Source organism: Nipponia nippon, unplaced genomic scaffold, assembly GCF_047370975.1.
Source record: "Nipponia nippon isolate SJK-2023a ecotype South Korea unplaced genomic scaffold, ASM4737097v1 scaffold_3, whole genome shotgun sequence".
Taxonomy (NCBI): Eukaryota; Metazoa; Chordata; class Aves; order Pelecaniformes; family Threskiornithidae; genus Nipponia; species Nipponia nippon.
This window is the reverse complement of record NW_028262347.1, coordinates 66,371,037-66,443,125: the sequence shown is the minus strand read 5'-3', so window position 1 is coordinate 66,443,125 and position 72,089 is coordinate 66,371,037. Positions and strand designations below refer to the sequence as shown.

Here is a 72,089-nt window from a genome sequence, read left to right as displayed (position 1 = left end):
GCATTTTTCAAATTTGGGTGACAGAAGCCGTTGTGAGATCGCCTAGTAAATCCTTAGCAGGCAGTGTATTAGGCACTCGGAGTCTCTGTCCTTATTTATTGTCAGAATGGAGCTTCATATATCATACCAGAGATTAGGTTGGTGTGACTGGTCTATAAATTCCTGACCTGCCTTTTACTCTCTCTAACAATAAGCCTTGTGCTTACCATCCTGTGGTCCTTTTGAACCTTGCCACTTGTGCCAGAGATAATTGGTTATCTCCAGAGATTATTTCAGTTTAAGTAGTCTAGTATATATTTTACTAGACCTTAACAACTGCAATATATATTTTATTAAATTAGTGATTAACTTGTTTTCCATCCAGTCTGTCTTGTTTCATTTATCTCCTTTCTCTTAGCAAGATTTTGCATGTGGCTCAAGGCTCCTCTTAGAGCACTGCCTGATCTACCTGAAAAGTTGAAAATGAGCTTAGGCATTTGACTTGGCCAATTCTGATACTGTACTGAGACTAACAAGAGAGCAGTTAGGCCACTGAAATTAATACAGTTCAAACTTCTTAGATGGCTACGTAGCTGGATATGCTACAGGCCTTGCTGGAACAATTTTCTTCATTTGCTTCTTTAGTTTAGCACTGGAAGCGAATATACAGCACAGGTGAAATAAAAGTATGAGGAATGATTTTATTAGCATAAACACCAAGGTAAGCATTCCCTCTGAAAGGAAGCATATTATTCTAAGAAGAAATCTGAGCAGATCTCAGCTTCTGCAAAATAATTTCTGCAGAGCAATAAAGCTATAGAGCTGAAATACAAAAAGTTATGCTCTGTCTGAAAATCTGGTCATTTTAATTAAGCTGTCTTCTTCCATTCTGGCTGAGCTAGAAATGTAGTTTTCTTGAATGCTTAGGTGTTTTTAGTTTTGTCATTAAAGGAGCTACATTTGCACAAAGCCTTAAATGCTCCAGAGCATGAATTTGGAGCAGTTTGCAGTCAGGATCTCCAGACAGTTCTTAAAAAAACAGTTGGATCCTGTCCTCCCTGGCAGGCAGACCTGCCTGGCTGTGTGTTCCCAGGGGAGAGCAGCATGGTGGCAGCACTGGCAGGTTCTCACCCTTGCGGCTAGCGAAATGCCACGCTGATAGTTCAGTGCCAGCCCCGGGGGCAGATTTCTGTACTGAGGCTGCCTATAAAGACAGTGTTGCTTTTAGGCAACCTCCCTACCAAACACATACACACATGCACGCACGCGTGCGTGCACACACGTACACACGCACGCCTTGTGGGAAAACTGTTGTTAGCTTCTCTGGAGAGCCAGAGGGTTGCTCTCACAAGCTGACACATCTCCGGTGCAGCCAACATAATATTTTTTCCCTCTGGAGGTGTTCAAAACTGGCCTAGATGAGCAGTAGCTTCTTCAACATTTCACGTGTTAAAAGAATCCATTTTCTTGTATTGTTTTTCTGATTCTGACAGAAATACATTTTGGAAGGCTATGCTTTCATGTGTGATTGTTATTACCATTATGAGAAGGGTATTCTGAAATACAAAGGGTTTGTTTCTAACAAGGGGTTCCTTGCCCAAACTGGGCTAGAAAAACCAGCCGTTCTAGTTTACCTGAGCTTTCTGCCCTTCTAATTCTCCTTTGCAATGTGAGTTAGAAACAGGGTCTTGTTGTTTTTATATATTTGTATTTTTTTTAGGTGCCAGGTGAATTTGCAGAGCTGGTAGGTAGATGAATCACTGTTGCTCTTGTCCTGCAGAGTGCATTTAAAAGTAATATTGTAAATATGCCACGTTTTCACTTTTCTACAGTTAACTTTTGGCATGGGACTTCACTTTGTGGTTGTAAATGCACTGCAGACATGGTTTAATGGCAACATTTGAAATGTAGCAGAAGCTTATATCTAAACTTGGCACCTAAACGCCTCCTTCCAGGATTGTGGGGATGGGTTGCCAAAGTAAGTTCTTTTCAGCATTTATCTGTGCATCTGGCCCTCTCTTGGCATGGGATGGGCCTGTGCAGTGTGAAATGAAGTTACAGCTTCAGCATAATGTTGAAATGTAATAAATTAAAGCCTCTAGCCAGATGAAACTTGTAATTGGTACGTCACTTTCAAGTGAGAGAATGGCTCAGGCAGGTTCGGTGTTCTGCCTGAGTTGCAGAGCTGCCGTAATTATCCTGCGTGGTTTTTAATATTGTTGAGAAAAAAAGTGCACTAATTTTTAGGACTACAGTCTGCTACCAATATGAAGCTGGCATCTAAGCATGTCAACCAGATGAAGTGTTCATGAGCAGTAAGGCAGGGTCAAAAATTGTCATTGCCAACACAGGCTGAGTTACTTATAAAGTACTGTGAATTCTCGTGGACATAGACATTAGACTGTCATTAAGATTGTAATCTAATTTAAAGATTAAACTCTTCCTCTCTGTTCCAATGCAGAGAATATGCTGGAAACACGAGAGGACAGACTTAAAAAGGTAATTTTACTGCTGGTTCTTCCTAACTTTCAATGCTTGACTTTTCTCTCCAGTCCTGAGGACATTCTTTTTATAACCAATCTACATAAATTTGTATAGACACACACACACGCACACATATATAGAGAGAGATACTGGAATTCAGTGTGCCTGAATAGATTTCACACCTTTCTAGAAACAACCTAGGTGATATGAAAGCTCTCTTGGCAAAAGAGTGCCCTTGAGCTAGCACATTGCATGAAGAAGATCCTACTAAATAGATGTGTGGGAATTGCTGAATATATTTAATCTACATTTGTCTGTCAGAAGTAGTAAATCTCAAAAAAAAAAAAAAAAGTAGTTTGATAGTTATTTGACCTTGAAGGCGGAGTAACACCCAACCAGCTCCTGAACCTGCTGTGCTTGTAGCAGTCCAAACGCTCACAAATGCAGGTAGTGCTGCTCGGAGCACTGATGCTCTTTGATATCAAGTTTGTTTAATACCTATCAAAAATATTTTATCAGGAAAGAGCAAAAGAAAGCACTTTATCTGAAGCAGGTACTTTCAATTCATGTCAATATGTATATAATCAATGTTTCAAAAAAATAAGCTGGACTAGTGCATTGGGCATCTGCCAATTCCCACCTTTGAAACACAGCACAGCACTTCTAAGCTTCACTCTCTTGCAAGTGTCTTCAAGTATTCAGTGGCCAAAGTCAGATCAGGGAGATAGAAATCACTGCAATTACAGTCCATCCAAACTGTAAAAATGTGGTGTTAAATGACAGATTTATCAATATCCTTGTGGTCTTTCTGGTCTCTTGAAAAATTTCTCCAGGTCTTTGGTCACATGGCTGAGATGCAATTGTGTAATTTTCCTAATCTTAGTCTGAGGTTAAGTCTGGGCTGCAGGACTGTCTTCATCAAACTGTTTTATACAGCTGAGTTCAGGCATGTTGAACTGTAGTATAGATGGATTACTTATACTTTTGGAAAACTTCTGATTTGTTTTTTTATAACAAGAACAAACTATATATTATGAAAAAAAAACCAACCAATACATATCTGACTTAGCTAATGCCTGCCCTTTCTATAACCGTAAGTTACGCAGACCTTCCCTTTCTTATTTCTTTCAGCAAGGATGGGAAGGTGATGTGCGGCCTTGCATCCATGTATTCTTTATGCTCATGAGGGTTCCACAGTGTCCATTGCTGCTACAGGACATCAGTAAAGAGCAGCTCCTTTCCGAAGAGATATATCTACTGAAACCAGAGAGGACTATTAAAAAAAAAAAAAGCAGAAGCTTTTCAAGTTCGTATATGGTCATATAACTGTGTACTTTTTAATGAAAAGATTTGATTGATATTCCTATTAATGCCTCCAGCTCCACAGGGATAAGTGAGTATTGCCAGGAATGGTGATGGTTTTACTTCTAAACTGTTAAACTGTTCTGAAACAGTGAGTTGCTACGGATATTTCCATTGCCCTAAAGAACAGTTTTGGAAGTATCTTTGACCTTTTTTTTTTTTTTTTAATGTGGCATACAGCCCTGTACATTCATTTAACATGCATGCGGGCTCCTAGCAGACACTGAAAAAATTCCACTTGGTGCAACTATAGTCCTTTTAATAAGCTTTTTTGAAGTGTTAAACAACAAACTACCACATCAATACTTTCCTGAGGAAGTGGCACGGATTGTCGTCACTGGAGAGTAACCTGAGGTGGATATTTTAGGGTAGAATGGAGCTATGATGCTATGGTTTTTGAGAAGGCAAAGGTGAGGTTAATTCACCCACTGCTCTTCTAGACAATGCCAGGGAAGACTGGTTGTTTTGAAGGGCACCAAGTTCATAACAGATTTTACTGATACCAAGAGCCTTTCATTGATCTGACAGGTGAGCAACAATAAATAGATTACCTCTGGGTGCAGGAATCCAGTAAACTCTTCAAGAACAGGTAAAACTTGTTGGTCTTTTCCTGCAGTACATTCTGAACCATAACATTTATATGGAGAATGAGATTTGAGCACAGTGTTCAGGTTGCTGTTTCCTCTGTACTTTTGTGTGTGCAAAGGCTTAGATATGCAGTACTAAAGGGGAGTTCTGTCATGTTTAATTACAAAAGAAGCTCCAAAATTTCAAATGAAGAAGGTTTCTACAGTACATTATTATCCCCTTCTCCCCTTTCCTCCTTGATTTTAATCTCTATATTTAAGCAAAAAAAACAATGAAAAGAATGAAGACCCATAAACCAAAATGGATCTATACGTCCAAGTCCTAGCACTTTAACTAATGATAACCTCTAATACTTTTACCTACTGAACACAGTAATTAACATTAACGTGGTAACTGTAATGAGAAAAACAAGTGCCACCTTATGCAAATATTTTCACTGAGGGCCCAAGATTTGAATCCGTCCGGAAGCCATCTATTGATTATAGCTGGTGAAAACAGCTAATGAACAAGGTTAGGTTTCCTCCTTATCTGAGACATTTTTCACAATTGACTGCATTGCTCATTCATCAGCTAGGCAAGCCTCAAAGTCCTTTAAGAGATCGGTCTGCTTCTTGATGTGGGGCTCACTTAAAAGCTCCTGATTAGGGAGTTGATTAAAGGAATTTCCAAAGCTAGCCCATTCTGACTGATGGTGACTATTACAGCTGTAATGTGAGAGTTATACTGAAAGGAGAGGACAAAAGGATAAAAGTATGGTAAAGGAAGCTGTCAGCATTGTAAAAAATCAAAGCTCAGACAAAAGTACAGTAGATTCTGAAAACAGATATGGGGAAGCTCTTTTGTAGTGATGATTTTAAGACCCACTTCAGGAGAGTCTGTAAGTTAGTGTTGTTTTTTTTTCTCAACATGAATTTTTCCTTTGAGGTAAGGGTTGTATGAAATTTCACAGAGGGAGAACTGTTGGCTTGATTAGAACAACAACGCAAAAGTACAGAAGCATTCAAAAACTGTGAAAAACTATCTGCTTTGCTGTGAAGCTAAGCTTTGTGCTAGGGAATAAGAAAGGGATTTTTCTTTATGCTACCAGAAGGTCAAAACATCTTGTTCTAGTGTCATTGGCCAAACCAAGTTAATGCTAATGTTAGTTGGAACAAATGTTGCTCTGGTCTGTTTCTTGTAGCTAGGTAGGGCCACATAGAGTTTGAATCCCCAACTAGTGGGTGAGATTGCCTTCAACTGGAAAATATTTCCTAGTCTTCAGCTAAAGTTAGCTCAAAGAATTTATCTTTCTATCCCCATGAACATAAACTGGTTTGTTATTCTTTCACTATATGCCAAGAAGCTTTTAAAATCCTGTAGAAATTATATAGTACTAAAGGGGAGCAAACACAGAGACACCATTGAAATGTCATCTGCTGTCAGCAACTGTCTTGGTTGCACTGGAGATGTCACCATTTGCACTGTGCGCAGAATAGGAAATACCAAGTTACCATGCTGTTTTTTTCTAGCCAAGTCTTCAAAAGTGTTAGGCATGGAGTGTCTCTGACCTCTCTGGGTAGCCATTTCTATCACAATATCACTGTCCTGGTAAGAAATTTTTTCCTAATGCCCAACCTGAATCTCCCAAACCTCAGCATGATGCTGTTGCCCTGTTGCCCCTTGCTTTACCACCTATCAGTACTGTGACAAGTGTGGTTCTGTCATCTGTAAGGCTTATTTTCAAGTATTTGTAGGTTGCTTTACATCCCTGCTTTGCCTCCTCTTCACCAGACCAAACAAGCCCGTGTTCTTCAAGCTCTTCTTACAGTTTATGTGCTCTAGGTTTCTCACCGCCTTGGTAGCTCTCTGCTGGATCCTCTCCAGCTTCTTGGCATCCCTCTTCTTGAACTGGGAGGGTTCAAGTCACAGCACTCCAGTGCAGTCTTACTCCCTACCAAACAGGAGTAACAACCGCCCTTGGTCTGCTAGCCATGCTTCTCCCAACATAGCCCATTATGCCATTTCCCCAATTCACAATCTAAGTGTGCTGTTGGTTCAAATTTCACTTGGTTTCCACTGTAACTCCCAGGCCCTTTTCAGCAGGTCACCTGCTCAGCTGGTCAGTCCCAGCTGGCACTGATGTCTGGGGTTATTCCACCCCCAGTACAGAGATTTGCACTTCTTGAATATTGAGATCTCTGTTGGCCCAGTGCTTGAGTCTGTGTGTCAAGATGAGGGTGTCCCTGTTGTAGATCCTAACACAGCTTAGTCTTGTTTCCACTCCTGAGGAAGGTCAAAGTATTCCTAGGAAACCTGATTTCACAAAACTTACAGCCTGTTTCTCTTGAATAATATTCAGATCCAAGCCTGAAGTGATTTTTACACTTTTTCAATTATTTGTAATACTCCTGGATGGCAAAATCACTGGTATCTCCACTAGTAAGCCCTGAACAAATCCTCTGTCTAGTGTAGGCATCAGCAGCAGCAGTGTGGCTCTCTGTGTTTTGCAGAGACCAGCAAGAATACATATTAAAAGAAATGAAATATTTGTTCTGGACAGCGATAGGTTGATTTGGTGTACATGGAAGAGCTGACCACCTGTAATGATACATGCATAATGTATAATGTACGTGATAACAGAGATAGTTGCTGTACCCAAATATGCCTGTCTGTGGGACACCAGTGAAAGAACAGGATGGCAGAGCTCCTGAGCCCCTAAAACTAGTTGTGTTTAAGGGCAAGCATTTTAAAACTAGAGGCCAATGAACATGAAGGATTTTTAAACAGCCTAAATTGTGTTTTAGCTGCTTTATTGCTGGGGGGAAGAAAAGTTATAGCTTCAGTTATAGAAAGCTTTTAACAGAACTTGAAAATCCAAGGTGTGGTGATATTTTTTTTACAACCTGAGTTTTTGCCACATCACTTATATCAAACTACAAACTTGGCTTTCACAGAACTACTCCTCTCGTACTCCCAAAAGCCCTTAGAGTAGAAAGCTGTTTATGGGACAGGTGTCTCACATAAGAAGCCTTTAAAAAAAGACTCCAAACAGACTTTATCCTATGAAATCTCTATAATGGATGCAGTTATCAGTCAGGTGCAAAGAACTAGGTACTGCGCAGCAGGTATGAGAAAGCCGTTTTATCTTCTTACCTGCAAATTACAAGAGTCAGAGCTATAGAGGGAAGGGTTCACAGGTTTGAAAAAGTCATAGCAGGAAGAAGAAAATGGTAAGTGACGCAATATGGAGATGGTCTGCTAAATTCAGCTGTGGGTGAAAGCCAGTGACAGTTCAACAAGCTGGCATCAAGAGGGAATGTGAGCACGCAGGACTTTTAAATACCGCTTTACACAGGAATGCTGGGGTATTCCCACAAACCACCACCTCAGACTTTGTGGTTTGTTTCTGAGTACGTTTGGGGAAATACAGGACTCCAGCAACTAGAACCATATTACTGAAGATGCTTCCCATCAAAGTTCTTCAGGGAGTAATAAATAGCCATAAGACGTTTGCCATGGCTCTCTTGTCCCTTTGGAAATTATCTTGCATGCGAACAAAGTATCAATGAGCTAAGCTGCATCTCCTGGTATATCCCTTTCCAGTGAAATGGCAGGTTGGAAAGCAATCCTGAGAGCCTCTGAGACCTCTTACCACTGACAATGAGCTATCCCTGATTTCAGGGGTATCCCTTACAGGGCCAATGTTCTTAAATTCCCTCTCACACCCCTGGAGGATTCAGTTCTTCATATATAGAGGTACTGCAAAACACCAGTGTGTGTGTCTGTGTGTGGGCGCATGGGGATTTCCTGCACTGTTACAAGCTTAACCCTCCCCACCTGGGGAGAGCTTGTAGACCTGTGAGCAACCGCTGTGTTAACAAAACTACTGTTGTAATGAAGAAGGACCCAAACAGATCTATCTCACTTTGTTTTGGCAAGAAAATCCTCAAGCCACACTTGCAACATCCTTTGTTTTGGGAACCTCCCTTCCCTCCACCCTGTCCTAACTTTTCTGTGCCTAGGAATGTATTTTGGGTTATATGGAGGTAAGCAATATGTTACCCTGACTTCACTGCTAAATTTACAGGAGGTGGAACTGACTTTGATATGGGAGCAGAGATGGGACTGCTCGATTATTTCTGACTCAGTTTGTCAGTGAGATGTCACCTTCAGAGATTGTCTGCTAAACCAAAGCAAAAATGATTTATACTTTATAGCATGTTTGCAGTTTTCAGCAAGCCTATTGTACAAAGAGGCTCCCAAAAAACCAATTGATTTATCTTGGGGGGGGAAGAATAATATTTTGCTTAGTTTAGGAGGAGAGTTCTTGTTATGGCCCAGAAAGAGAAAAAATGTTGGGAAGATGTTCACAGAAATTCTCCTTTTTTTTCCCTCCTCGCCTTCCTCTTCTTACCCTGAAAAAGCTATTGTTAAATGGCATGAATGTAAAAATTAAACCGTTCCCCTCCAATAAAGGTGCCTCTGCTTAATGGGCAGCAGCACAAGTCAGTGTAAACTATGGGCTATTTGCTGTCCTTTTTGTGAAGGCGGCAGGTCATGCTGGGGCTTCGCTTGCAGCCAGAGCTAAACATCCCACCAGGGTGAAGGAAAGAAACCTTGCCAGCGACACTGTTAGCAGTCAGGAGAGTGTCTTCTTGTCCAAACCACAGGGTCATGAGCATTTAACAAGAATTTCATGTTTAACAAGAATTTTGTTAAAAGATTTCTCTGGCTTGAGATGTTACACTGATTTTTAATATTTTTTTTAGCTGCATATGTACAGAGAAAAAAATCAGACTGCACGAGCAGAAACAGTGGCAGAGCAAAATACACATCTGCCGCAGGTGGTTGGTATAAACTCATGAGAGATCAGGGACCATTGTCCAGGGCTACACCTTATTTACCTTTGTTTTCTTTTCTGGCTGGGAATTAACTAACTGCTGTTTGCTGACTTTAATGGAGAACCTGAGAGCAGACATGCACTTTCCAAGGGTTTTGCCAACTGCAGTTAACACAACTGTTTGATCGATGCTGCTAAGTGCATTTTTCCCAAGGCGTGAGTGCCCACAGGATGGGTAGAAAGCAGCCGTTTGCCTCTGTGCTGCTCAAAGCCCTCCCAGGCCGCCATGTTGTGCCCACCCCAAATTTGTTCAAACAGTCCTTGCCAAATCAAGTGTCCCGCAGGCCACGTGTCTGCTCCACAAAGCCTCCCTGTGGGCATCCCTGCTGCATGGCGTCCTGCCCTGCACTGTTACAGCAGGTGCTGGAGGGGAGCCAGCCCGATGTGCAGCATCTGGCTAGCTGAGAGCATTGCTTTTGCTGTAGCAGGGGGTGGGGGAAAGGCGCCGATTTATGACCACAGGCAGATGGATAGAGCCTCGCAGGGCTCAGGGATGGACCGGGGTGGTTGCCACAAACTGGGCTGCTTTCTGGTCCTGCAGGGAAAGCAGGCATACGTGGTGACAGAGCAGATGACACGTGCTTGCCATTTTGTCATTGAAGTCGCAGAGCGAAACTTGCATGTAGACCAGTAAATGTTCTTCCAAAGCTGCTCCAGTGCTGTGCTGCAGTGGATCAGGCTGGGGTTGCTGGGCTTTTTTTTTTTCTCTCTCTGAGTCAGAACTTTTCCATTGAAAAATACACAAAATGGCAACAGTAGCACCCAACTTTTAAATCTACATATAAACACCTTCTTAGATCAGGCCACCTCAAGTTCTTAGTCTTTTTCACTTTTTTTTTAATGCCACTGTAACAAATCTAGGCCTGTAGCCACTGTGATAGGTGTGAAGAACATGAGGTTACCTCTAAAATGCAGGTCCATGTTTTTCAGGTGTACTGAATACCTCTTCTTTTATAGGTGAGCATATTATAGACTACAGAATTTATTGTGCCCTATTTACTATCCATAATTACCCCCACAATAACTTAATTACAACCCTAAGCCCAGGTAATGGTGAATCTGTCTGTCTTTCTTCATAACAGTAGAAAATAACTGATCTAATTAGGAAAAAAGTCCTTGGTGGACAGATAATCCGCGCTGTGTATTCAGAAGGCACCGCAGGCATGGCTGTACAAGACGCAAGTGCCAGACCAGTGCTGGCTTCCCCCAGTTCAGTGTGCAGGACTTCAGAAACCCGCAAAACAAAACCCCTTAGCAACGCCCAGCCCTTAAACCTTGGCAATAGCCACTCCAGCTTCTTGTTCGCTCCATGTATAAGTTGGGAAGGGAGTTGCGTGCAACCCTGTCAGGGTTTGAAGTGAGGGTCTCCTGAGGTAAGTCCTCCTTGCTGGAGGCACTGGAAGTGCCTCTGACCCGGCAGCCAGATGGTCTTGCTTTCTGCCAAATGAATTTCAGAGCTTCTGAAATTTCTCCTTTCTTTTCCCCACCACTCACTTGGCGTTTCTCACTTTCACGGTTTACCCACCTCATACTTTTTTGCCACGGTAACATTTGCTGCCTGACCCTGTCCAGGAACACTTTTCACCGGAGGTTTGGCATCCCTCCCCTCTCACCAGAGAGAAGCCAGCTCCCTTCCCACCTCCCCACACTCTGGCTTTCCTGCCCCTTCTTTGATGAACTGCTTTGGCACTCACACCTCTTTCAAATGCCTCCGCTTCAATCTTTCACACCAGAAGACAATTTTTCCTCCATCTCTTTGTGTCATTTAAGCTGTGCCAAAACTTTTGCAATAACACCTGCAGGAGCGTTACTGCTATGCAAAGCATCAGTAATTGACTTCCAGGTTTTAAGTATTTTCAGGTTGAGTAGTAGCATCATTAAAAAAAAAAAAAGACTGTAACAATGCTGCTTGTAAATATTACTTTGTAGATTCTCCTTTTCATCAGCATGTATATCATCAGGCCTGGGTTTCTCATCACAGCCTCCCTTTATTTTAGAAACTCTAATCTGTGTCTGTATGCTTTTAAAACAACAAATACGATCCTATTAATAAAATATTATTTCAAAGCTATATGTATTATATGTTTAGAGCAGCTTTTTTCCTTGCATCATGAAAAAAGAAACTTCTTAAGGATCCTTATTTTAATTTTCAAAAAGACAGACTAAAATTCCTGTAATCCCAGCTTTCATTTTAAGCACGAAGCAGGAGCCAGATAACACACCTAATCCAACGTGCTAGCAAACAGAGAGAGCTGACAGCCGGCGTGGCCGCCCTGTCCCTCTTCAGGGATAAAGGCTGTCTCTGAAAGCCTCCATTGTTCCCTCTGCAACACCCTGCCTGTTAGGGTGTTGTAACTGCAATGCAAATGCAAAGCTAACCACAGCACAACTGCACCATGCAGCCCGCCCCAGCTATGCTGCCAAGCAACATTTTTATTACAAAGGGGAAGTTTTATGATAAAAAAGCATATTTCCTCTTTACACTATTTTCTCACTTTTACTTAACAGCTTTTTTTCTACAAAGTCTGTTTTAATCTCAGTTACAGATCATTCATCCTGCATTCCACATCCAAGGTTCTCCAGCCTTAAAAAGTTGTGTGGGGTTTAAACTCGTGCACCGTTTTTAATTGGGCTATGCCTCATGTCCAGTGTTTTGAGTTAAACACAAGCGTGCTCATGTATCCTGAGGCGCAGCATGCTTTCCAGGCAGAGTTCAACACTGGTGCTACAACATGACTGATTTATTTTGTTGTTATTCCAAGCCAAACACAGCTATTTTGGCTGGGGCCCATTATCTTATGACCTTCATGGGCTTCAGAAAGTTTTTGAACTTTCTGAAAGATATTACCCTCTTAGCAGCTAAAAAAGCCCCTTTCACTCTTCAACATTTTTCTGTGTTCACCCAGTGGCTCAGGCTTGGCTATTTCAATTCCTGGTGAACATACAGTAAGACACATTTTTGGGGGTCAAACAATGCCCTTAAATCCCTCTAGAACTGAGGGAGACCTGAAATCTCTTATTGCAGTTACAGGGGCCCCCAGATGTCTAAATACATTCCAGACAGTAGTGCTGTCCTTCTGAGCCCCAGAAAGCAAGAGCAGGCTGGGACTTTTGAGGCCAACACCTTTTAAGGTGTGAGTGATGGCAGCTTGGCTCATGGTCCTACAGCTGATTACAGCTTAGAGACTGCAAAACGTAGGCATAGGTAAGAGAGGGCCTTGTGCAATTTCAGAGGGAATATGTGGTCATCATGGAAAAAAGAGCCTAACGACAAGCACTGTATTTGCAGCTGGTGTCCCTGTTCCTTTTCATGGTCATGGTGCAGCCTGCCCTGTGACCAAGGGCATGCGCATGTGCAGAAGGCCCTGATACCTTGGGGGGATTTGGAGTATTGGCTCTAAACCACAGTGGCTAAGGATGTGTAAAGCAAATGCCTGCTTCCTCTTCTTTATGTGTGTGGATATTTAGACTGGTCTGAGAGATCACTAAGAATAACAGGACACAAATAAGGGAATGGGAGCTTAGGCTGAATAATCAAAAAGTTTGTAACAAGTGTTAAGCTCCTAAACTTGAATTATTTACAGTCACGCTGGACAGAGCACTGGAAGATACAGCTGAAGAAAGGATGCAAGCAAACTCTAATTTCTGATCGTGAGCTGACAATACCTCTACTGTGTATAATAAAATGTTTTTGGCTCTGAACACGTGAAATAAGATAAAATGGGCTTATTTCCTCATCATATGCAAACCTATTAAAATATCCAAAGTATGACTGTAGAGAATGCCAAAACTCTGCTCTATGCATACTATCTGCTATAAACCCCTTCTTGTCTTTGGTCTATTTGAGCAAATGTCCCTGCTGGGTTTTCAGTGGGCAGATGCTGTGCAACATCTTAAACCATATGCTAGGTGTAGGCTTACATGGTTATATTGACACCTGATTCTTCAAGCTTTGTCCTTGATGCACTGTAGTGTTGAGCTCAAAGGTGCATTTTCTCCAGTCTGATTTCTGCTGCTGTTTCCAGATCTTTGTCTTGTATCAGATGACGCCTTAAGGTCATGTTATCTTCCCCATGGGCTGGGTCTAGAGTATGAGTCAGGAATGCAAACTGAGGTTTTAATCAGTAGCAATTAAAGTAAAAGAATGGAAAGGCAGCTGCTGGAGTTGAAATAACTTAGGAAACATCAATCTCATCACTTTGCATAGCTTGTATGCGATTCACACTGTGACTGTGCTCATTAGGCTATCTCATAAACCACCCCTCCAAGAGGGCTGGGAAGTGATACTGTTGGGCTTTTTGGTCCTGAACCCTAAAGACAGGAAAACATAATGCTTCTGGCAAGCTGGAGCCTGAGAGCTAAACACTGTAAGGAACAAACAGGCAGCCTAAGATACAATCCCTCAGCTTTAATGAGTTGCCTTTTGATGATGTGCTGCCAGGCTAAGCAGTAGCCCTCGAAAGGGCTGGGACTCTTGTATCATGGCTCATGATGGTGCCAGTTCATCTCACATGCAGTTTTGTATGTGCCCAGAAGGGAGGGTTGAACCTTTGTTAATATATAGCATGTTCCTACACAAAAGACACCCTCCCCCCCGCCCCGCCGAAAAAAAAGCCAAGTAACATAAAGCCCGTGTCTGTGCACAATATAATGCAATATTTTACGTAGTTTAATCCTATTTAGCAAGGAAGGGAGGAGAAAAAGCATTAATATTTAGAAGCAATTACAGTAGAAAAAAGGTAGGAGGATGAAATGGGGAATGACTAATTCTCTGTCAATGAATTAATATCTATATTCTGTGGTATCTACTACGACATTACCCATCCTAATTAAGAGTTTCTACTAAAACAATTAAGTGAAAGGTAGTTGTACTGGGTTGTGGTTAAGACAGTATCTCAAGATAGGAGGACCTGGGGTCAGTTCCTGGTTCAGCCAAAGACTTTTTGGATGCTACCCAATATGTTTACATTCAAGGTTTCAAATCTCCTCTGTGTAAAAGAGCAAGCAAGGAGGTTGTATTTCCAAAGTCCAACACTATGGTGAGGAGGATCCTAATTATGTTTGAGATCACCAGTGATATGGCCCATGGTAAAGTTTACTGGCAAAGACCAACTAAAGAGGGGTAAAGACAGAGGATGCCAGGTGCTTTGAGAGGCCAGCAATACTGGACAGAGAGAGCTGTAACAGATTTTGTAAGTAAAAATAAATTATTTGCAGGAGCACTCTGATGCCAACAGGAGCATTACACAGCTTGCCTTCAGTAACACTCTCCTGTTGTAGAAAAGTCTAAGTCTCTGTACCTAGATTTAATTTAAAAATTAATTTGCCCTTTTAAAGGAAGGGCTAAGGCTTGGAAATACATTTGCTGCATCCTAGCAAGTAGGTTCACTAATAATAACAAAGACCAAAGACAGATTTTTTGCATTAGAGAGAACACTTTATTATTTCTCTGACTAACATTCTTTGCTTTCTTTGGAGTCCTGCTGAAATGTTTTTGATTGCTTACAAGTAGGAGATCAGTTGTAATAAGGTGTGTCATTGTTTCTCATCCCAGTTTATAGCTTTCAGTTGTTGCCAGGTCTGATACTCTTATTTGTGACTTCTGAACACTGCTTTGATTTTAAAGGGACACTATCAATAGGAACAACCCAAGAAGTTTGCACCCCATTCTTAAGGACATCTTACTGGGAGTTAGGCATACTAAGTAGGGCATTTGAAAATGCCCACCACTGGTCTTTTTTGTTGTTTTTATTTTTTAATAGCATGAACTAAACCAATACCAATACTTGAGTTTTTCTAAAAGCCCCCTTCCTGATCTTTAGACTGCAGTTCTTCATTCCCGTGCTACTCTGTGTTTAGGTTTACTCTTTGTATACTAATTTTGCCTACCACTACATTTTCAGCACTAAAAGTAGACTTGTCCAGGTTTCCTGGTGTTCATTCATTCATGGCATATGCAGTGTTACTTGGGTTAACAACTTAGAAGAAAAAAATTAGATTTTAATTGTCTGTTTTCTATCATATTTTAAAAAAATTATAAAAACAATTTCCTCAACATGTGGTGCTGTAAGTTCCCTTCCCCTGTGTTGTTTTTGGACCTGAAGTATTTTGAAAACGACCTCTTAAAAAAACAATAGTATTTTTAAAACCTCTTACTGGAATGCACTTGATTTGAGTTATTCAAAGCAAATGTGGAAGACTAACAGACCTATGAAAATGATCTGTAATGGGAAAACAGGGTTGTTTGCTTAACTCCCCAGAACACATTCTGTTCTGCATGCACGTGTGGGACTTCTTGGGAACCCTATGAGAACTATGTGCACCTACCAGCAGCATTTAGCTCTCCAACATCAAGAAATATGTTTGGACACAGTGCAATGTCACAATCCGCTGGTTGCAAATTTCTGGTAGGAGCTAGACCTTTGGCCAGGAGTGTTGAAATGAACAGGCCTGATGATCTCCTCTGTGAGGTCCCTGCTCGAAGGATTATGCATCCCCTTCTGGATAAGAACAGCTGTAATAGCTCCTGTGCCAGCAGTTCAGCCTGGGGCTACGGGCCAGGCTCCATTTGTGCAGGAAGGCTTGTAAATACATATGCCAAAGTCTTTGTTGCCATAAATGTAGCTTAGCTCCCCTGGTTTCAGAAGAGTAATGCCAGATCACATCAGCTGATAATCAAATCCACAGAGTTTTATATATTTATATATGAATTTCCTATTGGTTTTGATGGACAATTTAACTACTGGTTTGTTGAGATAAATCTTGCTTACTAAAAGTATCAGATGGGGTTTTTTAGCGCTTCTTTTCCCTCTCTGAGGATCATATCATGGGAACAGCCTTTAGGTGCTTAGGAATTTTTCTCCTCCTGTTATCTATTCCCACATGTGCAGACACAGTCCTTCAGTTATCACATTGCACGTAATTGCTGTAGGGAGGATGATGATTTCAAGTAAGAGAATATGAAGCAGGATGAGATTAATTCTTTAAGCAGCACAGAGTCTAACCTCTTGTGTGTGTATCTATTACTTCAAAAATAAAGGCAAGACTCCACTCCCTTTACTATATATAGATTATCAAAAGAATTGTTTTGAAAATGCAATTTTCTTAAAATAGTCACTGAATCACCAGCAAATAACTTCCACCAATTAGCAAAAATTATGGGTCTAAGTTCAGCCTGAAGTGTCTGAAACATAGTGGTTCTAGTTAAAACCCTTTCTGGACACAGTTATAAATTCCAACAGCCATGTGAGGGAGGATGAGAGGAGCAAGGGATGATAAGACCTATGTAAAATCAGTTTTGTTGCTGTTCTTGATGAAATCTCAAAGGAAAGAGGCTTAAGAACCAGTGAGCACATGAATACAAGTGATAAAAAAATAATCATTTTAACTTCATTGGTGCTTTTATAATGCAGGTAGTGAAACAGATTCTTGTGTATACTCACAGAGTCTGAAGATTCTTATTTAGCATGTGGGAAGACACAAAAGGGTGAAAAATTACTATGTCCTGAGCAGTGCACTTGATGCTTACCCATTGTAGAAAACTATCTGTATAAAACAGTCTGAGAAGAATTTGCTGCCAATCAGCATTTCAAACCTCTCTGTATAAATGCCTGTTACACTAAAGGCAGTCATCTGAAGCTCTGACTAGCGGTCAACCTGGACAAAACTTCACCTCAGACGTCCTGAAGAATCCATCTTTGGTTATTCTTATATTGATATAAGCTTCTTAAATTGATATATACAGTGACAATAAGGTGATTACAATTAAAAACACAAAACACCTATCCTCTGGTCACTCGAGTCCTATATAAAATCAGCCTCTTTTCTGAGATACTTCCTGGTTCATGATGGCAACACCAACCACGTGAAGATAGTTACGTTAATTGATGTATGATCTTGATTTGTCTTCAGTGGTGTTATGATCTGATTCAATCTTTTAGTGAGTTATAGGCTTTTGTGGTCCGGGTATTGATGAAATCCACCTTCTTAAAGTCAGCCTTTGGAATGAAAGAAACAATAATTCATTATCTTCATTGCTGATTCTGCAAGGGAAGGGTGGGTTCAGGTGCCTAAAATCTAGATATGGAGCCATGGTAGGGGTCCAGACAGAGCCCTCTACAGTCAACAGAGACAGAACAGGCATCTCCCAGGAGTGACTCTATTCAGTCTAAGATAGGTGAGATGAATCATTGGAGTTGCTCAACTCTCTCCACTGACTGTACAGGGAGCCCATTCTTCTAGCTCAGCTCTACAGACTCTTAACTCTTAGGTGACCAGTGTCAGCTGAGATTACCCCTGTCTGAACAAAGAGTACAGGGCAATGCCAAAATGACTCAGGATTTTGTCAATCTCATTTAAGTGATTTCTGTTGCTTATTAGACTGACTTTTCAAAAATGTCTAGGCATTAGGTAGCCTGCAGTTTTCAGTGCTGCACCTGATATCACTAGGGGACCCAATTTGCACAGGAACAGCAAGTAATCAGCACTTTTTGCAACTCAGATCCGACAAATGTGTCTTACAGGCATACCCAAAGTACCACTGACTTCAGAAAATTCGTGCCATCAGGGTTATTGCTGTACAATAAAGTCAGGAATGTAGTTGCAAAAAAACAGAGACAACAAAATCCAGTTAGAGTTTATATGGGTACAGCACCCTTATTCTTGAACTCAGATTTCTGGTTTGTGGGGCAGTATACTGCTGAGTGTGATGCAAGACCGTTAAAGGATACCACACTAACTAACTTTTTTTGAGCCAATTTCAACAAAAAATCTACAAGAAAAACAAGCTCACTAATAAATGCTAAAGGCCCGAGCTTGAGAAAATGGAATAGTTTCAGGTTATAGGGAATTTTACATGACAGAAATTCTGAACAGCAAGAAAACAAAGAATGAAAACAGTTTGAAATGCAAGTTGAAGGTAGGCAGGTTGAAGTCAACCCAGCTGTGTGTTGAAAAAGCAGTCATAGAGCTTCAAAAGGAAAGAAACAAACTGGTTTGTTGGCTGATTCACGCTGGTCATTTTTTGTTTGATTTTGACTGTGACAGTAAACATTTGCCAACACCTTTCCCAGGCCCTACCTTTTTGGCGGAATATAACTAACACCTGGGCTCGCAGACCATACAAACAACAAGGAGAACAAAACTGCTCTGGTTTTAAAGCAGGAAGCTGCCTCGCCCTGCCTTTGCTTTAGGGCACCCTAGGCCCTCTCTGTCAGGTTGGTTCAGTCAGTGGTGGACAGTGCCGAAATGCTAAGGGCCCCAGAGGACCCACGAGAGGGTTCTAGGTCCGAAAGGACAGATTACAGGTCCTTGCTCTAACCCAGATCTTACCTTTTTGTAAGCATTGTGGAGATCGGTATGTGACCACAAGGAGTAGAGGAGGACTGAAGCAGCCCTACTGGCTTTGCTGAACATATTACTGCAATTTTGTGAAAAGAATGATAAAACATGTTTAAATTCCCACTTCATAATCACAGTGCATGTGCAGACTTCAGCAAATGTAACTTCATAGCATTTTTTCTGTTTCTCTCTCTTCCTAAATGCTGTTTTACTGCTCTTTATGTATTCTAGCACATTTCATGCTGTCCTGACTACTGCAACAAATGCAACACACCTTCCTGCTTCACTCATTCTTCAAAATTAGAGAGAAATGAAGTACTCTATAGCCTTCATCTTAGAGAAGCTGTCATACCAGTTCATATTCAGTTGAGGAAAATACACCTCAACGTAACCAGCATTCGAAAGGATCTTTCCAGCAGGTAAAATCTCTGGTTAGTTAGACAGGATTTAAACTCTTCAGAGCCTCGTGAGGCCTCCTTTACTGCGATGAATTTCCTCTTTCATTTTGTAAAAAGAGAGGAAGGCAAACAGAATAATTATTCATATTCACGAAGCATAAATTATTCTCTTTTGAGTAAACATTGGTTGCATGTGATTACATATTAAATAATGATTAAAGGCAATTCAAAATCTATTATCTAAAATGCCCCTTTAAAAATAATTTTTAAGTACAGTTCTATCAGCTCTATAAAATGTATCTCTGCACTTTTCTGCTAAAGATTATCAGGGCCGTGTTACAAAGAACAGGAAATACAGAAACTTTTTGGGGACAGATACGATCTGATGGTCAGCCACTATATATATATGTTATAATATAGATGATACTGTGCCGTCATCTTCTGAGAACGATTTAAAATGCTGGAACATGGCAAATTTAGCTGTGGATGGAACAGTTGTTATAAGAGATTTTTCTGTATTTCCCAATATGTGCAATTCTATTCACATCACAGTCACTTGTTTAAGTTGTCCTGTACCTTAAGATGCAGTGTTTTTCCCCCCCAGGTGGCAGAGGTTGCAGTTTTTTTTGTCCCCAGGGAAAGGAGGAGGGAAGGCTTCTCAACCATCTTACCTATCATTCATGCTGATGGTAATAATCTTTGGTAGACCATCAGCACTCAGGAGAAGCCGTGCATTGTGAGAACTGCTCTGTGTCAAATTGTACAAGGTGTAGCAGATGGACGCCGTGGTTTCACAGGCAATATCAGACCCCGGGGCAGACTCGGGAAGTATTGAGACCAAATCAGGCAAAACTTCTGTAGCTACAAGTTGGAAGAGAGACAAGGAACTCCATTACTAACAGGTGCAGATTTATCTAGGGGTCCTACAAGACCTTACTCCTCTCATTATCTCCTATCAGGGTGCTGTGTGCTCCCAGAACAGAGTCATGGTTTCAAACCTGCGTTATACTCCCACAATTTAGGTTAAGCTGCGTCCACACTGAATCGGACAGTATGTATTTTGCCTCTTATACACAATACATTAATACCTACTGTACTGTAGTGAGGTCCCTAGGCATGTGCTAGCAGCAGGCTGCCATCTCCTGAGGAACCCTGTGTGTCCTATAGGTAATCATGGGTATAGTGATATACAGCAAACTGAGAAAGGGTGACTACAGCACAATTTTTACTGCTGAATGGTTAGCTCTAAGGGGATGCACACACTCAGCCTTCTGAGCTGGTGTGTAAGCTATCTATTTAAGAAGAATGTCCTATTTTGAAGTCTGTCCCTACTCAAGAAACACCGCATCCACCACTGGATGTGACCCTACCAGCCAACCAAACAGCGAACAACAGCTCTGGACAGCAACTGAGTCCTACTGTATACTGTGAGATCCATGCCACGTGGACCAGAGCTGACGGAGAAAATTAAAGCCATGGGTGGTAGTCAGCTGCTCCCACTGTAAGCAGGAGCACTGGGCAATAGTTTGGGGCATTTTGGGACATTCACCCCTCTGTAACCAGTGTTTCACTTGGACAGAGCGCTTTGCTCTCCATCAGTTCTGTTCATTCCTCCAGACGGGTGTGTGACAAGATTCATGTGTATTGCGATTAAATTACATGCAATTTAGACAAGGACCTTTAAAACTGGATGAACCACCTGCTATGCTAAGTATCAGTCAAAGCAATTATGTCAGACATGATAGCCCATTTTTTCTTCCATTGGTAAATCAAGGAAGGCAATTTTTAGAAAGTATACATTTGGCAGTGTCTTGGAAACATCTGTTCAGAACAAATGTTACTTTTTCAAGTAAACCAGGAAATTTTCTGATGTTTTTCAATCATTTAACTTTTAGAGATGTTTTATATTAAATCAATCACGATTTCATATCAACGGTTCGTTTTGCTTGATAAATATAGACACTTTATCTAGGAAATAGCATGCCCTTCCAAATGTTTTCCTTTGGCCAAAATTATTTGGAGAATATGACCTGAATTCACCTATGTTTTTAGACAACCAAAAAGAACACCTTTTCATGGAGAAAAGGCTCACCTGAAATTCTCCCAGTTCTTCCTACCACGAATAAAGCAAGAAAATGACTGTGAATGTGCAAGATGAAGCACCTTTCTCCAGAGCTTCATGCTATTCTGTCTTTCCCACATTCTTTCATAAATTATTTTTCTGATGAAAATTTTTCCAATTTCTTCTCAGGTTAATTCCTACTCTTTCAGGGGGATTCACCACTTGCAATTTTTAACACCATACGGATTATCCCTTTGAAATCAGCCCCACAACATATTATAATATTTTTGTTAGTAAGGAATGTTCTCTACGGATTAAACAGTGCCCAGGAGACTGTTCTGCAGAATTCCAGAGGTTAATCTGCCCCATGAACCAGCTGTATGCCTGTAATTTCCCCTTCCCCCTCCGGTGGGAACACGAGAAAGGACAACAAATGATTTGAATTTATTTTATCCTATCAGTAGGAAAAAAATTTCAAATATACATTACATTGAAATAAAAATACTTGGAATAGAAATGACTTCTGATGTGAAAATAATTATAACATTTTAGGAATAAGGTCCTCCAAAAAGCTTGAACTATTTTCTCTATAGCATCTTCTAGCTTCCATTCTCAAAAAACTTACACAGGAAAACTGAGAGAGCTGCAAGCTTCCAAAGCTTTGTGTCTAAAAGAAGAAAATATTATTTTCTCCAGAAGAACTGGAGATGTTCTATGATTTCTCCCAAAGGATTACAAAGCTGTGGCAGCACAAAACTCAGCACTCACCTTCCTTTACTCTATTTTAAGCAGAACTAAAACTCCCTCTTCAAATCTGTGTAGATTTTATTTCCATTATGTATTTTCTGAAAGTAACATCAATGGAAGTATCTGATGAGGAACACATAATTTAGAGAGAATTTGAGGCTAGAGTCTTTCTTAGGCAAAACTCTTTATTTTCAACCCTGTATAATGACTGCAAGTATCTGACCTAAAAACCCACGTTTTTTTTTCACTTTTTTATTTAAAGAAGGAAAGCTTAACATAAAGAGAATAGAGAAAGAAAGCCCAAGAGACAATGTTAAGTCTTTGCTCACCTATATCACTTTGCAGAGAGGTGTTGCGAGACAAATTCCTGAGCAGTGAGACTGCTGTCTTCTTTACTGTTGGGTGGCTTACATGCAGCATAGTTCGAATACTTGGAAGGCCATTTGCCTTCTGAACAACAGTCTGGGCTACCGCAAACGGCATCTGTTATAAGGCATGTGGCAATAGTGTGTCATTACCATGAATGTACAGCCTCATAAACAACAGCAGCAGCTTCTCTACATGAATTTAAGCACATTTAAAACAGTTTAAATCCAGAGCTACATATGAGCTGCAACAGAAAAGAAAGGTGATATAAAGCCAAAACATGACAGACGTCATTAGTTTCTTCACCACAAAAGTGATCTGTGGTTGTGTCAGAGCTTTCCTCTGCCCGTGGATTGATTACATTCCACAAAACCACTTTTTTTGTGCTTTTAACACCTACTTATCCCTCATTGTGCAGTGAATAGGCAAAATTCCACACATGGAGATGTACAAAGAGATGAAGCAGTCCCTGTATTTGCCAAGCAAGTAATAGCTGCACTGCCAGTTATTATGTTCCTTTCAATGTTCTTTGATTTCCTTGATCATGTCTGTGAGACAGCGACTTGTCAGTGGTTACCTGATCTCAGTGCTGTGGGCGTGTTGCAGTCCAGCATTAAACTCTATGCATTCACATTAAGAACTAAATGACAAGAAGAAGAAAAAAGCTGACTTACTGGTCCAGTGCCAGCTGTGAGGTTCTGAAGAGCTCCCAGGGATGCTTCCTGGGTATAGTTTCTGGTACTCTTTGCTATTAAGGAGAGATATATCCTAATCAGTGTGGAATGCCAGAGCAATTCAACACCTCTGGGATTGCTCTTTTCCTCAGGTAGTGGGGTGTCCTGCTGCTTCTAAACACATAAACAGATCAAGCCTTTAGTGACCTTATATGACTTAATGTATCACAAGCTACACTAGTCATTTTGTAGCTCTCTATGACCAGATTATTTGCAGATTATTAAGCTGTGAACTCAAATGACAATGTGTAAAATTTCAATATTTAATTATACTGGCCGCTCCGTCCAAAAAGAGGAGATAGGTATGGTGGAAGCTGCTTCTCATGTCTCAGCAACTGACATTAGGGGCTGAGGCCAAGGAGAAACAGAAATGGCCAGCCAGAGTTGCACTGTGGATGGAGCGGGAGACAGCAGAATACACTCCATCAAAACTAACAGATGGGGAAGGGTCATCAATCCTTTTCTTTCACTTTCCCCCTCCCCTGACACCTGTTTTCTCTCCAAGAATTCCCAGTTGCCAGAATATTTGTGATCTGTACCACATGGCAACAAAAGAAGAGGTCCTGACATAGCCCAACAGCCAGCAAGTCATGGAAGTGGCAAGTCACCTTGTGTTGGTTTCACTGGTGAAACCATCACAACACCCACTCATTGGTAGGGCACTTGCACAATTGCCGTGCACGGTACAGATACCACTTAGATCCATCAAAGGGTCTGAAACTGAGTGGCAGTATTCCTCAACTAATGAAACAGTGAATTGCTATGTCATTTTCACCATCAGCAGCTGAACAAGATAATGGGTGTTAGGAAAGGCTATAAATAAATCTGCATTTTGGGGACAAGTAAGTGTCATACTACAAGATACATCAATAACAGATTATTAAGTAGATTACAATCTTATTCTCCAGAAGTTACTACAACTGATTAACCAAATGAGATGTAACTAAACATGTGCTTTACCTCTTTTACTTTTCTACTCCGTGTTCCAAAACAGCCCGGTGTTTTATCATTGCTAGAAATATTTCTTCTTGGCATATATATGGTCTGGGCATAACTCTCAGGGAGCTCTATCTCTAGCTGGTAGGAAAGATTGTGAAGAATGCACACACAGTTCTCTGTGGCCTAAAATAACAAAAGAATAGAAATCTTGAAAGCTTTGGCATGTGTTGAAGGGACATGTATAGGCATGGGAAGAGCTTTCATTTTTGGATCTTTAATAACTAACTGCAGAGCTTCTAATGGCCTACAGAAGAGCTAGTCTTTGTGCCAGTGATCCACAAGACTGCATTTACACTGATAAATTAAACATGCCCTGGGATGTTCCTGAGCACTGAGGCCAACTGGTACACAGGGTTTGCATTTGGAGCAGGGTGCATGCCTGTTGGAAATGGTCCTGGGACATTATAATTCCTGAATTGTGCCTGGGAATTGTTTGGGCGAGCGCTATTTGGCACAGACCAGAAGTGTGCCAAGGAATGTTTAAGAGCAAAGATGATCTCACGTACACAACTTGCCGTAGCTTCAACAAAAGGAAAGCTTTGTATCTTTCCTAAGGAGGAAGCACTTCTCTGTTGTAGAATGCTTTTCTAAATGGATGTGCCTTTCTGGGCATGGCTAAGGTCAGGTCTACAATCTCTGAGTGATGAGTCTAGTGGCAAAGAGCTTTATTACCAGTTCCTCCTTTTTGGAAAGTAAAAAAGGAATAAGTGGTTTTAAGACAAAATGCAGCAGGGAGCTATTGGCACAAGTGTAATGTGCTGGATTCTCCCTGAAGCTAATGGCACTGAATACAGGGAGATGGAGAAGCTTAAGTAACTAATCCTAGAATAGAGCTATAAATGTGCAGTAATTACCACTACACAGCACAAGCTATAGCAGGCACGCTAGAAGTGCCTTACAGGATATGCTTAACCTTCTCATAAGTGACAGCTGGTCTTCTCACCCAACTTCACCCAGCCAAAGAGCAAGCAACTAGTCTAAGCAATGTTCAGGGTTCATCTGCAGTCAGTGGTGGGAGAAAGAGAATGAGAGGAACTGGCTTCTGGAGCCGTCCACAACTTTGTAGTTACTGGCTTAGGCAGAATGTATAACTTCTAAAAAACTTAGGAAAATCAATCTCATTCTAAATCGTGCAAGCTCCTTAATTACACTGCCACCCAAAGAGATTCAGATTCTTCATTTCCTAAGGGGTTTATAGCACTAAATAGACAGGAAAGTAACCAGATTAATTTTTTAAGCTTCTCGCTAGCTAGCTCCTTGAGAGAACTGAAAAGATAATATCTGACTTTCTAGGTGTTTCAGTATCTCTGAAAGCTGTGACTTTATGTCACATTTTAAAAAAAGATGGAAGTTTCTAGCTCTTTCTGGTGGTTCTGAAAATGTTTTCCCAAAGCTAAGGTATGTTAGTCTTTTAGATTTCAGGATTAAAAAAACACTTCAGAAAGCTTCTTACTAGACTTTCATCTTTGTTGACAGTTCTAAAAGCCCTGGAAATAAGTATAAGTTTGGCAGTTATATCACAACTGTTTCTGAACGTTGGTTTCTAAACAAAAAAATGTTCTCCTAGCAATTTCCCCTAGAAAAAGACCTTTAATCTCAAAGAATACCTTGTCATTAGGCTCATGGTCTGCAATAGCTCCTTGAATATAATATACAAGAGAATCAATCAAGCCGTTGCATTCTCTCATCTTTTTCCTTCCTTCTGGGCCGGCAGAGCTCTTGTTTCTGTGCAGGAAGGAATATGCTGGTGAGAAGAGATTTAGTCAAAGATATTTCCTTTTGCCCCTCTGACAAACTTTTACAGCTAAATCTTAAAGATACCAAAGTTAAGGTTGACTGCTTCCTTTCTTCAGCACTGTAAGATAATCTGAGCCTCTGCTAAGTAAAACTTTCACTTCAGTGAACTCCCAGATGAAAACACATACTCCAGAAAGACAAACTGTTGTGTTTGGATGGATAAGGTAAGACCTGACTCAAATCTTCATCTCAAAGTTGAATTAATCCTTTTTAAACAGTCAAACAAGCTGAACTTCTTTTCCATTATTCAATTTTTAGTTATATTTTTAATATTTAGGACAGTAGCTATGTTAAATATCAGAGGAAAGATACCTGTAAAAATTTCCATGCACACAAATGTCCTTTAGTGTTTACCTACACCAAACCAGTTCTTGATCCATGATGACCCATCAACAGACACATGTTCTGAGAGTTTTAGCAACATTTGTACATTAACACGTAAAGATAACTGATGTCAGTTATGGGGCCAAATTCACATGGCAATTCATGTGCTTGTGGAAATGCTCCAAGGGGTGCTAGCGGGCAGGAGGGGATGCAAACACAGCTGAGCCAGTAGGTTGGAGCAGCAGCTCAGACCCATTACTGGGCAAGAGGCTGAGGAGATGAATCGCCAAATGTGGCTGCCATGGCCATCACTGTCACACCAGCAGCACGAGACAAGGAAGAGGAAAAAGTACACCGTGCTCAGCCAATTCCCAGCTTCCGCGAGAAGCTGCTGGCATCTAAGCAGAAAAAAGCTGAAGCCATTAGAAGCTGCTCAGTCAGAGAGGGAAATGCCAGATGCCTTCTGTAGATGCCTTCTGCTGTTCTACCACAGTGGCTCAGACACTGCTCTGCATGCTTTCTGCTTCCTCCAGACTCAAAGGAAGCCACTGCTTGCCCAGCAACATTTTCTGTGCTTTGTAGTAACCCAAGTACAACTTGAAAATGAATTATGAAAATGATTTAAAAACCCTTGAAATGCCAAACACACACTTGCTGCTTGAAGTTTGGCTCTAAATAATCTACTGATTTCCAGGGAAGTAACAACACTTAAAGTTTTGGGGTATAATTATTTTTACAACTGAACAAACTCTGAATTATGGAATCCTGGAATTATAAACTTAGGCCTCATTATTTTGGACTCCTGCAGCTCTGCTGGCCAAAAGGCTGCATGGAATATCACATTCCAGCTTCTTTGTTTGAAATAACATTAAATATAACCCAATCTTAGCATCCATCACAAACAGAGAGGGACATGTTCCTTTAGATAGTTTCAGGGAGTTTATTTTGCATGCTTACCTCACCCACTGGAAATTACAATGGTTTAAAATTTTATTAACAACAAAGCAAGTAAGGTACAGCTTTAAACTTTGTTGTGGCTTATGATTGTAAAATGAATGTAGTGTTTTATATACTGTCAATGCAGTTCTGTTTTTTTCCCCCAGGAAGTACATATTCAGATTAAATACTAATGCATTGTAATTATAGTTTTACTTCAGGTCATGCTGTTAACAATATCACTAATTATGAGTACATTTATTGTCTCATGGAATTATATATCACAGAATCAATATTCAGATTCCTCAATATGGCCTACTATAGACATCACTTTGGAATTTAGTTTTATCTATATATGTCACATTCAAGGCATATCACCCTTTCATATGTTTATGGTTATACTGACAGAAATGTACATGCTACAGCCCTTCTAGTGCATAGCAAAAATAGTTTCTGAGGCACACAGACAAAAATACTATTAAAAGATAAGTGTGGAATTTCCCTTGCCAAAGACACTTCAGCTGATACAGTATTTTGTTTTGTCACAGTATGTTATTCTAAAAATCCCCGAACTTTTGACAACTATGATCATGATGAATGCCTGTGGGAGGAGAGGCCATCACCTGGCCTTGCTGCCTAGCATCAGTCTGGTGGGGCACATAGCTTTATAGCTTAGGAGGCAGAGCAGAGCCTGAATCAGAGGCACGGCCCTGTTCTGCAAAGGAAATGAATTACTGAACTCTGTTTCATTAAGAAGCTGATGCTCAACTGTTCAGCCAGTCAGAGATATCCGTGTGTGTCTGTACACATATGGCCACTCCATTCTCCACCTTTCCCTGTTTCCTTCTCACCACGACGTGGACTGGGAAGGGAAGAGCTTTTGCTCTCCCACTCGCCCAATTACGGTTGTAACCACCTTACTCTGAATAGGGTCAGAGCTGGTTTGAAGGCAGAGAAGAGCATTTCAGGCAAAACTTCAGTTGACAGTTTAAGTTTGTTTGCTAATTGAAGCTTGAGACATTCCAGGAAATAAAAATATTATTAGATTGGGGAAAAAAAATATTTTTGAGAAGTGTCACAGAAATGTAAATTAAAAAAAAAAAAATTTGAAACAATGTCAACATTTTGCTTAGAAAATTGCAATACTGGCTTCATCTTGGCTTCCCAAGATTTGAGGTTCCTGACAACCGTAATGCCTTCCTCTGAGCTCAGGAGTTGGACTCTCTTGTAGTGGAGCTCCTGGAGACCTTGAAATACTCAGTGCTTGGGCAATTGCCATGGTTGGGTTGGCCCAGTATTGTGGCTTGTGGCAAACCCCATGGCAAGACTTCAGGGATACCTAGAAATCTTCAAGCCTGCTGTGCAAGTTTGTTTTACCTGCATTTCATCAGAAGTATGCTGAGACAAATACATCTGTGGAAAAAAGGATCAGCTGGAGTCAAGATCAAGAGTCTTCTCATAGAAAAACTCTTCTTCTACCCAATTTCTGATATCTCCACCCTGTGTCAGTATTGAACGGCTGGGAGAATGCAGCATGGGGAGAATGCAGACTTAGGGAGATTGCTGCTTGTAGGGATGCTCTCCTTTGAACGACCCAGAACTTAAGTTTTGGCATCACCTAACTATTAATAATCTCTGACTTCTGGCATGCTTAGATACGGTAATCCTGGTGACATGCTCAAACTATACCACATGCTAGTGTGGATGCATTGTATATATCTATGTGCCTCATTTATCTCATCCTATATTTGCTGCTTCTGTTCCCTCTTGTACACATGCATGATGTAAATATATCTGTAACTGAAATAGCCGTTTGCCCATTTTCCTGTGGCATTTGTGGAGGATCAGCTAATTCCCTATTGGCAAATATTGTTTTGATCCAGAGATGTAAGGTAAATACAGAGAAATGTAACATAGTAAAATGAAGTGTGATTTTTGAAAGAAACAGAATGATAATATATGTTTAGTAAGATTGCAAATGGCACCAAACAAAAGGGATGCTACCTTTAAGCCAGCAGTGAGTCACACACTGGCAGAGTATGTTGGAAAAGGTTTTTGCACTGCTCTGAATGATCCACACGATTGATAAGATGAGGGCTTTTGCTCCTGGGACTCATTCTGCTAAAACTGGCAATTTGAATTTCACTCAATTACGTGATAACAATTTCCTGAAGTAGTTTGGGAAATTCTATTCCCTTCATGCCTTACACAGTTCAAAAACGCAACAGGGAGGGAAAGGTATCCAGGGATCTACAAGGTAACTACAGGCGCCAGGCTGCAAGCTGCTTGCTGGAAATGACAAAATTCCTTTCAGGAATTGGGGAAGCAGATAAACTGAAGAGGAGGCAAGAGAAGATAAGAATGGATGGAAATAAACTTAAAGGAATGGCAATGCTATGCAAGAGGCCTTGGTTCAAAGACTTGTTATCATCAGCCATTTGTTTTACGTTCTCTCTTAGAAGCTTCCATTATGAAATTGAGCTGCCATTATGCTTTTCAACACACAGTGAGAGCTTTGGCTTCACTTCTCTCCAGAGCAAATGGAAGTAGACGTTTACGCAGCCTCTTGGTCTGAAGTGCAACTTCCTCCAGCTACAGCTTTCCACCATCCTTGTGGGTCACTGTGTAGTTCACAAAGAACTTAAAAGGGAGCGGGGACAGACAAAGCGTGAAAAATAATAATGAAAAAGGAAGCGTTACTTCTGTTTTACTGGCTGGGGAACCAGGAACAGAGAGGTTAGCTGACTTTTTTGGAGACAGTTGTCTAGAAAGTTTTGAAGAATTAGGATACATAGGGCCACAGGATGCTCCAGTTACAGAGCAATTAAAAAGGAGGAGTCTGCAATGAAACACAGCATTGTGTGTTGCGATTGCTAGCTCCAACACTTAAATGAAATGTTTTTCAGGAGGAAATGTGACCACTAAACATAAATTTTGGAAAGTTCAGCATTGCAGAACTTTTGGGAACAGCTTTTTCAAGATAAAAATGGAACAAGAAAATTATCAGCTTTCAAGGCGTAATACAGACAGTCTTCTACTAAGCCTTCCTTTTAATCAGAGGAAGAGTCATGCCAGAAATTCACTTATGTATATAAATAATATTCAAAACCATATATTCTGCATGCTGTTGGCATCTTACCCTTTCAGACTCAGAGGAATATGGAGGAAGAGGCTAAGTATCTTGAAGATTTCTACCCATTTGTATTGGAACTGGAGACAGAACTATTATGTGTAGGACTTTCAGGACAAGAAAAAGTGACTTTACCTTCAAAATCCAACAAGACTTGCCTGCAAAAGTCTGCAGTACTCCTCTAGATGGTTTAATACACCAATTTTACTTTTTCAGCTTGTTGTCAGGCAACCAGTGAAGTCTTTTGATTTGGCTTACTCTGCCTGTTCAGGGCACAGTGCTTCTTATCATATTTCAGGACTGAACAATACCATTACTTATTCTAACTGCTAATGCAGAATTGTGTGGTGTACATGGCTTCTTTTTATTGTGTTAAGTTTTGTGACCTGCAATTTCTGTAAAACTGTGTCAGAAGCAAAGCTTTAAGACAAATTACAGACCTAGAGAATGGGATTAACAAATCCTTCTAACGTCAGACTTCCTTATCAGTGACTGCATACACTGACACAGGCAGCCAAGACTCAGGACTCCACAATACTTCTGGCAATAACTGGTTAGCAGAACAGGGAGTGTTCTGGTCATTCACTCATTCCAGTGTTAGTATCTGCAATATTATCTGCTAGACGTGGATTCACTTCTCCTCCTGAAATTCTGTCAAAGACGATGAAGAGAGCTTTAATTTATTACTTGGTAATTGTGTTGCACAGCTCATACGCCCATGTCAGATGATAGTGTTAGGTTTGGACTGTGGGTGTCCCTTTCAGTCAATAGGTGTGTGTAACTTTATGAAAAGAAGTTTTGGCATTCTCCTGTAAATAAGTACTGTACTATGTATAATGTACTGCACTTCAAAGTACTACTTTTACCCTGTAATAGAAGCTGCAGGCTATATACTTTATCAACATGCACAACAAACATATTAGTATTACAAAAGGGAAGACTAATTACAGATTTATATTCTGGCAAATATATATACTCTTTAAACATCTTCATTAATAACATAATTCCCTCAGTGCACAGTTTTTTACGTTGTGGTGTGCTCTTCTAGTTTTCAGCATTTCTTTGCGGAGAGATTTTTTCTTTTTAATTAATACATAAGGAAGGAATACTAATAGTGGCCTAATTTGGGAGGTGTGTTGATTTCCAATAAGGAGACACAAACTGATTAATCTTAAAAATCTCGGATATTTGGTCTGTACAAATATGATAAGCCTCATTAAAAACTATTCTCTGCTAGAAAGTATGTTGGCAATCCTGTAGACCAACTTTACCTGTGAATTTTCAAGACCTTCTTGTTCAAATTATAATTTTCAGTGTTCAAGCTCTTAAAAATGAGAAGGACTAGAATATGGACATTATATTTTTAAAATAGGTAACACATCCTTAAACATCTAGATAAGGGCAGTTTGAGAGACTTTTCATTACAGCTGCAGAGCTAACTGCAGCTCTGTAGCAGCCCCACTCACTGACTTTCTGTACAGAGTAAGATATGTTCAGAATCTACTCTTATTTAATTTAAAACAACTCGGCTACTGTTACACCTTATTTGTCACATATCAAGTTGTGTCAAATTGCTGCAACAAGCTCAGAAAGAGTAATACCACGTTAAAACTGAGAACTATCCTGTGCCCCCATCGGCTGGCTCATAGAGAAGAGATGGTTCCAGAGTCCAAATGCAGGAGAGGAGCAGGTCATGAAACCACAAAGTGACACACCTAACAGCCAGACTGGTTTCTGTACAAATGCAGCTAGGGCTAATTAATACAAAAGAAGAAAACCTGCTTCATTTCATAGACAACACCACTAGTGTTAGCTAGAGAGATTTTATTACGGGTAGTTAATGTTTCTCTGTATTTGTTTTTGAGCCACCAGAGTAAATAAAAGTTAATTATTACTTAGAGCTTAAGTTAAGTAGTAGTTAGCGAGCTGACAGGAGTACCTGCAGAAAAAGGTGCTTTATTGTTGAGTATTTTGTATAGCTAACAATTCATTTGTCTTCTGAAACCACATGAGCCAGATACAGAGCTGTTTACACGGTAAAAATTCATGCAATACAGATACAACCTCTCTGCTATAGGACATATTAGCAAAGCAGGTATGTGTAAGGCAAAACTGGGCAGCTTCTCAGCCTCTAAATTTAAAATTTAGTTCCTTGTACTTTGCTAAGAAGAGCTTAAAACTCAGGCCCTGCCTTTGCACTCATACATTACTCGTTAATTATTTCAAACTATGTCCTTTCATGCATTTTTGAATGTGTAAACAAAAGACGTGCATCTCTCATACTCCTATTTACTTAATGTGCAATGACTTTGAACTTGCAAAGGGCCACAGTTTTATGGACTGTTATTTTTAAAGGTGTTTTTATTAAAGATGTGATTTTTATACTTCAGTCATTTAGGAGTGTGTTTACTGAGGCCTTTAGTGTTTCTTTGTAGTAGTTGCTACTGTGTTCATGAGGCTATTAGCTGACTGCAGTAGTAAATACACGACTGTAAATCTATTTATCTACCTCATGGTTCAGCCTGGCCTCAATTTATTTGAATTTGTGCAAAAAGTTGGACAGGGCTTACTTTGGTTTAAAAAATGGCTTTTTCCTAATTTAGGTTAAGTAATTTTCTAATCAGTTTAGCTATAGATTATGATACATCAAAGTAAGCATCTTTGGCAGCAGCTGCAAACTGAACACTTCTCTGTGCTTGTAGGTACCATGTCCCCTTTCCAAGTCATCTATTTAGATAAGAAGTTATTATTGCTCAAGATTAACTCTATGTATTTATCCAAAGGGTCCTTGGAGATGCTACCAAATGTAACTATTAGTTGTGGTTTATACACTGACTAAAAAAAAAGAGTGACTTGGCCACTGCTGAGCATGTTCTACTTACTGCCCAAAGGACTGCTCCCGTGCCTGGTAAAGCTGGTAGGACTCAGCAGGTATTACAGCAGGTGACCAGACCTTGTTTCTTGTTTACATAGAATCAAATTCTCTAAATGGAGGCATGTGATGATAAAAAGCCTGTTAATGCCTATAACTGTGTTTTGCTCCAGCACAACTAAGAAATTGTGTTTCAAAGAAATAAACCTTACTACTTTACCTGCTATAGTCTAGGACTCTTCATGGGGTTTTGCACTATTACTTTTCAACAAACACAATTGTAAATCTGTTCTGCCAGTCAGAAGTATTGACACATACTCAAACTATGTAGAAGAGTCTTAATTATTTTGAGTTTGTAGAGTAGGCATATTTTTATGCGACTCCAGTGGATAGTCACTTCTTATGATTCATAAATTTTAGAAACTAAAATGAAGCAGGAATTGTTTATGAAAAAGGTATTAACAAAGTGATTATAAACAATAGTTATATGGGTCAAAGAACTTCACATCCTATGAAAGTGTCACTCTTGTATTTGTATCAGCAGATCATACAACATACCTAGGCTTTAGAGGTCACCATGCTATACATCCACTACAGCACTGGTCTTCCCAAGGGGTGCACAAGACAGTCCATTGGGGTGTGGGAAAGAAATATGTTTGTACCATTAAAAAATAAAATTCAAAAATTAAAATAGTGTTTATTTCATCTTTATATCATCCTTTTTAATTTCTCTTTTTATGTATGCTTTACAATATACATAATATATTAGTACAGTAGTACATGTATATAATTTATAAATAAATAAATATGCGTATACTGAGGGAGTGTTCTCAAAAGTTTTTTACTGATAGGGGTGTATGATTAAAAAATTTTGGAGACCACTGCACTAGAGTCTTAAAATAACTTTAAAAGGCTCACACAGGTTTAAAGTTTCTCTTAAGTTACTGTTAGCTTTTCTCCAGTACTAATTTGTAATACCACTCCTACAAGCATGTAAAAAAGCTTTGTTTTTACTACTATCATCATCAGTCAGGGGCTAATACTATACATCATACCAACAAATGTTATTCAGTGACGTATCTCTTTGACTTCAATGCAACTATGCACTGCAACCAGGCCTCTGATTACTGTCTTCTGTTATGGATATATTTAATCTGTGGAGTACCCATCAAATGAATATATAGGAGCCTTATAAAGAAAGCTGTTTTCATTGTATTGAGCTGTAGTTCTTCTGGTCTGATACACATGAGGCATTTCAAAACATGATCTATATGCAAACTCTTCTCTTGAAGCCATCACAGTTCAAAGCAAGAAAGAAAATAAGTGTGCAGGCCTGTTTTATCAATCATCACTATTGTTTTGGGTACCTGTAAACTGAGTGCTCACCTCAAGCATCCTGTGGCATTGTAGAAGATATCAGGGTCAGGTAAAACGCTTGACTTTGGGTAATCTCGATCTGGCCAGCCTGAGTAAGGGATGAGAACAGCTTCGGTCAGCGTCTGCAAGGCTTCTCTAATCAACAGGTGCTTCAGCTGGTCATTGGAGGACAAATTCCACAACAAACCTGCAATATTCAAAATAAAATCAGAGTGGCAAAAAGACTCCCACACAATTTGAAAGACGTAATCTCAAACTGCTTGAAATTAATGAGTGAAGGAGCCTGCCTGGCACTTGATATCCTGAAGAGGAGCAGAAGGGGGTGATAAGAGTTCACCAGCCCTGATCTGAGGATGTGGAAATGGGGCAAAAAAAGGGGCACAATTATCCATGTAATTAAAGTCAAATCTCTACATAGTTTAACGCCTGACTGAGAAGTGCAGTTTTCCGTGGCTCTGCATGTGCATTGCCCATCTGCAGCAATCATCTTTTCCATTACCAAAGTAACACACGCTAAACAGAGATAACAACACTGATGCCAGTGATCATTCTCCACACTTCCCAGGAGGAATTTGTCCCTTCTGGATGCCTGGTAAGACTAGTTGCACTTCCAAGTACCAAGTAAAGACCAATGAGCAGGAGAATAAACTCACATGCAAAGGGGGTAGACAGGAGCTACAGAGAGTGAGTTTACAGGTCTTTGGAAAACTGCTGGAAGATGAGAGATGCCCATTACCAAGTTGCTCCAACACTTGATAGCAAAATTCCTCATAGGAGGGACAGCTGTTAAACACTGGTTGGCCGTTACTATCCAGACATTGGTCACTAAACAAATCATTAAGTAACACTGCACGCCTTGTCTGCTCACAATCTCCAAACACCAAAACAAATCTCAAATATAATCTTGTATAATTGATTAGCTTTGCTTATGTTCTATTCCAACAGATGACAATTCTTTTTAAAGTACTCTTCCCCTGAAAAAAGACATGTATTTCTGCTTTTCACTACAAAGGCATTCATTGTTTCCCCAGCTTGCTGCTCTAAGTTTCACAGTCCTCCTCCTCCAAACACTGGCAGAGTATTAGTGAATGTTCCTTTCATCAGTTCGCAACAAAAAATGTTTCTTTTGTATCTCCTTACACTTTGAGTTTAATTTCAGCTATTGTGAGCAACAGTAAAATCAAAACAAAAGCCAGGCAGAAGCAGCCCATTCCTTCTTCTGGGATCAGCTCTTCAACCTCTGAATTAGGGGATAAAAGGAAGAATGTACTTTCCTGAAGGATAAGCAAGCCTTATAAGAAATCAGACGTGCGGTCCAAAGGGCATTGGTAAGGGAAGCAGGTTAAGACAGAATGGCACAAATGCAAAGGCACAAGGACAGAATATCATATTAAAAGGAACAAGTGCATTTTGAATCATAGACAGATACCTAGAATGGAATTGTCAGAACAGAATTTGAGACGTTGCTCACACTGTAAATTTTCCAACAAAAATCCTACCTTTACCCACAGGCACTGTCTCACTGGGCTCAGAAGGATTCTCTCAGTGGCATTCTGGGTGTGGATGAATTTGTTCACATTAGAAAATGTCTTTAGGAGTGGGCTCTTTCCTTGCAGCTATGCTATAATGTATTCATAGGGGCATAGTTTCCCTTAGATGGTTATTTGGGAAAATGGGTGGGGTCTCCTTTTAAATTTATATTTCTTTTAATGATGGTTCTGTTTGTGCTGTAATCTTCCCTGGAGGAAAAATATTCTTTCATTTCTTGGATTTATGCTGCATGATAACAAGATCAAGAGGTTAGATACTCCCTGGAGGCTCATCTGGCTTACCTTCTAAAGCTAATCTTTTTTGTTTTTTTCACGCCACAGCCATTTTACTTTCTGTTCCTCAGTATGCTCTCCAAATACTACAAAATGCCATTCCTGTCTTGGCTCCTGCATTGTCTCCAAGTGAATCCTCTCCTACTATTCAGGAGTAACCTCATTCCTTTCCTAAGAGATTTGCAAGAAGTTTGTTTATATGTCAAACAAAGGACAGAGCCTATGGTTCCTTTACTTCACTTGTATCAAATGAAGCTAGCAAATTCAGTCAATGTGATCTTGAGGAGGTCTCTTTCCCCCTAAGAAGAGGTCATATAAACACAGAAATTACACAGCAAAAACAGGCAGCTATTTTCTGCACAGGGGCATTAGGTAAACTGGTCCAACAGCAGCTTTCAAACCACTGTCATAAGCACAAAGCCACTTTCGTGGGGGTACTGGTTTGGTGCTTTTTGTGGGTTCTCCTGGGATACACAGACTGAGAGGCGGGACAAAGCACTTGCCATAATCAGCATTTATCTCCATACACTTCTATTGCTTTCAGTTTTTCATAGGCATACTGCATGACTATGCTCAGACTGTATTCCTCAGCCTAGGTCTTGAAGAAAATACAGGCCATCAAAATACTGTTTGAGAATATATGATACGATATGGCTTAATATCAGGCAAGCGTTTGTATTAACACTGCTGGTACTAATAAGCCAGTGACCTTAAAGATAAGCTTCTAAGCCTGAGCTGTACTTATCTCATGTGCAGAAGTATTAGATCATATTTCTGACAGGTAATGAAGTACGGTATGGGAAAACTTCTGTGTCTCGGAGTTTTAACTTCCTTCTCTCCAACAACTTCCTTATCTTCCTGTATTTTTGTCAGGTGGAGTGCTTCGGCACCATGCTTCCCACACAGCAGTAGAAACAAAAAACTTTCCTCTGCTGAGCTTAGACATCTTTATTAATGAGTATCACATGCTGTCGGTCCTTGGCCAGGAGTCTTTCACCGGAGTTCAGTGTGGTATTATCAGGTACCAAGATTATTTTGCTGATCTTTTATGGGGGAAAACATTCAGCTAATTATCATATCACACATTTGGAAGTCTCTAATTTACAGTCAAAGTAGGCAAGTAATAAATATGATGTGGAAAGACAGATGGGCTTCTCATGCTGACCAGGTGGAAGCCCAAAGGTTCTGCTTTAACCTTTTCCTGGAAGTGTTACAACACTGCAGTGTGATTGCATGCATAGCTATGATATTCCACTAGTCCTGTAGGAAGCCAAAGGCAATGCAAGAGGAGAAACAAAACTTGTAGGTGAGCCATCAGTCAGACAGGGAAACTGTTGATCAGCAGCATTTAACCATTTTGGTAGAAAGGCCCTCAGAGGTTTGCGTTGTGCTTGGAAAAGCATTATGTTGCAGCCCTTCTCGGGCTACGTAGTCAATCTGTACAGGACAGTAATTCCAGTCTTTCCTAGATATCACTGTACATGCCAAGATCACCTGGAAGCACTGACCTTAGTAAGCACACGCTTAACAGTGATTGTCTACCTCCTGTCTGCAGCCCCTCCTTGCCTGCCTTTGAAGTGTGGCTGGGAAGGAAAGTGGCTGGAAGCAAAGTTAATATTCTCATAGCAATTCATTCAACCAGGCTGCCCTTTGCTCTGTAAGCTCCTTGCATCTTGCTAGGGAGCTGGAAGAATTGCTCAAGTGATAGCAAAAAGCATGCCGTAGTGCCATTTTCACCAAGCGACCCAGTGTACTGCCTCCTGACTGCACATTTGGCCTTTAACAAAGTGAGAAATACTTCTCACTTGGTGTATTTTTAAAGTCACCCCTTGCAACTGATAGGCATGAAAGTATATCAGAATATTTTGCTTTATGCAAACTACAACATCCTGCTTGATATTGGTTAAATGTTTTGTTGGTGTCTTGTATGCTTTGTAAGTAAATATTCTTGTTCAATGACAGCAGTAATTGCAGACAGAAGGTGCTCCTTCATCCATTTTCACGCTGGTGAAGGGGAAGACAGTGACATTCACAATATCTGTATGAGTTATCCTGCACAAACAGTCAAAGTTTTTGTCAGAAATTATGAAGTTGCTAGCAAGAAAAGATCATTAGCTTTCTGGACACTATACCACCATTTTCACTGCTTCCCGCACTGGTGTGTAACAGCACTGAGAGACAACACACTATACAACAAGTCACTAAGTGACCCAATTCTGCATCTGATGAATGTGAAAAACTTTAAAACATTTTAATGTTGCAGAGCTGTAGAACTGAGCCAAAAGAGCCAACAATACAAAGCTTTGTTCTCCAGCTTAGGGAGAACAGTATTTCAAATACTTAAAAGAATGCAGAATTACAGAAGGTCTCAACATGCCTTTGCTTCAAGGCAGGGCTGCTTGACACCTTCTGTATATTTTCAAGCACTGTTATTTTAATAGCTTGTGTTCCTGGTATCTTTAAAGATCACTTGAAATAAATCCCCATTCATTTATTCATAATATTTTCTTCCATTTATAAAATATAAGCCTGCTCTTCCTTTGCATTCTAACTAGAATGAATGTGTGTCACAAGCAGTTGACTTCCTAGAGACACTATGGTCAAACAGGAGTGCAGGGATGAAGTGGTGAGCATTTCTTAACTGGCTGCTGCAAAGCCAATAGGGCAGTAACCACAGGTTTCTTTGTGAGTAATGGTGGACATTTCCTCCCATCATTCCTTCTGCTACATTGATGTACAACAGGTGTATTGCGGGGTTGCCGAACCAAAGGGCTCTTCCTTCAAAATGCAATGGGCCCTACTTGTTTTTAACAGTTCTTCCTCAAGGACATGGGAAATAAAAGGACGAGAACATAAGCCCTGCAAAGACTGAATCCAGAATGCAGGTCACTCCACTGATGGTGCCATATGATCTTTACAGCCAAAGGGATGTCCTGCAGGAATTCTCTCCCCTGCACACAGAAAGGAAGCAGGCTGTTGCTGTAGCAGTTTTCTGCTTGTCACAGATCTGAGAAGACAGACTTGGGTGTAAACAGCTAGGAGTGAGAGAGCTCAGAGCAGAAATTTGGGGCAGTAGGGTTTGTGGGGAGTAGGACAACCACCTTCTATCCACAGCACCTGACAGTTCTGGGGGACAGTCTTCAACAGGGAGGTCCCAATATGCACTTGCAGCATAGTGTCAAAAAATGAGGGCTGAGCTGCTGCATAAGTAACGGGCATTAATTATGGTCCCAGGCACCTCTGGGACTGCTCCGATCACTGCTGACCAAAATGGTTCTACAGAATTTGCTATCTGGAGCCTTGCTTTCTTTTCTGGAATATCTAGGACTTTAAGCTTCCTGCAAACAAATAGACTCAAGTCATTTCAGAAGAAGCTTTAAGAGGGGAAGCTGCAGTTCCTAGTCTCTTTACTGTCTTAAAGACTGGTCTTGAATAAGGACCTTGGAATTTCACCCTAAGGGAAGAGCTTACAATAGGTGACAAAGTTCTTGTATTTAGTTGCTAAACGCTGGCCTAAGTAAACAATCATGTACCTCACATGGAAAGCTTGTGCGCTACTTAGAGCACTTCATACTTGACTGCACACAAAACAGTACCTGTTATTTGCTTTTTAGTCTCTACATCCCTGGTGTGTCGGAGTAGGCGGAGCAAGGGCGGGATCCCTTTCTGCTCTGACACTTCCAGTTTGTTGTCGTTGTCCTCAAATACCAAGTTTCTCAGAGCACCACATGTTGCCCGCTGAATGTCCTCGTTCTGAAGGTCAAGAAGCTGTAAAATTTTGGGGATACCACCAAGTGAGAAAACCTGTGAGGAAAATAAAACACAGCAGAGAATAGTCAGATACCGTAAATGACAAACTACCCCCCAGCAAACCTTTAAATACTCATAGGGACCTTTTTCATTTGCTCCTATTTGAAAGACTTGAAGCACAGATCATTAATCATTTGGACATGACTGCTAACTTCTGGGCTTTCATATGAGTCATAGTTAAAATCCACAACTAAGGGAGGCATCATATTTTAATAATTAATGTAAGAGAATGAAACTAAATCTCTTCCAGCTTTGCTGCAGATTTGTATTCTCTGACAAGACATTTAATTGCTCTGTATTTTAGCTTCCATGTTGGTGAAACGGATATTTGAGGTTTAACTCTGCAACATTTATGAACTGCTTTGAGATTTCTGGATGCAAAATGTTCCTGATGTGCCAAGTTTGTTGGTTTTTTTTTCTCAGCAGCCAGCCTGATGGAAAGACAATATTTTTCTCTGTTCACTTCTGTGCATGTATTGAAAGCGTATTAAATAAGGATACATTATACTTAGTACTTCTTACCTGTGGCATACTGAGAAAAAAATAGTAAACTACTAAACTTCAAAATGTAGACCATTAAACATTGTAAGCTAGTTAACTACTGAACCACCCACACTTAACAAAGACTACTCTTCAGTGTCTAATTCTTTAGAAAATGAGGTTTTGGCCCCAAATGAACAAAGAATTAAGAAGATGTTATTTTACAGCAGCTGTACGGAAACAAATAGTTTCCAAGTTCTACATGTTGTGGCAAATGATGAATCCCATATGAGCTGTGATGTGGCATAAGCAAGCCTTGGCTCATTTAGTAATGAGTTTACTATGGAAAATACCTTACATTCATGTACAATTGAGGGCGGTTTCCTCCAGCATCTCAAAACGCCATATGGTTTTGTGGACAAACTCATCCTTGTGTAGAATCAACTACATGTGAAAGACTTAGAAATCTGATACAACTGTTTTGAGTAGTCCAGAGTTTAATGATAAAAAGAATTCAGTATGACCAACAGGTGTTGGCAACATGAAGAAATGTAACCTAACAAAGCCTTTTGCCCTTCATGCCCTGGCAAACTACACTGCCTGCCTGCCTCTCCTCTGATTCTGTTGTACAAAAGGCACAGTTTCTTGCTGCTGCACTGCTGACCTGATTCAACAATCATCTAGATGCTAACACAATGAAATACAGAAATACATATCTTGAGGTAAGTGGAGCATAGAACATGCTGAAGGCGTATCGACCTATTTTATTACAGTAGATAAGTCCTTTTGACACTGATACCGTGGCTGGTTGGTTTTTTTAAACATTTACGCAGAATTTCTGTTGGTAATTTGAAGTGATTTATAACTCTTGTAAAAGAAGTGGTGCTATTTCGACCTAATGTGCAGAGGAGAAGTTACAAAAGCTATTGATTGGTCTGTCTAAATTTTCATTGGTAGACAAAATTCACCAAAATAATCTACGAAAACAAGTTCACAAAAAAAAGAAAAGCCACTAGACCCACAGACTCTCAGGTATCCAGGAAAAAAACATTGGGAGACAAAGAAAAGGAATGCAGGTTGAAGGACTAAAAAGGAAACAAGACAATGCCAACATGAACAAGTCTGATGGGCACCAAACAGAAAAACTCAGCTAGGATATGTGAGATAGACAGGAAAATAAAAGAAGGCTTCAGGCTGATGGCTCCAATTTGAACTCTTTTACTCATCCACTTGTTTTTCAGAGAAGCTGCCTGAGAGAGGTTTGAATAACAAACCACCTTCAAACATTCAGTTTTGAAGCTCTGTCCTCAGACTGAAGTTAAGGCTGCTAATTGTACTGGTGTTTTTTTTCAAAAAACCAGACTTTCATCTGCTGTGAAGCAAGTTAAAACTACCAAAAACTACCAAAGGACTGCATGATGTTTGGCTGTCACTGAACTGTACTGCATGTACATGAACATGGAGTTAAGGCTGAGATTATGTATGAATAATAACAAGAAAATTACAAAACAAAGCAGGTGTAAGAATTTTTTTTAAACGATTGAAATAAACAACGACTTTACACATTAATGTACAGAACTGTTCAGCAAGAGAGCCATAATTGTGTTTGATAGTGAAATTTAAAGAAAAGGAAGAAGAGAATGTTTTTAATATGCCCTTTCAAAAAACTTGTAAGAGATTTAACAAGCCTCTTGTAAGAGACTTAACAAATTTGGTTAATCCAAACAATGTATTAATGCACTTGTGCAGTCCCAGCAAGCCCTTACCTGTTTGGCTAATCCATACGCTGTATGAATGTATTTGTGCAGTCCAAGCAAACCCTCAAGCTTGAATAAGTTTGCACTGTACTCCAGAGTTTCAATTTCTGGGATATTTCTGTACCAATGGTGTAAGCATGCCAGTCCAAAATGAGAGACAGGAGCAACTATGTTGACAAAAAGTTCACACTCTACAACTTACTCATAAAGGCTGAAATAACTATGTTCATTTGGCGCAAAAGAGAGCAGACTAAGTGGGTATACATTTAGCAGCCTTAACTTATATGAAAAAACATTATAAAAGGGATAGAAAAATAGACATTTTTCTCCATATCCACCAAGACAGGATAGAAACTAATCAACTTAGTTTGCAAAAGGGAGATTTAAGTTATACTTCAGGAATAACTGGTAAGAGTAGTAAAACTCTGCCTGCAGGAGCTTGTGGGATCCTAACTGATGTGATTTTTTAAAAGTTGGTCATAAACATCTGTAATTACAGATGGTTTGGGTGAATTCTTGATGTCCTGTCTTACCCTATATTTCCGTGTATCCTATCATGAAATCCTAAAGACCAAACTTTTGCTAGCATAGACCTGTGCCATTCCATTGATTTAAAAGAAGCTGCAGTAAAAAGCATCAGCATATTTTAGGGAAAATATTCAACATCAGTACCCTACAAGTTTTCTTGGAATGCCTTTTTTTCATGTTGGCACACAGTGCCATACAGTATAGAAAGTTATTTGCTCTACCTGATTGCAACTCGCATAAAACTAATTACTTACTTTTCTTCTGGCATCTGCTTTCTGGAAGCACTCATGCTGTATGAAAGTCACTGCAGCAAGAATCCTAGGTGTAGACAGCGTATTTTCACTCTTCAGTATGCTCACTGCACGCTCAAGAGTCATGTCCCCTTCTGGGCTCCTTAAAAGTACAGGCAGAGGAAATATAGTGAAGCAAGACTGCAGAAAAATCATCATTTAGCCTGTGAAAATTCTTGTAATAGTAAGATTTTCATATTTTCCAAGTAACTTTAGCTTTTCTTAGAAAATTACTCCCTTTCCAGTAGCAGAAAATATTTATAAAAGCTTTAAGAGATACTAATATTCTGGGGGAAGAGAAAATCATAAATGGAAGTGTTGCAACAATGAGAGGCTCTGGACAAAGTAAGTCATGCTTCAAATTATAAAAACAAAATGGAAACAGCAGTGAATGAAGGACTAAGATCCAAAGAAGGCCATAACCAAATTAGAGTGTCTTTTACTGATCATGAAGATACCTTGATATTTTTCTTCAGTAATGTGATAATTGCTTTTTTATATTTGCTTTCATGCCTTTCTTCAGTTTCTCAGTCCCCAAACTACATATATGCAGGGCTCAGTACTTGCTTTTTTCAAGCTCATAGAAGTTGTTCTAGTTTGAAAGAGATGGGCAAAACTTTTTTTCAGGTGGGACAAAATAAAAACACCGCTCATTAAATTGATTATGCACATCGCCTGTGGTAGGATTAAAAATATGCGTGGCCATTCTCCTCCCAACTTCCAGGATGTTTGCTTGAATGATAATTGTGTTAGACAGCCATCTAAAAAAATGGAAAGACAGGTCACCAGACCCATTTTTTCCCCGCTAAATGGAACATAAAACAATTCATGGCACAATCAGGTGCATTAGCTCTGGGACAGGTGGTTATGCTCCCCAGCCTTTTTATTTACTTTTTGTTTCAAATACTCTCCACCCAGAGAAAAAAAAGGGAAAAATAACAACAACAACAAAAGTGGACAAAACCATAAGAATTCTATTTGTTTTCTTTTAAACCAAATAATTTTGTAGAACCAGATCCCAGGCTGGCCAGAAAGGGATGAGAGAGCGGTCTGTGAACCACAGTGAAACAAGCAGTCATTGGCAGTAACTCCTTGCTTCAGAGCTACCAGAATCAGAATGGTTTACTTGATAATCACCTCAGTAAGTGCATCTAAAATTAAAAATTTTGACAGCTCTGAGACTGTCTCAATAATGGACTGGCAGGAGCGAAAGAACCTGGAAGTCCAGGCTTGCCCAGAACAGGCTGCAGAAGAGCAAGGTAGACAAGCCAGGCAGAAATCAGGCAGATTTCTCACAGGGAATCTTGCTACAAATGCATTGAAATCTGACTCTTTTCCCCAAAATATTTACAATGAGCTCATGAGCTCTGAGACAAAAATGGATTTTGTTGGAATTTTTCCTGCCAGCTACACTGTAAATCAACATCTGCCGCTTGCTTTTGCTAAGGCAAAAGATAATTAGTATGGTTGCAAGGATAGCAAAAAAATGAAGAACAATTTTGATGCACCTGTTGAAAATGAAATTATATTCCCGTACCCTGAGGTTTCCACCTGCCTCTCTATTTCCCTTTGGTATAAATCATGTTATTTCTTGTCTTCTCCCCTCCTCTGAGTTAGTGTTTTGAGCAAATATGCTGCATCTATAGGTGCTGAGGCATGCTCGTGCAAGACAAAGATGAAACGAAGGGGACAGTGCATTGAGGATGTCAATGGAGAGGTTAAATTAAAGTGAAATTAGCCAGAATTATGGTTAAGATCTCTAGTGCCCTGGGCTCTGGTCTGGCAATGCTTACAGCTTCCAGATTTTCAGAGTTTACTTCAGCCCAGATTTAAAACAAAGTAGCTACTAAGTTTCTCTAAGTTGCAAATGGGGTGTACTGATCAGAAACCTACTTAAAGATCTTGAACAATGAGTAATGGAAAAAAGCCAGATCATATTTCTTCTTCTTTCTCTCTTCTAAGTGGAACAGAAAATCAGGCTTTTCAAGCTTGGGTTTTAGTCAGGTTTCTTAAATCAACAAGAGTTTTGTGACCATGTTATATATGTGCACATGTGAGCATGCCTACCTGCCTTTTAGTCACTCCAGTAACTTTGGAGCCCTTTGACCAAATTCAGTCGCCTTCTACAAAGTGGCAGACATCTCCGATGTATTAAGTTGTGAGTCACTGCAGTGACTAACGGCAGAGAAGGACTCTATCCATGCACTTTCCAAGGTCAAGATCTCTGCATGAGCTGATCCCTCATGGGACACCAGAGAAGCTATGTGGGAACTCAGCCTCAGGATGCCAAGGGTGTGCCAGAGTAGTAAAGGTCCATCAGCAGTCACTGCCAGGCTGAGATAAACGCATGTACATCCAGAGACCAAATTTCTAAGTGCTGGGTGTGTAGATCCGCATTGAGACTGACCGCAGCCCACCATTTACCAGTTATCCCTTCATGGCTGATACTCCTTCATGTGCAGTAGCCAAAATCTTTTTCTCCTGTCATGCACTGCCATACTAGGATTGCTCCTCATTGGATAAAAAGAACATTCACTAATGTTTTATCTGACAGTAATAAAGGATGCAATATAATCTTTGACCCTCAATAGTATTCATAAAGTTGCAGCACTCTAACTTTTGTCAAAATAGAATTTGATGCAATGATTCCATCCTACCCTCAAAACATTTACAGGCAAACTTAATAGCCATGTGGCTGATTAGCATGCATAATGACAACAAACAAATGGACATTCAGGCAATGGTTGTTAAACGGAATAATGATTTGACAAGTTCTGACTTCATCTTAATTGCCAGAATATCACATTTTTGAGATATATACATTGTGTTGTCTCATCATTTTGTGACAGCTCTCAGCACATTTAGAGGTCAGATTCTGTAAGCAGCTGTTTCTCAGATAGCTTCAGGTTGACTCTCTTTCCTAAACCCTTGATATGAGGATGCTTTTAACTTCTTCATTTTACCAGAAGATACAGAGATAGCATCTCTATACCCTGATTTTTCTACTTTGATTTCACAGCATGAGCGAATTCTTCTAGAGAAAGTTTGAAAATGCTTTTACATACATTCAAATACTATACTCAACCTAGTCCACGCTTCTCTTTAACCTTACACAACTATTTTACATCCTCTAAATTAACCTGAGAAAGATCTAAATTGTGATTTGCATTAAAAAGTACAAATTTCTGGAAAAATCAAATTACTCAGAAAACAAGCTTATCTTTTTTTCCCCCTTCCATTATTAAGGGAGCAACATGTAAGGGAGCAATATATCAGATAATGCAACCTTAAAATCAAAGAGAATGGGAAATGACAAGAAATGTGAAAGTCTCTACTAACTTCTTAAACCGAGAAGTCTTGTCAGAGGAAATCATTGTATTACTGGTGGAATGATGGACCTAAGTGAAATATCTCTGATTTGACAGCAGTGTATATCCCAAAGCAAAATGTTGTCTATTATGTTTTAAATACTTAAATCTATATTAAAGTGTGCATTAGCTAGATGTGGATGAACTAGAATGTACTACAACCAAAATAGGACTTCTGCATCAAGTCCTTCCATTGGCGAGAATTACAAGGGGAGTTATTAAATGTGTATTTTAGATGTCTGAAAATAGTAATAAGGTATGTGGATACCATACACACGTTATTACGTAAGCATGTGTAACAAATACTGACTTCAGTCAGCTAAAATGGCTATAGTTTCTTCCTCATCATTTAAGAATCTAGTGGTGCAAATCTCTTGCGGAATTGTATCTTACACGCTGCTTTTAACCGGGCTCTTCACTAATATAAGCTATTATATTTTATGGAGACTTTTTTAAACTTTAGGTACAATAAAGACCCCCTCACTCCCTAAAAACCCAGCTATGAAACTGAAGTGGAACCTAAGATACTTGAAAATCTAAACAAGATATATACAAGTAAATTAAATAGAAGTACTGAGATAAATGAAGTCTGTGAACATCTGCAAAAGGAACTTTAGAGGCTTTCACAGCACTTCCAATTGTTTTCCTCTGTAATTTCCAGCAAAAGCTGAACTTTAAAAACTGACACTTAAGGAATTATGCTGTCAAAAAGATTTCCATTAGGTCACAAATCTTCCACCTGAGTTCAGCATGGTCTCAAGCAAGCCACTTGAACAATGACTGAAGATAGTTGTTTACATTTTCAGGTATGAAAAACACTTTGGTTGATGTTTGTGCAGGCAGACAACCAGACTCCAGTGTCTGCATCTGCAAAAGAAGAACCAAAATTGCTCCTACATAAAATTAAATATCAAAATTGCTGGTTGTGGCTCAGAAATGCACTCAAGAACGTGCTTAAAGTTAAGTAAATTATTAAGTCAATGGGATATATACCTGTTTGCAAATTGTCTTACTGAGAAACAAAGTCTTCCGAGGTACCTATTTTCAACAGTACTACTCTCAATTCTTTAGCTGTTGTGAGCTCTCAGCTGTTTTTTTCTGATCTTACTTGCTGTAAAGACCGAATACTTACGAGTCACATCATTAATACCAGATCTCTCAACTTCCAGAGGTGAAAATTTCGATCCAGATCAGATGAGGGCACAAGACCGTATATGTTTGTAAATCTAGTCATAACACACAACATGTAGTTGATGACAGAAAATACCTGATCTGTACGTAGCAGTGATATCAGATGATGTCTCATCTCACACAGTAGCAAATTTAGAAAAAGAAGAAAGGTGGCCTTCGGAAAAAATGAACTTAACAGGTACACAGTTATGGAAAAAGAGATACTTCTTAATAACACTGTTGTAAATTACACGATGATTAACTTATATAAGAAGCCTTGAGATTCTATTTGGATTATGAAACAACAACAGAAACCACAGTAAACAGTGGAAGTAACCATCTCGTGTTTACCAAGTGGTTTGTTCCATCCATTGAACCTTAAGAGCTCTGGAAACATTCAGAATTATTCTGAAACGAAAAAAAATATTCACTCCTGCAGGGCATTTCAGAACTGATAAATTTTCTCTTTTGAAAATGGAACCGATTTTAGACATTCTGAAATCTTATCTGGAAAGGAATTTCAGGGGGGGAAAAAGTAATTTTGAAAAAAACAAAAAAGAATGTTTCTAAGATTTTAAACAATTTTCCTGAACTCTGGGGGCAGCTTTGGGAATTTCTCCCATGGAGCTAACAGGGTTTCAAATTAATGCAGTGTCCTCAGAGCATGTAGGATCTCATGGTATGAGAAGCTCTGGCTTCCTGAGATTCAGAGCAGTTTATATTTGTTCTAGGGATGGATGGTGCTACAGAGCGAAGAGAAATTTCTGCCTGTGTTTTAACTGAAGTTTATCAAAACTAAAAAGTTTCCTTGAAACCATGAAGGATTTTTTAACTGGAAATTGTCACTCTGCCAAAAGCTGCTTCACTAGTAGATTTCTGACGGATTCTCGTGAAAACCGGTGCTGAAATCATCCAGCCTCTGATGAGCACAAAATTTGCCAATGCATTACTGTGTATTGTGACTTAGGTTGTAAATTACTCAGCGACTACTTCATGTCTCCTTATAAAATTGATTAACTCTTGGCAAAAGGGGGTCCCAAACCTGAGCAGGTGCGGACCCTGCAGTATGTACATACACATACATATTTTCTCCCTTTCCTCTGTGGTACTGGAAGTGGACTTTTAAAAGCAAAACCTATTTTCTACATACTCCGCACTAACATTTCATACACTGTGTTGGCTGCTGAACCATAAGCTGTCAGTTTACTTTCTCTTTTTAAACAAACAGGTTCCTTTCAGCTGTGACACCCCAGAACTAAAGCAGGTCCTGCATTGTGCTTACCCTAGCAGAGATCCATTGATGGTGACTTGTTCGCTCTGCAGCAAACCATTTCTCCCTGCTGCTGCCATAGCAGCTGTCAATGGCATCCTCTTCCCATCTATTTCTGCAGTGACACTGGTTATTGAAGCTGGTTGGGAAGCTTCCCTCCTGTTCTGTGTGCTTCTGAAAGTAGTTTGGTACTGGCTGGACCTTAAAGATTGCCTGTTTTGAGACCCCAAATGGGAAGCAATTGGTGATCTCACTTGTCCCATCGCACTGCCTGAGGTCAGGTAGTTCTCTTTCTCCAAAAGGTTGGTCATACTGCGACTGTTCCCTGCTTGATGGTACAGAGGTACAGTGGGGCTGGAGTAGACACCATCAAGGATGACATCATTAATAGCCCCCATGTGTGAGTGTCTCTTAAAAGAGCGTCCCCTGTTCACTGAATCACGAAGAGTGTAACTAACAATCTCAGACCGAGCATATCTTGGTGGGACAGTCCCGACGGATCTCCTGCTATCTCCATGTCTCATGGAGAATCCAGTTGAAATCCCTCCATCATAGTGAAAATCACTGGACACGTATGCCAATCTTTCAGGACCTCGTTGGGGTGAAACCTCTAGTCTCTTCAGAGGCTGTCTTTGAGCTCTCTCTTCCATTGTCTTGTAAGTAATCCTTGTCCCCCAGCCATTTGTATAAGAGGATGGCAAAGCCACCTGTTCAAGGGTGCATAAAAGAACAGGAGTCAGAGTAAGGTCACAACATTTAGGATTAATAGCAAAGAAACCAAACAAAAAAAGTAAAGATAAAAATTCTAAGGTCTGCTATCAGAATCAGAAAACAAAATGTGAACATCACCAAAATTGTGTATTAAATGGGATTCTGTCACACTTCTTTGTATCTGCCTAACGAAGGCAGGAAGAAGTACGGTCTAAACATTAGGAGACAAAGTAAGCATCTAGCCTTCTGTCTGTCATTAACTTAAAATAGGTGCCTAAGTCAATTATGCCTGGTAGTGAACAGTCTGCTTATTAATGGAGATTTCAGTTTCAGTTTGAAACTCCTTGGGGATTAACACCCACTTCTGCTACTAAAATTAAATTCAAGGCTGTCCAATAGACAGAGAAAAATTAACCAGTCAGATATTAAAATATTATACTAAAGTGTCTGCATATTGCTATTAACCTTATTAATATAAGGTTATTAGAGCCCTCCTGTTCACTTTGTGGTAGGATCTAGTAAAACGAGACAGTCCCTTCCCTGTTTGTCTAACCTCTTAAAAATGAAGAAGATTACATAACATTCCAAGGAAACCAAAATGACCATTTCACCATCTCAAGAGTTTCACTAATTCTACAGTTGCAACTTAGGATGATTTTTCTTTTCCTGTCCCTAATGGGCATGGACAGTAATGGATCATCATCTTGTTTTATAAATTTCTCTTTTCTAAACTCAACAAACCCGCTTCCTTCAACCTTTCTTTGTAGGATGTATCCTCAAGATTCTTACTGGTTAGGTGCCATTTGGGGCCTCTCCAATTTTTCCACCTTTTTCTTATGCTCTAAATTGGACATCATACTCTATTCAAGACCTTCCAGAACTAAATCAACTTGGGAGACTACCAGGCCTTCAAATAAAGGAGTCATGGCCCAATTTTTTTAAAATCAGTAAGCATAGTGTGATCCAGCCATAAAGCAAAGCCCCATATATTCTATTTCCATGTTGTATTAAAGTTTTGTAATATCAAAGGCAATTTTAAGGTAAACTGAGAAGCTTACAGAAGCTATTAATTGAAGGGACAGCGCTTAGCAGACAGTGGACAGGCTGAAATCCCTTAATTTAACTGTTGAGGAGTTACTGAGGATGATAATTGACTCACAAAAGGAGTAAAGGTTGCTGAATCTAGTAAATTGAGGCAAAGATCATTGGATATATCTGTTTATTCTACAGAAGCTATGCAAGGGTATCTTTATCTTTTGTTTGGGGACAAGGCAATTAATGCTTTTGTGAAATACTAGACCCTGTGGCTTTTTCTGGCTTTTCCACAGGACAAATAGTCTTTCCATTTTTTTTTTATTCCTTTTTTTTTTTTCTCCCCTGCCTGGAAAACTGTAGTATTTTCTTGTGGTTCCTATGTAACTTCCAGTTTTCCTCTTGTTGCTCTCTTCTAGAAAGAAGAGATTCACATCAAATGTTATAGACTGCATGATAGGTGAGAACAGAGGATAGGAGGACACAGAAGGAAATGTATTTAAGTAAATGGTTCTAACGCTACCCGTACAGAGCCAGAGCTGCTTCATTAACTGGCCAGAAGCTGGGCTATTTCCTTTAATGAGAATAAGCCATTCTTGAGTAATCTAAAATTAAGAAACAATTGGCCCCTACGTACCCTGCTATTTATTAAATAAATATTTCTGTTCCCAAGCTGAATTGGTTTCAGTTTACTAATGTTGATCCTGCAGCAGTGTTGTTATTGAGCTATGTGTTGACTTCCAAGTCATATGGTTGCTCCCTCAAATAGGTTCTTACCAGTTATGAGCTGTGTCACAAACCCTGCAGAAAACCAATTATTTATCTTAGCATTCAGGCCATGAACCCAAGAAAAGTTGGTCAAAATAACAAGTGAATTTATTATTAGACAGTTTAGAAACACCATTGTATTGCAAGGACTGCACTGGTAAAATTCTCGTAATGCTAAAACAGGTTACAACATTATTTTTAGGATTATTTTAAATGATGAGGAACACTCTACCTGTCATCATAAAACTAAAGCAATCTGTTTTCCTGTGGTTTTGGATGCTTAATTCCCTAACCTTTTTCACCACATTCCCAGCTCCTACCTATGCCATTCGTTACCCTGTGGGATCGCTGGATTTTGTCTGGCAACCCCCAACTGTTCGGCTGGGTGAGTGGCAGCACGGCCTCCGGCCACTTTGAGCTATCGATGCGCTGACCGACCTGCTGCCTGGTGGGCAGCAAGATCTGACTTGTCACAGCCTCTGCCTTAGTGGAGTGTTAATACAGTTTTTCGTTTTCCACCCTAATGCCAATTCTCACAAAACCAATAGGACTGCAGAAAGCCTGTCTGTATGACTGAGTTGAATTTAGCCATTGGGCTCAGAAGTCACCAGAAGGAGGAAAAACGTTAACAAATCTCAGTTGCAAAAACCTCCTTTTCTAGAAATCAGGCTTTAAAAAGCAAACAACCAAGCAAGCAAACCTTGAAACACCATCTACATGCTATTATTTGTGGTAACAAAATGGATAAACTATGCATGTGATATTATATTTATTTCTATTCGTTGTCTTCTTTTCCTCACCTGGTTTGACTGGTAATATGAGAAACCATAGGGAGTTCTTGGTGCAAAATCATTTTCAGTAATCCCGATGTTATAGACACGCTCTGGAACACTGGATGCACGGTGCAAACTGCCTGTAACCAAAGATTAATATTAGTAAGATTTTAACAAAACAGGATATTGTTATAAAGGATGATTTACAGTACTAGGGAAATGTCCCAGTCTGCACTGCCATTAATATATATAAGCTGAAAATCAGACAGGCAAACGATGGAAAGAGGTTTGCATTCAGTGTATCACATTCAAAACATGGCTAAGCAAAGCTTTCTGAGGACACAAGCCATTTTTTCCTATTTGTTTTACTTAAGACATATTTTTAACTTTTAGAAGTCTTGTTTTTCATGTAGCTGTTTACTGAAAAATGTTTTAACATAGCAAGCTGATATTTTAAACATCACAGATAATGACAGATTATTAAGTATTGAGAAATGGTATCACTGAACAGCTACTAAGAACACTTATTTTCCACTGTAACCACTTTGAATATATATGCATGATTTACATTAGAGGCTGACTATAACACATACAGTACACAAGAAATTAAAATATTGCAGTTGTAGACTGTAGATGAGAAACATGGGTTGGTGTGCACACCTCTTTTACTGTGCACCCTAGAGATGCAATTTTCACAATGTACCACTGTAAATAAATAGCATATGCTGAGTATAGACTGTTTATCTCATAGTTGTCTAACTCAACTGCTGATGCTTCTTCTCCCTTAGGTGTTAGTTTAATGATAATATATTGGAGCAAGTAATGCTTCACTAATCTTAGTGCTTCACCCAAAGAGCACGAAGAGTCCAGAAACAAATTCCATGGCTTATGGAGGCACATGGCATATGATGCTGTAAAGCAGGGTTGTTTAATGACACTTCAAATCTGCACCTGAAAGGTTCACTAATCCTACAAATAATGTAGAAGATCCACAGTGCATCTCCTCTGATTCTTTTTTTTCCACGACCCAGATTTGAAAATAGAACAGTGCATTGTGATTATTTCTTTCATTGAAACTGCATTCTTCTTTTAATTAAAAACAAACCAACAAACCAACCAAAACTTCAGGCTGTTTCTCTTTCACTGATACAATGCATTTTCAAAGAAAAAATGTTTCTATTAATAATTTTTTTAAAGCAACAGATACTGCTGAAATAATTGTTCATGAGATTCCCATGTTACTATGAGAATCTGCATATAGGAATATAAATAACACAGGTTATAACACAGACAGGTTTAAAGAGGTGAAACAGATGTTGAAAGCAAGATATACCTCAAATCGGTCATAAACAGAGACAGTGTGTGCTGCAGAAGTTTAGGCTGAACAGATAACTGTGGTCAATAAAGAGGTTAATTGGCCATGAATTTTCAAAATAGCAGGTATTACCTGAGATACCACAGAAAAGAAATCTAAAGAACCAATCATTTACTTGGTCAAACTGATGAAGTCTCCACTTGTAAAAATAGTAGGAGTCATATGCTCATGGGATTTCAGGTGCCAAAAACATGCAGGCAAGAGCCTGCTGGGATTTTTGAAGCACCCAGTGTATGTGTACTAAATAGCTGAGGCTTTCAGTTCATGCAGTCAGACTCTGGGCTTTATTAGGTGCACATGGGTATCCCTAGGAACTTCAGTACACTTGTATCTTTGATCCCTAGTGTCTGTAGCTAGTAAAGACCTCGACAAGGATGAAAATAAACAAGACTCATGTAACAAGAATAATTTATGAATGATTCTCACTAGCAAGTAGCTACCTGGATAAGTCCAAATTTGTGTATAATATAATATAGTATAATACAATACAATACAATAAAATATAATGGCAGACTGCAATAATTTGAGGCCTAATTCAATCATACTTTGCAGTTACTTTGCTTATTTAATCATACTTTCCAATTCTTTCATTTTGGCCATGCGAGACAGATTTAAACATGTATTAGGTGATTTGTTAAGACACATTCACGGTAACTTTGCGTCATGAGAGTGGAATGATGCAGCTTGGTCAAACTCATGATTTGGATTGTAATAATTCCTTTGTGACATTACAAGGTTACCATAGCCCAAGGGTTACTCAAGTACATGAGAAAGCAGCAAGAGGAAACTGTTGTTTTATACTGCAAAAAAATCCTGCCAATGTATGCCGACATCCAAACCCTACAAATTCATATAAATCTCTCATTTGTGTGATATAATTCCCATATCAATGTACTATTTCAGGTGCCCAATAAGACTCCATGAGAAATTACTCTCAGTTATTTATCTACTTAGGGCATAAAGATCCTTTGAGCAAGTAATTTGTACATGTTTTAGGTAACTCTAAACTCCCGGTCTTTACTAAACAAATTAAAAAAAATGAGGATAAATTAAAAATAACAAGGCTGTCCATGAACTAGTTGAGGATAAACTACATATCTAACAGTTCCCTCTTTGCAAAAGCAAAATACAGTCAATCAGAAATCGTAACACTCAGATATCTTCAAGTAGTCCTTTTTTTTAACCTTCAGTCTCCCTGTGAAACTATCCATCAGCAAACATTTTTCTCTTTCAGAGATAAACAGTGTATGTTAGCTTATGGAATTTCACTTTGCATTTACAGTATCTCTTGCTTGCTCTTACCACATCGGTAAATTATTTTGTCAGCATTTTACCTATAGATTTATCAGGTGGACATAAAATATATGTCTTTTTACTATGTGCTGTTTACTTGTGCCAAAAGCTAATGTGTTAAAGGAAAAAGTGGTAACTGAAATGCTGTGTCTTTCCAACAGTTATGAGATGCGGAATAGGTGATCTGATCAAAACTTGCCTCTGCCAGCAAGGCTTCCTTCAGCTTATTTTCACCATACTACAAAAACCTACATGTCTTTCCCACCTCTCAGATTTGCTCAGTATTACCTATATTCAGAAATCATTAGGCAGTCCTTATACACTCAGTGCACCGGTTTAAAAAAAAATGAAGAAAAAAAAAAGGCATGGATGATTTTTTGAAAAAATTGTATGTTATGTGTTCATTTACTCTTAGGATTAATATTTTCTAGCTGTGAGACTCAGTGTTTTAAGTCTCACAGAAACTCTCTCTTCAGAAATTATGCACACAATTCAGTTACTCAACCATAGGGGACAAATGCTATTTGAGAGGCCATAGGATACCACGCTTGATTTCCAGCAGCCAGTCAAGAAAAGGATGGGTTTTCTACAGGCCCTGCATCATGTCTGTCAACCCATGAGGGTATCTTGGAAAACTCAGGCATCTCAGACAGCAGCAGACAGCCATGTGTGGGCAATTGAGTGGAACCGTTTATCAGAGTCTCCTCTCTCCCCTGTCAGTATGAGTTAAAGCAGTTCAGGAATGCTTTGGATGTGGTCAGTGGAGGAGGGAAACTAAACCCCTTTGCTCTTCTCCATGCCTAAAATAAATGCTGTACAAAGATCACCTGATATCACAACAGTTGTGACAAAATTTTGAGACCTGAAAATATAATTACTCTATCAGGAGGGAGACTGTACAGATGACTGAGCAAAAATCCCGTCTGTCTTCACAGAGGCTCTTCTCGAGGCCTCTTTGTTCCCCTGGACGTGACAGGTCCAGCATCTCCAAAGGCCTTGGAAGTTCCTCCCCAGCAATCACTGCCTACGGCTGCAGGCAATCAATCTCCTGTTTGCTTGGCTTTCAAAGACAACAATGACAAGAGGCATTTCTAAGATATACGATATATGAAAAAGACAATTATCCTCCATTAAGGAGTTAGGTGTATCAAATTCCCCTTAAATCATGTGCAGTGTTAACTCTCAGTTGTGAGTCGTCTTCAGCACTTTTGTATTTGAGTGGTTACCATGAAAGCCAAATGTTGGCTGTAAACCCACCCCTGCAGACATCAGTGTAGCTGTACCCTGTACACAGAACTCTATTAAGGACTGCGATATTTTCATGCATCCCGTGTGCCCGCCTGCTGAGTATCCATTGTCTGCTCTTAGTCAGGGCAGGTGGGTGATTATATCCTCAACAGAGACTCCTAAGTGTTCCAGGACTGTCATCTTTTAATCCTTTTTTATACTCCACCACTCATGATGGACTGAGATGATGACATTTAAGAATGGCATATCAAAAACGTCACTAAATCACTTCACCTAGAGATCAAAGAGCCTTCTTTCTGATCATGCTCCTTCATCACTCTGCCAGTACATGCCTGGTCCCAAAGGAGTTTTTCTAACATTTTTCACTTTGTGCTGGTCAGTACATTTACACAAGTGCTCAAATTTAAGAAAAAGATTTCTTCTGGCTCAGGAAGCAGAGGTGAGGAATTTAATGAAACCAACAAAAAATGGAAGTCACCAACAAAGAATTTTTTTCTACTTCCTTTTCCCACAAAGATATAAACAGAAAATCACTACGAAGCAGTTAACATGGTCAGAATTCTGCAAAATAGAAGACTGAGGATAGAAAACTCCCCCAATGCTCTAAAAGCAGGTTTAACAAAAAATGCTACTAAGAATTTTAGAAATGAAGAAACATAAAGAATAAATAAATCTCTGATTGTAACCATCTTGTAACTGATGCTGTTGATTTGGAAATCACGTAAGTTTTAATTCTGTTTTTTATAAGCACACTATGTTTATAAAACACTGTGTTAGAGAAAGAATCTCTAGGCAGACAGCAGTTCATCAGGCCATTTGGTTTTGTATAATATATTACTCCGTTCTGCCCTCATTTTTTACAATGGAACTGATAAAGATGTACAGGAAAGTAGACTTTAGTCCAGGGATTATACTGAAGAAACAGAAATACCACAAATGAATTTAAAAAGCCAATCAAAATCCAAACAGAACAAGATCAAAGGCAAGTGGACTCATAAACAGAATAAAGCTTAACAGACTCCTAAAGTGTACATAAAATAATCAACACTGTCGCACCATATGCGAGCTGAAAAACATCAGTCATTAAGGTATATGATTCTGAATGCCATCTTTCTTTGATAAGGCTGAACTATACATTTCCACCTTTAAATAGCATTCAGAAATCTGATACGTCTGCTTTAGTTGTTCAAAATTTTTCAGGGCAGCACAAACTTTAATTTATAAAGGTTCAGCAACTGATGAACTGGAAAAGTTGCAACTGTTGTTAAACTACTGCTTGAAAAACTATTAACAACGTTTGATAAAGTCTCGAAAGGAGTTGGGGCAGTACGTGACTTCAATGATCTGGCAGCTGTTGGAATCCTCAAATCTGAGGATGACCTGAATTTCTATTATAAAAAAGAAGAAGAAATATACCCTCAAAAATAAGGGGGGGGGGGGGGGGGGGAGAGAGCATAAAACAGCAAACAATATGGGGATAGGAGGCAAAAAGATGTTTTTCCATTTAAAGGTAATGCTGAAGGCTAAGCAAACACCTTTCATTTGAAACTTTAAGGAGAAATTATGCTGCCTGACAGAGTACTTCTTGCAGTTTCAAAGCTTCCAGTTCCAGTGGAAGATGGGTGTGCACAGATGATACTGGGTAAGACCTTTACTGTCATTGATTTTTCATACCCAGTGGTTATGTCCTTGGCTAATTTTAGGCATGTATGTGAATACTCTGGTTAGGTATGTGCTAAGTACCTTGCTGAACAGAGTCTGAAATACTCTAACAGATAGGATGGGGGCCTGTCCTGCTCCTGCTCCTTCTAAATCTTTGTATTGTCTTCCCTGCAACTGCAAACAATATAGGGTCCCTGATGAATGTACCTAGAAAACTGTTATAATTCAGAGAAAGTGAACTTTTTGCATGTAAAAGAGTGCGTACTTTTCAAAAGTACCCCACGTATAAGAATTCAAGTGTTTCTCAGAGCATAGTCAAATTTTGAGCAAGTCTATATAGAAAGCACATTGGCATACACATGCATATATAGGTATATTTTTCAGGAAAGTCAACATGTTAAATGCATGATAGGCATTTGAGTCACATTATATATATTTAAGATACAGACAGATAGATACACATATACATATATATGATATACATGTGTGTGTGTGTAAATACATGGAATACATTCCAGTTCCATTTATTTTTTCTGAGTTTTGCAGTGGTACTAAAAAATGTACGGTAAGTTGGGCACAAGAATACATTTGAAAGAAGAAAAGTTCATTTTATGCATGAACAATACATGTAACAGACATGTCATCTGCCACTCCTGATCCTGAAGCTTAAAAGTTTTGGTGTCTCAGAAATGCAAAGGGCTCAAATATTTGACCTTTAGAAAAACAAAGCAAACCAAGACAACTATCCCCAAATCGGTCAGGTCTGTTAATGTATTCCAGAGAAGTTGAGTTAGGAGGATGGGAACTTTGTCTTCATAGTGTTTTATGCATGGTTTAGAGACATATCTTAGGTTCATGACACCATATCATTTATTAACTATTGCTTAAAAAGCTTTTCCCAGGCTCTCTGTTGAGAGAAAAAGAAATTAAGTTACTCTAAAAGTGTTTAGAAACCTTATTTGAATGACAGCAGCCAAGCTAAGGACTTGCATGTGTAGCTGCACGTTGCACAGCTGTGTGTACCTGTTTATGTGATGTGTGTACCCTATTTTTCTCAGCAGAGTATGTCTGTGTCTGCACTGTATGCATTTTTCACCATGAGGCATTTTTTAGATGGAAGCCAGATGAAGTACAAGGAAACATTCCTCTGCCTGACAAGATAGACGAGTGAAGCATAGTTATAAATTTAAAGACCTTTAGCTCACACCTTTTTGCAAACGAAAGGTGACAGCTTCTTTAATGACAACCGAGCAACAGGGTATATAGCCTATAAGTCAGTCATACTTTGCTATTTAAAAACAGCATTGAAGTTTTCGTGGTAAGGATTGTGTCTTTCCCCCCCACCCTTGTTTTTATTTACTTTGAAAACAACACATCTCTTCACCATTAATGGTTAAGACTAAACCCCTCGAGCAGCTTGCCTGTAACCCCCAGCAGCTGACAAAGTCACCCTGTGGGCGCCTGATGCTGCAGCTGGACCCTGGCTGGGGCAAAAGGCACAACTGAGCGGACCTTACTGATGGATCTGGCCTTCGCCAGAAGATATAAGATCTTGGAAGCAAGGATTGATTGACTGCGGTTTGTATCACGCACATCAAAGAAAGAGGTGAATACAGGCCTGGTAGCATTTTGTTCCATGTTTCCCCTTCACGCCTTTCCTAGAGTTACTTTTCCAAACCTCTTTGTAGTTTTTTTTTTTTATTATTATTTCCAGGTGAAACAAAGGAAGACATTTCCTACATTTCTTCCTGTTTCATTTCGCAAATAGGGCCAGCGGCTAAACCTAAGGTATTAAAACAAGCACAGTAAGCGGCTGCCGGATTAGGAGCATTTCGGCTCGGTGCTTCCCCCGGGCACCGCTGAAGGGGAGCAGCCCCCGCCACTCACCCAAGTGACGGCGGTGGGGAGGGAGAAACTTCTCACTCACTCGGGTGGGAAAAAAGAAGGAGAAGACGCGACAGCGCCGCGATTTTCGGCCAAACCCGGTAAAGGCCGATGACCGGTACCGCGCCGGCCCCGAGCAGCCCGCACCTCTCAGGGCCGGGGAAGCCGCGGCGACGGCTGCGGCTGCCCGGGGCCACTCGGGTCTCACCCCGGGGCCGCCGCCCCGGAGCCCCGTCCCCTGCTCCCGCCGCCGCCGAAACCGCCGCGAGAGCCGCCGGACAGCACCGAGCGGGGCGGAGCGGGGCCGCGGCTGGGCCCGCGGCGGGCACTCACCGTTGTGCAGCGAGCCCCGGCTCTTCCTGGCCAGCGTCTGCTGGACCTGCCGGTGGATCCGCAGCGCCTTCTCCTCCCCGGCCCGGCCGCCCGAGAGCTTGAGCCTGGCCTCGGTGGGCAGCGCCAGGCTGGAGCTGTCCAGCTCCCCCAGGATCTGCTGGCCCAGCACGGTGCGGATGTAGCCCTGCTCGGCGGCGGGGCCGCGGCCGGCCATGGGCGCAGCCGGGCGCCGCTCCGCTCCGCGCCGATAACCTGTTGCGCCGCCGCCGCTGCCCGCCGCCTCCCCAGCGCCGGGGCTCCGCCGCCGAGGGCCGGGACGGGCCGCGCCCAGCGCCGCCCCGGGCTCTGCCCCGCCCGCCGCGCAGGTGCCAGGCCCGGCCCGCGCCCCCCGCCCCGCCCGCCGCGGCCGCCCAAGGCAGGGCCGGGCCGGGCCGGGCCGCCCCTGCCCCTTCCCCTTCCCCTTCCCGTCCCCTCCCGCCGGGGTGAAGGGTTCGCCGCAGCGGCCCTGGCCGGCCCGGCCCGACCCAGCCCTCGCCCGCGGGGCGCGGCCGCCGCCCGTCCCCGTCCTCCCCGCGCGGCTTTGGGGCCCGGCCCGGCCGGCAGCCCGCCGGGGCGTCCCGGGGCAGCAGGGGCTGCGCAGCCGGGGTGGGAGTCCCGGGGGGGTGGGGGTGTGAGTGTGAGTGTGTGAGTGTGAGTGTGAGTGTGTGTGTGTGAGAGCTGTGCCGCCCTGTCCCGCCCCCGCCGGGAGCCCGGGTTCCTGTGGCACAGGTACCCGCCGCGGGAACATAGGCGGGCACACGTTTTACACATATAAATATATACTCTCCTCACGCTTCATCCCTTATAGATCCTTTGCGTTATGTTATAGATTTAAGATACTTGTATATTTTACACATGGCTGCATTTTGCGCACCTGTACGTAAGTTTCAACCTAAAATGCAAGATGTGAAACTGCTTTAAATACAGTGGTCCCTGTCTGTGAAGATCACAGTGTCAGGCGGGATTGTGTTAGGGAGCCGTGGGGCTGCTGGTCTGGGAGGTTGTCCTGCTCTCCGGGGTTTTTCAGGCTGTCCTGAGGATGTGCAGAGAGATGAATTGAAGCCGCCTTCTCTCTGTTTCCTTGTAAAGAGGTGGTGAGGGAATGGCGCGATTAAAGGCTGAACACTCCCTCGCCCGGCTCTGCCCCTACAACGGTCTGTGCCGGCCTGTGCGATCGAAAGTGGCTTCTTCCACCCCGAAATACGGCTCAGCGAATGTGAGCCGGAGGAGGGCCGAAGTTCTCACGCTATCAAGGACACAGCTTGGAGTTACTCTTTAAACAAACACTCTGCTCACCGTGGCTTGAAAGGAGGAGGAAAAAGGGAACATGCAATGTCTTGGGGGTAGAAAAGTGCAGGCATTAGAAAAAGTAGATGAACCAGGGTTGCATGATTTAAAAAAAAAATCCTCAGCAAACTAAAGGTAGGTATTTTAACAGAAAAGCTAACATTTCTTAAAAGCAAATGAAAATTAATGTGGCTTTTGACTTCATGTGTTGCTATTTCAGAGACACGCTGGGACTCAAAATGAGCTGATGTGGCTTGTTTTTTGCCAAAACTTCAGACAGCAGTGAGGGTACAGGGTGGCTGGGGAGAAACTGGGGCAATCCTTCTCTTAGGGTGTACTGTCATGTCAGAAACTGGGGCACCTTCTTTATTCTCAGAAAACTCAGTATGAGAGGAGGACCTAGCTCCCTGCTAAGGAGTCTAGAATCCTTGTGCCCCTGATTTACTCTTTGTCTCTCTTCCATTTTTTTCTTTAAGAGGGGGAGGGAGCTCTGGCCTTTCTCGTCACTTGGTCTGGCTAATGTCATCTAATGTGGCATATCACAGGAGAGGTCACATTTATGCTACGTGAGAATGATTCCACTGGTTAAGAGAAAAGGAGTGAGATACTCCTTCTTTGTAAATGGGGAAAGGTTATGTATGGGAGCAGAAAGGCTGGAGATAAGCTGCGGGGTACCAGCTGGGAAGGAGGAGCAGGAGTTTCTGGAGAGGAGGAAGTTGGAGGTATGTGGCAGAACTACGATGGGCATGGGAAAAACGTAGCTGAAAACTGGAAAAACCCAAAAGAATGGGCAGGATAAGGCAGGAAAAACAGCGGGGAAGAGACATCACAGCTAGGAAGGAATGTAAACTATGTTAGAAACTATGTTAGACCCTTTTGCTGACATACAGACAGTCACAAAAGCATTTCCAGTAAACAATAGATACTAGATTCTCAGCACGTATGAGTGAGGACTACTGAGGAGATTAGAAAATAGTCTAAAAAATGTGAAACATTTCCTCCCCTCCTCCTTTTCCCTGCCCTCTTCTCCATTCCCGAACTGCAGCACAAACATGAACACTGGATAGTTTTTATAGTTGAAGCCAATTTGGTTTCATGCACAAAATACACCTGAAATGGATTCAGGCTTTAGAAAATACTCTCATGGAGGGTGTCCTCAGATGCCACTGTCACCACATATAGGTGTACAAGCTCTCTGCACATTGGCATTGCCTCTGTTGGAAGAACTGTTGACTCATTATTGACTTTATTTTGCAAGTATGTACATTTTTTTGTGCTTGTGATATCCGTGGCAAAAGAAATGGCAGTTTGCTCTGGGCTTTAAAATCTTTAATGAGATTTCTGAGATAGATTTCTCTCTTTGTAACCAGGAATGCTGACTGGAAAGTCGGGGGGGGGGGGGGGGGGGGAGGGGAGAGAAAAAGAATTTTGCCTGCACAGCAATTCAGGCAATGCTTAGCCAAGATCTGAAATAGAAATGAATTAAGGCTTTTTCGTACCTGAAGAAAATAAGAAAATGTAACTGATTGTCCCACTATCAGTGATTCCTTGAAGTTGACTTATGTTGAATTAACACCTCTTCTCGACTGAATTGCAAAAAAAAACCCCGATTCTTTTGAGAGGGAAATTCTTTACCAGTGCCATTTGCAGATGCAAAGCAACATAGCTGGGCTTATTCCTGAAAGGATCACAACTTGTGATGGATGATTGCTCATTAGATTTTTGAAAAAGAGATTTAATTATGATGCATATGGTGACTCAGGGATGAGGAATCACATACAAAAACATTTGCTTTCTGCCCAGTGTCTGATGGAGTCGAACAGATCAGAAGACCAGATATTTCTTTATGTTCAGTTTAAATGTGAAACAGCTTGCCAACAAGGGCTTCATCTTAAAAACACACGTTATTCCTATGTGTATCTCTAGGACTGCATGGAAAATAAAGTGCTGTTCACTCAGAGGTTTTTGTTTTTTTTTTTTCCCTTTTTATTTTGGATCCCATGGTTGAAGGTGTTACATGCAAGTGCAGGTTAGTCAAGAATAGCCGGCCTCTTTCTACAGCTGCCCCCTTCCTTCTGGTTTCATTTGAGTCCCCGCGCCGAAGGAAAGGGAACCGGTCCGCCGCCGTCAGCCGGAGCCCGGCCCGCAGCGAGAGGCCACACCGCCACCGCGCGTCCCTCGCTGGCACGGCACGGCCCAGCCCGCTCCCCGCCCCTGCTCCCGGGAAGGCAAAACTTGCAGGCTTGGAGAGTACCCAGGGAGGAGCTGACACCGTGCTTAAAAATCTGAGACCGGTATTTTATTGCAATTTTGTTTGTCATAGAACTGAAGTTCAATCCATCTGTCTTTTGCAGCAGGCACTGGTATCCTCACAGTAACATACACATTTCTTTCATCCTAGCATCATTTTTGGAAGCAGAGGAACAGAAGATCAGCTGTTTTGCCCTGTCGGATAATTTAAAGTAAAGATTTTTTCAGAGACAGAGGGGAAAAGTGCTACTTTTGCATTGGTAAAATGAGTGTGATAGCAGTTCTCTGCCTGACAGAGATGTGTCAATAAAAGCAGCAAGAGCCGTGATTGGGACTCTCTACCTGACCTAGACAGAGTTCAAGGGAGCGGCAAATTGCCTGAGGAAAGAAAACACGCGCATGCGTGTGCGCGCACACACACACACACACAAGATGACAATGATCCTCACTGGAACATCACAAACCTTCATTCACTTTGATGAGGTGAGTGTGCAACTGCTGGTTTTGGAAGTCCAGGCCATAGCCTAGAGCTGACTAAATGTCCTGACTTGAGAAATGTCATATCAAAACTGCCATATGGCCGTGGGCTTTGCTTTATGTCTCAAGAGAGTCAAGGGCTGCAGGAATGAAGGATGGCCCTGAAGCAGCAGATAACAGTGGGTCCTCAGGCATACAGCTTGTTTTGTAGTAGGACAGGACTAACTTGTATCCTGACCTGGGTGATAAAGCAATGTTCATTTCATCAGTCTTGCCTCAATTTGTTTCTTCCTGCAGCTGGAGGTGTTGGTTATCTAGCCCACCTATACCAGGGTGGCAGCTGATGTTGGCCGTTGTTGTAGCCCTCAGGTAAAATCTCTGCTTGAGCCACAGACTGTTAAGCAGTTTTGCATGCTGTCACTGCTACCCAGAGCTTGATCTGATGGGAATGGGATGCTACTGCTAGAGATCTCCTAGAGACCTACATTGGGATGCATTCAGCCAGGGGATATTTTTGGATGCTATGCCCAGCACAAGTTGTGGTGTTAGATCATACTCTGATCCATGAAGTAGATAAAGCAATCTCCAAGAGAAAGAGCTGTGTGTGTGTGTGTCTGCGCTTGTGTGTGATGACATCTGTCCTTCTTTGTGATGCTGTAAAAAGGTTTTGATGTAGCGGACAAGACAGCAGGAACAGAGAGAACTGAGGTAAGGTTTTTAACAGGCCTGACTATGAATCACCTCTGTGGAGATTCCCCGGCAGGGTCCAGGCCTGTTTTACTTGTTCGTGGGCTCCTCTTCGCACTGCGGGTAGGGGAGAGCCTGGTTGCACAGCTCCATGGGAAAGATTTTTTTCAGTAAGCAAGAGCTGAGGAGACAGGGTTAGTCTAGATTTTCCATCTCCCTACAGATGCTTTGTGTTCAGCAGGACCAGCTACACACTGTGAACAGGAGCAGGGGGGGCAGCAAGTTCAGGGGGAAGGTGGTAAAGCCCAGTCTGTCCCAGCCAGTCAATAGCCTGTGGATAACGTGCTCTTGACTGCTCTCTTCTTACACAGTTTATCACAGCTGGCTCAAGGCTTGCTAGCAAAGCAGGCAAAACTGAGCAGCAGGGAAGCATGGGCAAAGTTGTTAATGCTGTATTTAAGCACTGATAAAGTAACAGCATGGCCTGTCTGTGTATTGGACTGTTGCTGCCTGAGTACCTGCTGCCCTAGGCAATTGCCGGTGCCTAAGGCTTGCTCTCTTGTGCTCATTTCTTTTCTTTCCATGTCCCTGTGCTCTGTTTTTTCCTACAATTCCTAGTCTCTCTCTTTAGTAATCAAGTGTAATACTTTAAAAGTGTGATCTTTTTTTTCCTTTCTCCTTCTTTCTAGACTCAGAGATGCACAAAACCAGTCATTGGAACAAAGGTGGTGCTCTGCATCTGTCAGTTCTTGAGTCATCTGGGCACTGGGGAGACAGCCAGGAAAGATCTAGGAAGACATATTCAAATGGTCTTATCAGATGCTATGCTAAAAAGAGCAACAATATAATGTGACTTGTTTGCAAGGTTTGGAATGAAAGGAATGAAGCAGAGCTAATTTCAGTAAGCTGCGATCACTGCTTTGAGTAACACGCTTATTCAGTTGTCTCAGGTGTGGTTGTTTTTCTGTGCATTAGCATTTTGGTCATTGTAGTAAAAGAACATGTTGTATATGTAGGTGGAGGTATAAATACTCTTAAACTGTTGACACAGGAGCACACCACCAGTGTTTATTGGAGGTGTTATTGCATGCAATATCATCTGGAAGCTCTGAATTTTAACAGGGCCCTCTTTTGTTGCATGTGAGAGATTTTTGTCTTCACCTTATGGTACAAGTAAACAATACATCCAAACGACTGATGTCTCATCTTTACATACAAGTCGGGCATGGAGGAATCAAATGCTATTCCTGAAGAAGTGTGGTAACCTAGAAATTGAAAACCATTTTTTGTTTTTTGGCTCCTAATTTTGAGATGTATGAGATGTGGTTATTGCGGACAAAGGTAAAGCAACCTTTGAAAACACTCTTTTTTTCTAGTGTTAGTAGAAAGGTTTTTATTGGTCATACTTCCCCAATCAAAACATCTTTTAAGATAAAACTAACATTTTGTGGATTTTTTTAATAAGAGCTGTTAACACCCCTCCTTTAGGCAACAATAAAATTATCAGTTTCATTAAAATATCCTAATTTCTTTTCCTATTATATTAAGTGAAGTTGTAGAAAACAAGGTTAAAGGGACTAGAGAAGGGTATCTACTCATTTCCTGCTGTAAAGTAGGATTAACTATATCTAAAATATCACAGGTATCTACCTAATCTGCTGTTAATATGTTATTTAATGCATGATGGGAGGCTATTTCTACATCATACTGTTTTTCCACAACCTGAGGATGCACACATTGAAGATCTGTTATAATAGGCACTCATCCGCATAATGCCAGATTAATGCATCCAAACCAGTCACCACAAGAAAATGACAGAATGCACTAAAACATACAGGAGATTAAGTTGGAAGAAAACCAAAGTGTACATGCATATTCATTTTGGGTTGGATCCTTAACTCTTCTTTAACAGCTTTGTGCACAAAGCAGTCACAAAGTTGGCTGGCCTGTTTCCTTGGGAAAGGAAAATCTCAGACAGGCTCCAGCTGCCAGAATAGTTGATAAGCTATCTGTTGGTAAGACCAGCAGGTCCAGCTGGCCAGCAAGAACGGCTGTCAAGAGCCGCTCTATGAACACAATGATTTCCCAATGGCTTTTTCTTTTTCTTTTTTTTTTCTTTCTTTTTTTTGGGTAAGTCAGACTGATTAACTTTTTATGGGCACATTTTTGGTAGTAATTTGCCATGGGTGTGCCAAGTCAGGAAAAGTACAGTCCAGTCTGATCCTGGCTCAAAATAAATGCAACCAGTTCTGCAGTATAAATAGCTGCCCTGTTTCCTATACTTTTCAATTTTTATAACTCTCTTTTTTAGGTTTTGTTGTTAGCATAGACAGTGGTGGGTATAATACAGTGAAAAAGTTCATATTCTAGGCATTGCCAGCACAGTTTAGGGAGTGACATAAGAACAGGGAAAGGTCTGTCCTGGATCAGACCGAAAATCAAGGTAGCCTGCCATGCTGTCATGATGGCCAACAGTGGATGCCTAGTACAAAAACAGTGCAAAGGTGGAATAGTACTCCCTTAATATACTTCTGCAGTTTACAGCAATGTGCAGCTCAGGGATATCTTTAGTCAGAGGCAGTACCTTTGTGTTTAATTGTCTTTAATGATTTTCCCCTATGAATTTGAATAATGTCTTTTTGCATCAGTATTGCCCTTTTGTAATGGGTTATACAGCTTAATTATAGGGTGTGAGAAGATATATTCCCTTTCGTGTTTTTTGAATATGCCAGATGATAATTTTACTTGATGTCATCTATTTTTGGTATTATGAAAAAAAGGGGAATAAGAGTGTCTTATTCATCCTCTCTATGCTACTTATTTTACAGTTCACTATTACATTCCTTGCAATTGATTTTCCAGGATGAAAAGTCCTACCCTTTTAATCACTCTGCATGCAAATTTTTTCAGACTGCAGATCATCTTTATCAGCCTTCACTTTTCTAGCTCAGCTCTACCATTTTTAAGATGGGACACCAGAACTGCACACAGTATTTGAGGTGCTTAGACACCTTGGATTTACACAGTGATATATTCATTATTTCCTATTTCTTCCATATTCTGCACCTTGTAATTCCTTTATGTTCAGTTAGCTTTTTTACCTGCTTCTAAGCTGACATTTTGAAGTCAAACACTAGTGCAGAGGATTCTTTGTTTGGCCTTCACGCCTCCTGCAAGAATGTTGAATATAAATACATTTTGGTTACTATTACAGAGTTAGTCCTTGATAGGAACATTGTGACAGAAGCCAAAAATACCATTGGGAAGAGAGTCAAAACCAGACTCTCCCCTTTGAGTTGCCTGATTAGCTTATCCATGAAACATTCATGTACAGTGTCTAAAAACACCCCAGTGTGGCATTTAAATATACATAAGAGTAATTAAATTCTCCTGTTACTATGGTATTTCCAGTCATGGCAGACTCTCTGAACCTGATTTTTCCCTAGCTTGTCACTACTGTTAACTGTCCTTACCTTGACCTGACAGGTGGTAATGTATATACTTTTCCTTGAGAGCTGCGTTTAAATATTTTTCCTGACACTTCTGTATGAGAGCTGAGATTTGCAATTGGACATCCATCCACTTCTGTAGTGTTGGCAGTCTCTACAAGGTGTCTGTGGTGCTGTAGAATACACATCAGCTTTAATGAGAAAGGTCAAGTGTGTAAACACACACACAAAGACATAGTTTTAATTTGTGAAAAAGAGCCATAGGTCAAAAGGAACTAAACCAAAATATTCAAGAGGAACATAGTCCTTACCTGTAGAGAGTAAACGGCAGAAGAAATCCAGAGCTGAATTGCTTGCTTTGTTCCAAAGACTGAAAAATGGTTTACATATATTCATGAACTATACTTGACAACATCACCAAAACAGAATATTTGGCAACTAGTTCCCTTCCTACAGCCATCTGCAAAATGAAATGAAACTTTGGGGATTTTTCTACAAACATGCTGTAGCTGTGGGTTGATCAATATACTCAAGCACTTTTATGTCCTCCCTACTATTTGCTCCTTTGTTGCATAATAAATTCATGTATATTTATCAGTACCACAGCATCTGCCATCTGTTAATCCAGGTGCTAGATCTAAACAGTGGAAGTTCTTTGTGCCAGTGGACAGTTCCTTGCTATGCGCTATGTCTCTGAAGTTAAATATCATTCTAATATTAACAGTAGATTTGGATGTTGTTGCTTCTTTTGACAGTTTGTGCAATCTTTTAGATAAATTATAGAAATGTATGCAGTCCCAGTTTGATCTCTGTAGTATCCTGTTTCATTTTTAGCTTAATGAAAATTGTAACTATAGGAATTTCCTTCTCTTGTACACTTTAGATTACTCTGATATACAGTGCCAGCAGCCACTGGATTTCACTCCTTTTTGTTAACTCCAGCCAATAACTCCGAATGGGATATGGGAGCTTTGTAAAGCACTTCCTGAAAATCTGAAGTAATCCAGCCAAATATCTCCCTGAGGTGAAGCCACTGGCGGTAATGGAGATACAGCAAGAATGAATATTGCCTTGGTGTCCACTGAATCTGTTTCATTTGGTTTTGGCAATACACTTACGAATTTCTTTTAAATTAATCACTCAGTCTCTCAGTAATCTGAATCCAGACTGGCTATTCTTATTCAAGCTGTACTTTTTCTGGCACTGATGAAACTTAATTGATCCCTAGACATGCTGTTGATGATAACTTATTTCCTGCTGCTGCAAAAAGCCCATATCTCAATAGGCAATTTAAACTGGAATATTCAGCTGAAGAGCAGTATAAGCAGACAAGGACATTTTTTGTCTAGATCTTAGCTGGAAGAAGGGACTGCACAAAGTTAAGTGGTGTCTGCCAGTTCCTGGGAATGCAGTGGCCAGTAATTTAACTAGAAAGATCACTGTGGGCATGTTCTGTTACTGACAGGCCTCCTGCCAGCCTCTCTAAAAGCCCTGCTGAAAGTTTTCCTCACTAGACCTGGAATCACGTGCAGCCAAGGACTGGAATTTCTTGCCCCAACTCTGTTTTTTCAACATGGAAAGGGCACCAAAGGCTTCTAGTTATTAAATCAATGTTTTGTTTAGAATATAAAATAATAAATCAGGGCATGACAATTATTTAAGACTTTTTTATAGTTAAAGCAGATAAAATGTAATAAATCTCCCTCCTGCCCACTCTGATCCTTGCAGGTCTGGTTGTTTCCCCTTGTCCATCAGCTGTCATTGAACAAACCCATACAGCCTCTTCTGGGTTGCTAAGGAAGCGTCTGTCTCAGGGTACCATTTCATGCCATCTCTCACGTGGTTTGCCATTGAAATGGTAGTTCCCACTTCTTCCCTCACGGTTTCAATTAAATGCTCCTGCTCTTTCCTTTGTGGTGGGTGTAGCAATAGTTTGGCCACAGGGTAAGAAGGCTTACCTTGCTTCTGCTGAAAAACTAGAATTTTCTTTTTCACTGGGTTAGTTTTCTGTGAGATTGGCAGATGAAGGAACAGGATCAAATCTTCTGGCAGTAGCAGGCAGGTAACTTGAAACTGCACGGCTATGGGTCTGCTCCCTCTTGCAGGCTGCCCCTCACTTCTCTTGGGAGTCTCTCAGTCCCTGTTGCCACTTCATGCCTTTTTCTCCTTTCTCCCTCTCTCCAAAGAGTTCAGTATAACTCAGAGTGCAGTAGCCAAGCTGAGATGGACCTTGCTGTCTTGCAAGATGCCAAACATAAGAGAATGCACAGTATTGGAAGTAAATTAAGTAGTTTCATCAAATATACATAGGCATACAGATATATCAAATGCATATATGTGGTTTAGATGAAAAAGAAGATGAAAATTAGTGTCTGTGTAGATACTGCAGACAGTTGGAAAACATGCATGAGTTACTTTCCATTAGCTTTCCTCTCACTACTGGGATCCATTACCAACAGCTTGTTTATTCCCTCTTGCCTTGGGTAATTTAGCTCCTCTTTTCTCCATCATAGGGAGATGTTTGAAAAAAGGCTCTGTCTTCACAGGATATATGCTATATTCCACAGCTCTGAAACAAGGTCTTGGTAATATTTCAGATCAAGAAAGCTGAATACTGTTTATGTAGATCCTTGATGCTGTATCAGCTTTCTAGGACTGTGTTTTTTCTCTGCTTCCTCTCCTACCCCATTGTGCAAGCTGCTCTGAGCTTTTTAAACTACTGTTCAGTGCTGGACCATGTTCTGCTATGAGGTATGGCAGTATGTTAGTAACGGGTGATGTGACCCTTTTTTGTGTATGAGCACACACAGGTAGGCACAGACAAGCACAGACTAATGCTCTCATTCTTCCATCCAGGGCCATTCACTGGAGAGGAAGAAACTCTGGATTTCTTGTCTACTCATAGCTATGGAACAGGACTGCAAATAGTTCTCCAGAGACATCAAGATTTTAATCAGTTGCAATTCCATGTGGACAAAAGACCAAAGAACAAATAATTTATGAGGTGAAGAGCACAGATTTATGCATTCATTGACTGTATGTGGGACCAAAGAATGCGTGTTTTATCCAAACCAGCATAGAAGTTCAACCCTTTTTTATTAACATATTCCCAAAACCGTAGTAGTATAGAGCTCATTGTTATATCTTCTCATGCATTGCTGTTTTCACTGGGGGTGGGGGACAAAAATGTCTTGGGTTGCTGCCTGGAGTCCTGGTGTCCTGGTCATTTGATAGGGAATTTGGCCACAGAATAACATGGCTGCACAGTGTAATGTTTAGCTTTGTGTGGCCAGACTTCCTTCCTCTGAAAGCCAGGGTGGGAGGAGGGGGAGTGAAAAGGGGGGCTACTGTGCCTTGCATCCTTGTACGAGTTGGGATTTGGCCAGGGAATAGTCTGTGTCCACCTCAGAAACACACTGGAGTCCATCAGTTCAGAAATAGCCACAATAAGTCAGCCCAGCAGACAGGGAAGTGAAAAGCTGTATGATAACTCTGAGCTTGCCAGTTAGAAGACGGAGAGAATAGAAATCTCTAGGAGATCTCCTACTTCTCTTTGCCTAAAGTCATACAGGTCTTGAATCCTGAGCTCCAGTCCAGGACTTTAAACCTTCTGCTGGCAATTTGTTCTAATTATGAATTTCCTTGACTCTTTGAGCCATTTCTGTTGTATTTATCATCAAATGGCTCCTTATCTTGTAGCAATAATGCTGTTCAGCTAGGTAAGAGAATCTTCTATCCCTATTTTTGGCTCTCCCAGGAGGAGAAGTACTTGAGAAGATAAATAGTATCTTCTGTTTTGTAAAGGGTAACTGTATATATTATTATAGGCTTTGGTGTGAAATAAATATGATTAATAAAAAGAAAGAATCTATGTATCAAACACTGAGTATTTTGGTTAAACACAACTACAATTGTCAAACAGAAGGTCTTGTCTGTGTTCTTTTTCAAAAAC

At 40.6% G+C, this 72,089-nt stretch overlaps 1 protein-coding gene and 1 long non-coding RNA gene across 2 annotated transcripts; one reads left to right on the top strand and one right to left on the bottom strand.

The window, feature by feature from the left end:
* Positions 1-16,659: 16,659 nt before the first annotated feature.
* On the bottom strand, positions 16,660-60,268 carry PKP2 (plakophilin 2). Its single transcript, XM_087767145.1, has 13 exons — positions 59,949-60,268; positions 52,181-52,293; positions 48,882-49,576; positions 43,026-43,164; positions 39,793-40,000; positions 34,383-34,560; positions 25,545-25,662; positions 23,899-24,060; positions 22,879-23,052; positions 22,168-22,321; positions 19,701-19,890; positions 18,623-18,710; positions 16,660-17,289 (listed from the first exon to the last, which is right to left on the bottom strand). The coding sequence occupies exons 1-13, from the start codon at positions 60,160-60,162 to the stop codon at positions 17,221-17,223; spliced, it is 2,502 nt and encodes an 833-aa protein (XP_087623271.1). The 5' UTR covers positions 60,163-60,268; the 3' UTR covers positions 16,660-17,220.
* Positions 60,269-61,877: 1,609 nt separating this feature from the next.
* On the top strand, positions 61,878-64,370 carry LOC148054682 (uncharacterized). The gene is made up of 4 exons (XR_015706997.1): positions 61,878-61,996; positions 63,285-63,568; positions 63,676-64,007; positions 64,299-64,370. It is a non-coding gene; the product is annotated as an uncharacterized LOC148054682 (long non-coding RNA).
* The last annotated feature ends 7,719 nt before the right edge of the window (positions 64,371-72,089 follow it).

Excerpts from the sequence above, each read along its gene's own strand:
- PKP2 (XM_087767145.1), bottom strand. The coding sequence starts at position 60,162 with ATGGCCGGCCGCGGCCCCGCCGCCGAGCAGGGCTACATCCGCACCGTG. Across the intron at positions 49,577-52,180 it reads CATATTACCAGTCAAACCAG|GTGGCTTTGCCATCCTCTTA; the intron begins GTGAGGAAAAGA and ends ACCCTTGAACAG. Across the intron at positions 18,711-19,700 it reads ACCATCAGCATGAATGATAG|TAATATGTTCAGCAAAGCCA; the intron begins GTAAGATGGTTG and ends ACAAAATTGCAG.